Genomic DNA, 72,089 nt, shown 5'->3' with positions numbered 1-72,089 from the left:
GTATTCTTTCACCCCGATCCCCAGGGATAATATATATATATATATATATATATATATATATATATATATATATATATATATATATATATATATATATATATATATATATATATATATATATATATATATATATATATATATATATATATACATACACATACATACGCACATATATACACACACACACACATATACATACATATACATATGAAAAATGTAAGAAACAATTAGGGAACTGAAACTTCTAGCTTGAAATGAAATGAAAAAATGAATGTCACATAATGGTTCAACCTCTGGCTATGGAAAAGGGAAATCTATAAATCATTTACACAAACGTCAATAGCAGTTCTCATCAGTTTAACCACTGTATCAAGAAGCTTCAATGTCTAAGCTATATTTTTTCCAATTTCACTATTTTCTTGTCAAAGCACCATGTATGAAAACTATCACTCCAGTAACACTAGTATAAACATTTAGCTTTCCCCTTTCAAAAAGTTCTGGGGAAGTCTGTCTCGATACACTTCAGTGAAGGGCGCAAATGGGGAGGTGATAACAAGTAGTGGTGATGTGAGAAGGAGATGGAGTGAGTATTTTGAAGGTTTGCTGAATGTGTTTGATGACAGAGTGGCAGATATAGGGTGTTTTGCTCAAGGTGCTGTGCAAAGTGTGAGGGTTAAGGAAAATGATTTGGTAAACAGAGAAGAGGTAGTAAAAGCTTTTCGGAAGAAGAAAGCCGGCAAGGCAGCAGGTTTGGATGGTATTGTAGTGGAAATTTATTAAAAAAGGGGGTGACTGTATTATTGACTGGTTGGTAAGGTTATTTAATGTATGTATGACTCATGGTGAGGTGCCTGAGCATTGGCGGAATGCGTGCATAGTGCCATTGTACAAAGGCAAAGGGGATAAGAGTGAGTGCTCAAATTACAAAGGTATAAGTTTGTTGAGTATTCCTGGTAAATTATATGGGAGGGTATTGATTGAGAGGGTGAAGGCATGTACAGAGCATCAGATTGGGGAAGAGCAGTGTGGTTTCAGAAGTGGTAGAGGATGTGTGGATCAGGTGTTTGCTTTGAAGAATGTATGTGAGAAATACTTAGAAAATCAAATGGATTTGTATGTAGCATTTATGGATCTGGAGAAGGCATATGATAGAGTTGATAGAGATGCTCTGTGAAAGGTATTAAGAATATATGGTGTGGGAGGCAAGTTGTTAGAAGCAGTGAAAAGTTTTTATCGAGGATGTAAGGCATGTGTACGTGTAGGAAGAGAGGAAAGTGATTGGTTCTCAGTGAATGTAGGTTTGCGGCAGGGGTGTGTGATGTTTCCATGGTTGTTTAATTTGTTTATGGATGGGGTTGTTAGGGAGGTGAATGCAAGAGTTTTGGAAAGAGGGGCAAGTATGAAGTCTGTTGGGTATGAGAGAGCTTGGGAAGTGAGTCAGTTGTTGTTCGCTGATGATACAACGCTTGTGGCTGATTCATGTGAGAAACTGCAGAAGCTGGTGACTGAATTTGGTAAAGTGTGTAAAAGAAGAAAGTTAAGAGTAAATGTGAATAAGAGCAAGGTTATTAGGTACAGTAGGGTTGAGGGTCAAGTCAATTGGGAGGTAAGTTTGAATGGAGCAAAACTGGAGGAAGTAAGGTGTTTTAGATATCTGGGAGTGGATCTGGCAGAGGATGGAACCATGGAAGCGGAAGTGGATCATAGGGTGGGGGAGGGGGCGAAAATCCTGGGAGCCTTGAAGAATGTGTGGAAGTCGAGAACATTATCTCGGAAAGCAAAAATGGGTATGTTTGAAGGAATAGTGGTTGGAACAATGTTGTATGGTTGCGAGGCGTGGGCTATGGATAGAGTTGTGCGCAGGAGGATGGATGTGCTGGGAATGATATGTTTGAGGACAATGTGTGGTGTGAGGTGGTTTGATCGAGTAAGTAACGTAAGGGTAAGAGAGATGTGTGGAAATAAAAAGAGCGTGGTTAAGAGAGCAGAAGAGGGTGTTTTGAAATGGTTTGGGCACATGGAGAGAATGAGTGAGGAAAGATTGACCAAGAGGATATATGTGTCGGAGGTGGAGGGAACGAGGAGAAGTGGGAGAACAAATTGGACGTAGAAAGATGGAGTGAAAATGATTTTGTGTGATCGGGGCCTGAACATGCAGGAGGGTGAAAGGAGGGCAAGGAATAGAGTGAATTGGATCGATGTGGTATACCGGGGTTGACGTGCTGTCAGTGGATTGAATCAGGGCATGTGAAGCGTCTGGGGTAAACCATGGAAAGCTGTGTAGGTATGTATATTTGCGTGTGTGGACGTGTATGTATATACATGTGTATGGGGGTGGGTTGGGCCATTTTTTTCGTGTGTTTCCTTGCTTTACCTCGCAAACACGGGAGACAGCGGCAAAAAAAAAAAGAAAAAAGAAAAAAAAAAAAAATATATATATATATATATATATATATATATATATATATATATATATATATATATATATATATATATATGAGACTGGGAGCATATAACCACAAGATCAATTATATGGAAGTCTCTACACGGTATTGTGGGCACATATGGGATGCTTCCAGACCACATTACTCATTTTCGTCTGATGACGATGATACAGCCTCAGAAAGTGAATTCCCAATTTTTGTGTTAACCACTAATGAGTGGAGAACGATACCGCCTCCCCCACCTCTCTTTCTCCATCTAACTATCTGTCTTATCTATCTATCTATCTATCTATCTATTTATCTATCTATCTATCTATCTATCTATATATATATATATATATATATATATATATATATATATATATATATATATATATATATATATATATATATATATATATATATATACATATATATATACATATATATATATATATATATATATATATATATATATATATATATATATATATATATATATATATATATATATATATATATATATATATATATATATATATATATATATGTATATATAGTGAGTGGTGGGATGAAGAAGTAAGAGTATTAGTGAAAGAGAAGAGAGAGGCATTTGGACGATTTTTGCACCCCCACTCCCCTTACTTCCATTGTTCTCACCTTTTTCCATTCTGTACTCAGTCTCTCCTGGTACTTCCTTACACAAGTCTCCTTCCCAAGCTCACTTACTCTCACCACCCTCTTCACCCCAACATTCACTCTTCTTTTCTGAAAACCCATACAAATCTTCACCTGAGCCTTCACAAGATATTGATCAGACATCCCTCCAGTTGCACCTCTCAGTACATTAACATCCAAAAGTCTCTCTTTCGCGCGCCTGTCAATTAACACGTAATCCAATAACGCTCTCTGGCCATCTCTCCTACTTACATAAGTATACTTATGTATATCTCGCTTTTTAAACCAGGTATTCCCAATCATCAGTCCTTTTTAAGCACACAAATCTACAAGCTCTTCACCATTTCCATTTACAACACTGAACACCCCATGTATACCAATTATTCCCTCAACTGCCACATTACTCACCTTTGCATTCAAATCACACATCACTATAACCCGGTCTCGTGCATCAAAACCACTAACACACTCATTCAGCTGCTCCCAAAACACTTGCCTCTCATATATAAATATATATATATATATATATATATATATATATATATATATATATATATATATATATATATATATATATATATATATATATATATATATATATATATATATATATATATATATTTTTTTTTTTTTTTTTTTTTTTTTTTTTTTTTTATACTTTGTCGCTGTCTCCCGCGTTTGCGAGGTAGCGCAAGGAAACAGACGAAAGAAATGGCCCAACCCCCCCCCCATACACATGTACATACACACGTCCACACACGCAAATATACATACCTACACAGCTTTCCATGGTTTACCCCAGACGCTTCACATGCCTTGATTCAATCCACTGACAGCACGTCAACCCCTGTATACCACATCGCTCCAATTCACTCTATTCCTTGCCCTCCTTTCACCCTCCTGCATGTTCAGGCCCCGATCACACAAAATCTTTTTCACTCCATCTTTCCACCTCCAATTTGGTCTCCCTCTTCTCCTCGTTCCCTCCACCTCCGACACATATATCCTCTTGGTCAATCTTTCCTCACTCATTCTCTCCATGTGCCCAAACCATTTCAAAACACCCTCTTCTGCTCTCTCAACCACGCTCTTTTTATTTCCACACATCTCTCTTACCCTTACGTTACTTACTCGATCAAACCACCTCACACCACACATTTTCCTCAAACATCTCATTTCCAGCACATCCATCCTCCTGCGCACATCTCTATCCATAGCCCACGCCTCGCAACCATACAACATTGTTGGTACCACTATTCCTTCAAACATACCCATTTTTGCTTTCCGAGATAATGTTCTCGACTTCCACACATTTTTCAAGGCTCCCAAAATTTTCGCCCCCTCCCCCACCCTATGATCCACTTCCGCTTCCATGGTTCCATCCGCTGACAGATCCACTCCCAGATATCTAAAACACTTCACTTCCTCCAGTTTTTCTCCATTCAAACTCACCTCCCAATTGACTTGACCCTCACCCCTACTGTACCTAATAACCTTGCTCTTATTCACATTTACTCTTAACTTTCTTCTTCCACACACTATACCAAACTCAGTCACCAGCTTCTGCAGTTTCTCACATGAATCAGCCACCAGCGCTGTATCATCAGCGAACAACAACTGACTCACTTCCCAAGCTCTCTCATCCCCAACAGACTTCATACTTGCCCCTCTTTCCAAAACTCTTGCATTTACCTCCCTAACAACCCCATCCATAAACAAATTAAACAACCATGGAGACATCACACACCCCTGCCGCAAACCTACATTCACTGAGAACCAATCACTTTCCTCTCTTCCTACACGTACACATGCCTTACATCCTCGATAAAAACTTTTCACTGCTTCTAACAACTTGCCTCCCACACCATATATTCTTAATACCTTCCACAGAGCATCTCTATCAACTCTATCATATGCCTTCTCCAGATCCATAAATGCTACATACAAATCCATTTGCTTTTCTAAGTATTTCTCACATACATTCTTCAAAGCAAACACCTGATCCACACATCCTCTACCACTTCTGAAACCGCACTGCTCTTCCCCAATCTGATGCTCTGTACATGCCTTCACCCTCTCAATCAATACCCTCCCATATAATTTACCAGGAATACTCAACAAACTTATACCTCTGTAATTTGAGCACTCACTCTTATCCCCTTTGCCTTTGTACAATGGCACTATGCACGCATTCCGCCAATCCTCAGGCACCTCACCATGAGTCATACATACATTAAATAACCTTACCAACCAGTCAACAATACAGTCACCCCCTTTTTTAATATATTCCACTGCATATATATATATATATATATATATATATATATATATATATATATATATATATATATATATATATATATATATATATATATGTATATATATATATATATATATATATATATATATATATATATATATATATATATATATATATATGTATATATATATATATATATATATATATATATATATATATATATATATATATATATATATATATATATATATATATATATATATACATATATATATATATATATATATATATATATATATATATATATATATATATATATATATATATATATATATATATATATATATATATATATACATATATATATATATATATATATATATATATATATATATATATATATATATATATATATATATATATATATATATATATATATATACATATATATATATATATATATATATATGTGTACGTGTAGGAAGAGAGGAAAGTGATTGGTTCTCAGTGAATGTAGGTTTGCGGCAGGGGTGTGTGATGTCTCCATGGTTGTTTAATTTGTTTATGGATGGGGTTGTTAGGGAGGTAAAGGCAAGAGTTTTGGAAAGAGGGGCAAGTCTGAAGTCTGTTGGGGATGAGAGAGCTTGGGAAGTGAGTCAGTTGTTGTTCGCTGATGATACAGCGCTGGTGGCTGATTCATGTGAGAAACTGCAGAAGCTGGTGACGGAGTTTGATAAAGTGTGTGGAAGAAGAAAGTTAAGAGTAAATGTGAATAAGAGCAAGGTTATTAGGTACAGTAGTGTTGAGGGTCAAGTAAATTGGGAGGTGAGTTTGAATGGAGAAAAACTGGAGGAAGTGAAGTGTTTTAGATATCTGGGAGTGGATCTGGCAGCGGATGGAACCATGGAAGCAGAAGTGGACCATAGGGTGGGGGAGGGGGCGAAAATTCTGGGAGCCTTGAAGAATGTGTGGAAGTCGAGAACATTATCTCGGAAAGCAAAAATGGGTATGTTTGAAGGAATAGTGGTTCCAACAATGTTGTATGGTTGCGAGGCGTGGGCTATGGATAGAGTTGTGCGCAGGAGGATGGATGTGCTGGAAATGAGATGTCTGAGGACAATGTGTGGTGTGAGGTGGTTTGATCGAGTAAGTAACGTAAGGGTGAGAGAGATGTGTGGAAATAAAAAGAGCGTGGTTGAGAGAGCAGAAGAGGGTGTTTTGAAATGGTTTGGGCACATGGAGAGAATGAGTGAGGAAAGGTTGACCAAGAGGATATATGTGTCGGAGGTGGAGGGAACGAGGAGAAGAGGGAGACCAAATTGGAGGTGGAAAGATGGAGTGAAAAAGATTTTGTGTGATCGGGGCCTGAACTTGCAGGAGGGTGAAAGGAGGGCAAGGAATAGAGTGAATTGGAGCAATGTGGTATACCGGGGTTGACGTACTGTCAGTGGATTGAATCAAGACATGTGAAGCGTCTGGGGTAAACCATGGAAAGCTGTGTAGGTATGTATATTTGCGTGTGTGGACGTATGTATATACATGTGTATGGGGGGGGGGGTTGGGCCATTTCTTTCGTCTGTTTCCTTGCGCTACCTCGCAAACGCGGGAGACAGCGACAAAGTATAAAAAAAAAAAAAAATATATATATATATATATATGTATATATATATATATATATATATATATATATATATATATATATATATATATATATATGTATATATATATATATATATATATATATATATATATATATATATATATATATATATATATATATTCATATATATGAATATATATATTCATATATATATATATATATTTTTTTTTTTTTTTTTTGCTTTGTCGCTGTCTCCCGCGTTTGCGAGGTAGCGCAAGGAAACAGACGAAAGAAATGGCCCAATCCACCCCCATACACATGTATATACATACGTCCACACTCACAAATATACATACCTACACTACTTTCCATGGTTTACCCCAGACGCTTCACATGCCCTGATTCAATCCACTGACAGCACGTCAACCCCGGTATACCACATCGATCCAATTCACTCTATTCCTTGCCCTCCTTTCACCCTCGTGCATGTTCAGGCCCCGATCACACAAAATCTTTTTCACTCCATCTTTCCACCTCCAATTTGTTCTCCCACTTCTCCTCGTTCCCTCCACCTCCGACACATATATCCTCTTGGTCAATCTTTCCTCACTCATTCTCTCCATGTGCCCAAACCATTTCAAAACACCCTCTTCTGCTCTCTCAACCACGCTCTTTTTATTTCCACACATCTCTCTTACCCTTACGTTACTTACTCGATCAAACCACCTCACACCACACATTGTCCTCAAACATATCATTCCCAGCACATCCATCCTCCTGCGCACAACTCTATCCATAGCCCACGCCTCGCAACTATACAACATTGTTGGAATCACTATTCCTTCAAACATACCAATTTTTGCTTTCCGAGATAATGTTCTCGACTTCCACACATTCTTCAAGGCTCCCACGATTTTCGCCCCCTCCCCCACCCTATGATCCACTTCCGCTTCCATGGTTCCATCCGCTGCCAGATCCACTCCCAGATATCTAAAACACCTTACTTCCTCCAGTTTTGCTCCATTCAAACTTACCTCCCAATTGACTTGACCCTCAACCCTACTGTACCTAATAACCTTGCTCTTATTCACATTTACTCTTAACTTTCTTCTTTCACACACTTTACCAAACTCAGTCACCAGCTTCTGCAGTTTCTCACATGAATCAGCCACAAGTGTTGTATCATCAGCGAACAACAACTGACTCACTTCCCAAGCTCTCTCATCCCCAACAGACTTCATACTTGCCCCTCTTTCCAAAACTCTTGCATTCACCTCCCTAACAACCCCATCCATAAACAAATTAAACAACCATGGAAACATCACACACCCCTGCCGCAAACCTACATTCACTGAGAACCAATCACTTTCCTCTCTTCCTACACGTTCACATGCCTTACATCCTCGATAAAAACTTTTCACTGCTTTAACAACTTGCCTCCCACACCATATATTCTTAATACCTTTCACAGAGCATCTCTATCAACTCTATCATATGCCTTCTCCAGATCCATAAATGCTACATAAAAATCCATTTGCTTTTCTAAGTATTTCTCACATACATTCTTCAAAGGAAACACCTGATCCACACATCCTCTACCACTTCTGAAATCACACTGCTCTTCCTCAATATGATGCTCTGTACATGCCTTCACCCTCTCATTCAATACCCTCCCATATAATTTACCAGGAATACTCAACAAACTTATACCTCTGTAATTTGAGCACTCACTCTTATCCCCTTTGCCTTTGTACAATGGCACTATGCACGCATTCCGCCAATCCTCAGGCACCTCACCATGAGTCATACATACATTAAATAACCTTACCAACCAGTCAACAATACAGTCACCCCCTTTTTTAATAGATTCCACTGCAATACTATCCAAACCTGCTTCCTTGCCGGCTTTCATCTTCCGAAAAGCTTTTACTACCTCTTCTCTGTTTACCAAATCATTTTCCCTAACCCTCTCACTTTGCACACCACCTATACCAAAACACCCTATATCTGCCACTCTGTCATCAAACACATTCAACAAACCTTCAAAATACTCACTCCATCTTCTTCTCACATCACCACTACTTGTTATCACCTCCCCATTAACGCCCTTCACTGAAGTTCCCATTTGCTTCCTTGTCTTTCGCACTTTACCTCCTTCCAGAACATCTTTTTATTCTCCCTAAAATTTAATTATACTCTCTCACCCTAACTCTCAATTGCCCTCTTTTTCACCTCTTGCACCTTTCTGTTGAACTCCTGTCTCTTTCTTTTATATATCTCCCACTCAATTGCATTTTTTCCCTGCAAAAATCGTCCAAATGCCTCTTTCTTCTCTTTCACTAATAATCTTACTTCTTCATCCCACCAATCACTACCCTTTCTAATCAACCCACCTCCCACGCTTCTCATGCCACAAGCATCTTTTGCGCACTCCATCACTGATTCCCTAAATACATCCCATTCCTCCCCCACTAAAACACTTTACTTCCTCCAGTTCTTCTCCATTCAAACTTACCTCCCAATTGACTTGACTCTCAACCCTACCGTACCTAATAACCTTGCTCTTATTCACATTTACTCTTAACGTTCTTCTTTCACACACTTTACCAAACTCAGTCACCAGCTTCTGCAGTTTCTCACATGAATCAGCCACCAGCGCTGTATCCTCAGCGAACAACAACTGACTCACTTCCCAAGCTCTCTCATCCACAACAGACTTCATACTTGCCCCTTTTTCCAAAACTCTTGCATTCACCTCCCTAACAACCCCATCCATAAACAAATTAAACAACCATGGAGACATCACACACCCCTGCCGTAAACCTACATTCACTGAGAACCAATCACTTTCCTCTCTTCCTACACGTACACATGCCTTACATCCTCGATAAAAACTTTTCACTGCTTCTAACAACTTGCCTCCCACACCATATATTCTTAATATCTTCCACAGAGCATCTCTATCAACTCTATCATATGCCTATATATATATATATATATATATATATATATATATATATATATATATATATATATATATATATATATATATATATATATATATATATATATATATATATACATTCAAACTTTGGCTGTTAACTATTTTGGAAGAGATCTTGATATATTCTGAAGAATACCTTGGGGATGCGGGATTAAGAATGCTTCCCACGTATTCCCTGCGTGTCGTAGAAGGCGACTAAAAGTGGAGGGAGCGGGGGGCTGGAAATCCTCCCCTCTCGTTTCTTTTTTTTTTTAATTTTCCAAAAGAAGGTGTGGGAGGCAAGTTGTTAGAAGCAGTGAAAAGTTTTTATCGAGGATGTAAGGCATGTATACGTGTAGGAAGAGAGGAAAGTGATTGGTTCTCAGTGAATGTAGGTTTGCGGCAGGGGTGTGTGATGTCTCCATGGTTGTTTAATTTGTTTATGGATGGGGTTGTTAGGGAGGTGAATGCAAGAGTTTTGGAAAAAGGTGCAAGTATGAAGTCTGTTGGGGATGAGAGAGCTTGGGAAGTGAGTCAGTTGTTGTTCGCTGATGATACAGCGCTGGTGGCTGATTCATGTGGGAAACTGCAGAAGCTGGTGACTGAGTTTGGTAAAGTGTGTGAAAGAAGAAAGTTAAGAGTAAATGTGAATAAGAGCAAGGTTATTAGGTACAGTAGGGTTGAGGGTCAAGTCAATTGGGAGGTGAGTTTGAATGGAGAAAAACTGGAGGAAGTGAAGTGTTTTAGATATCTGGGAGTGGATCTGGCAGCGGATGGAACCATGGAAGCGGAAGTGGATCATAGGGTGGGGGAGGGGGCGAAAATTCTGGGGGCCTTGAAGAATGTGTGGAAGTCGAGAACATTATCTCGGAAAGCAAAAATGGGTATGTTTGAAGGAATAGTGGTTCAACAATGTTGTATGGTTGCGAGGCGTGGACTATGGATAGAGTTGTGCGCAGGAGGATGGATGTGCTGGAAATGAGATGTTTGAGGACAATGTGTGGTGTGAGGTGGTTTGATCGAGTAAGTAACGTAAGGGTAAGAGAGATGTGTGGAAATAAAAAGAGCGTGGTTGAGAGAGCAGAAGAGGGTGTTTTGAAGTGGTTTCGGGCACATGGAGAGAATGAGTGAGGAAAGATTGACCAAGAGAATATATGTGTCGGAGGTGGAGGGAACGAGGAGAAGAGGGAGACCAAATTGGATGTGGAAAGATGGAGTGAAAAAGATTTTGTGTGATCGGGGCCTGAACATGCAGGAGGGTGAAAGGAGGGCAAGGAATAGAGTGAATTGGAGCGATGTGGTATACCGGTGTTGACGTGCTGTCAGTGGATTGAATCAAGGCATGTGAAGCGTCTGGGGTAAACCATGGAAAGCTGTGTAGGTATGTATATTTGCGTGTGTGGACGTATGTATATACATGTGTATGGGGGTGGGATGGGCCATTTCTTTCGTCTGTTTCCTTGCGCTACCTCGCAAACGCGGGAGACAGCGACAAAGCAAAAAAAAAAAAAAAAAAAAAAATATATATATATATATATATATATATATATATACATATATATATATATATATATATATATATATATATATATATATATATATATATATATATATATATATATATATATATATATATATATATATATATATATATATATATATATTTCTTAAATGTTGACCGACATTATACAGGCAAAATATATGCCTCAATCATAGCCATATCCTGTGAAAGGAGAATAGGGCAATAATTCTCCCCGAGTTCATTAATGCGTCAGGTACCCATTTATCAATCAACCTTGAATGCTATCAGCTTAACTACGTGTCCCAGTTCTTAATGATTAAAGTACTCACATCATGACAAGGACTATGTTTTACTTCGCCATGTCTGATCATGGATGTCATTGAAGGAAATATGTCAAGTGAAATGATATTCCGGTGCTGCTAATATAGCAGAAACCTGCTTTGGGCCTCTCAAACAGGCTGACCTTTCGCAGTGTGTCAACAGTGAAGGAAGGTGGCTATCACTGAGGAGGCCAGCACTATAAATACCGCCTCCGTCCCTCTCACCGCCAGTCCACTTCTACGGATCGTTGAGGAAACAGGCCCAGAGGTAAAACACCCGAGTTGTATTTTGTTCAGAGTGATTGCCATGTCCATCTTACTGAAGCCAACTTCACAACTTTATAGAATACGGACAAACTCAAAAGTGTAAAGGAATTGATATATGTGTGCCTTTCGTAGCTGTGCTGAAGGCAACAACTTGAGTACCGAGCAGGTCGCTCTGGTAGATCCTGCATCATGTTGTGGTCGTGGCAATATACCGGACATCTTTTTTCTTGATCCTCATCGACGTCAGGAGTTCAGAGGTAGAAAGTGTATTTACCTCTGGCATTATTTTTTGCAAAGATATGGCTGCGCGTTCACCTGCAAGGTCACTAACCCAGACAAAGCTCTATACACCGTGAATCCTCGTTGAACAATGTTCTTTCTTTTCTTTTCTTTTCTTCTTTTTTTCTTCTTACAGTACGAGAAACATCAGATGATGATCACCAAGAGATCAGTCACTCCTACTGTCACAGCGACGTATAACGTAATAAATCTCGTTCAGTTTACCAACATAAAAATTGATATTCCTCATTACGTAAATATTTCTGAATACTTTGTTCATCTCAGCCCACTGATAACTCCTCAGTTGCACTTAGCTATATCATGTAAACTGCTTTGAGATCCCAGATGATATTCTTACTGTGATTTCTGATAACACTGTTGCCAGATGATGTCTGCCTGTGCTCGGTTGGCGGTGGTGGTGTTGGCTGTGGTGGCAGCGGTGGTGGCTGAGCCCAGCTACCCTCGTCCGTCCCCCTGCTACCCCAAGACCCAGTACGTCACCCAATACAAGACGCAAGTCCAGCAGGTCAGTACTAAAGGGAGGTCCAAGAGTCAGGTCCAACATGGTATTGCTAGAGGAAGATTTATGACACTGGATGGAAAACACTGTAGGACAACCAGTTATTAAAGAAGATTAAAGATTATATTAATGTAGGTTCAGCAAGTCTGTGCTGGAGAGTGCATCGAAGAAGGGATTAGTTGCTAGAGCAGTTCCAGCTTATCACATCGTATACTGAAGAAGACTCAGAGATGTACTTACATTGGCGTAACCTGAGGGACAGTACTGAGGAACCCAGGGTATGAGATGGTGGAGCAGTTTTCAAAGATGGGTTGCTAAGCCATGATAACCTAGATTGCATTAAGGATTCAAGGGATGAGATGCTGTAACCACTGAGGAAAAAATCAGAAGTGAGAGAGTGGGGTAGCTTCATTGAATCATTGCTGGATAATCGATTTCCAAACACATGAACAAAAACTTGAAAAAAAAGATATACATTTTTCTTTTTTCTTTTTTTCTTTTTTGGTAAATTGCTTACATGATATATCCATCTTCCAGGTCCCTGTGTATTCAACTGTGTACAAGACCCAGGTTGTCCCAACCACTTTATACCAAACGCAGTACCAAACCCAGTACCAGACCCAGTACAAGACCCAATATGTTCCCCAGTATGTCACCCAGACCGTTTATAAGACTCAGGTTCAATATGTGACTCAGGTCCAGACCCAATACCAGACCCAGTACCAGACTCAATACGTCACCACTACCCAACTTGTCCCAACCTACGTCACCCAAGTTGAATACCAAACCCAGTACGTGACTCAAACCCAGTACCAGACTGTGTACAAAACAGAGTACAGGCCCCAGTACGTAACCACAACTCAGGTACAGTACCAGACCCAGTACCAGACCCAAGTGGTGCCCCAGTACCACACCGTCACCCACACCCAGCAGAGCTACAAGACCGTCTGCCCCAAGCCTGCCTACGGCTACGGTTATTGAAGGACCGGCCCCTCAACACGTTGAGAGATGCTCCTTAAGTATTTATTGAATGTTCGCTCATAACATTCGTATCTCAGTCCAAATGTATATAATAAAACTGCATAAAGAAACGTGGACAATGTTTCAGTAAATCCAATGTTCCCTTTCATATCTTTTGTTTACCTTGCAGTGCTCCGATGGAAAATAGTTTTTCATGAGGATTAGAATTGAGAAAATAGGGTGTAGCTGAAAACCCTAATGTGGAATACCATCTTTTTACGATTACAAGGTAATCTAGTTTTATTACCATGAAATTTATACATTTTTTGCCTGTAAGAAAAGTCTGGATCTTAAACAGACATCAAATGGGCACACAGAGATGAGCAACTACTGACACACGTATGCGTAATCCTTGTGATGAATCCGGGAGACTGATGGGAAATATGTAAAGGTAAATTGTAAAGGTAAAATCCATTCTCGAATTAGAGATCTTAGAGATAATCTGGAAGAAACTGGTAATGAACTGAAGAAGACACTACGATAATCTTGTAGATTCCTTACAACGTAATTGTCTTTGACTCAGTCCTGAAATCTATTCAATAAGAAATCTAGTTCTTAATATAGAAACTTTTTTTCCGGATGGAGCAGAGTTTCTTATGAATTTCGCAGGATGATTGGTCATTTCTTCTGGTAGATTTATATCTAGCATATGTTTTATCATTCACATGATACGACGTCCTGAGACTGCACAATTATCTTTAATGAAATATTGATGTTCACAATGGTTTAGGATGAGACTGTCTCTGTAGCGATATGAACGAGTTCCGATGGGATCGACGCGTCTGCGGTGCCGCCTGCAGGCGAGAGACAAAAGGAATGTCATGTGGCAGAAGGTGAAAGTGGTGAGGTGAAGTCTAAATGATTGCTGGTGAGAGTCGGAAGCAACAGCGAATGGTGCGCCTTCTTGAGATATGGTGTGGCAAGGACTGAGGATGATCTGCCATGCATTTTTCTGCAACTTTTTTTAGAATTCCGTGTTGTGTGGTGGGCGAGGGAGATGACCAGGCGGGGTAAACACACGTGAGTTGGGAGTAATGGAATCTGTGAGGATGCCCATATGTTCAATTGCAGGGAGTATCAAGGATCAATTATAACACAGAGAAGTAACGTAGACCGTATAACCTGGAAGGGACTTGGGGCTAGTCAGTCTTTCGAGGGAGTGAGAGACCTGAGAACGAGGAGGGTGTTCTGTATGATCACAATCTTGGTATGGTTCATGTTGAACTGGACGGAGGTGGTACAGGACGAGAGGCTGGCAGGAGTGTTCTGGAGAGCGCTGTAGTCATGAAATCTGTTGTCATTGCTAACATCAATGGAAAGGTCTTCAATATAGTTTCATTGTGCAGGGGTTTCCATCAGGGCATCATCTATAAGACAAAGGAAACACAGGATCTCGTCCTTATGTTCTATGGGATCCCACAAGTGAAGGGCTGGAAGGTAGAGGTGGATCGTCGAGAACAAACACTCTGGCAGACTCTCCTCACTACAGAGGTCTGGAAACCATGAAATGCAACTTTTCCATTGCATTATAATCATGGTTATGTAGATGATAGCTGTAGATGATCAGATAGAAAACTTTAGTGAAGTCAGCGAAGTTGAGTCTTCATATTTTGCGATATATTTCGTCTAGACAGATGATGAGGTAGGTGTTGATGAGTAATGGCTTCATATTTCCAAGCTGCTGGGGTGTAAGCGTGGTTAAACAGAAATCTCTCAAAGCGTAAGCTAGGCAGGGGTGATGACAAGGTCGCAAGTAATCGAGAGCTTGTGAGCTTGTTGACTTAGCTATTCAAAAGAAGTCTATAACGTCCAGTCATCGGGCAATTTTTACTGATGAAAAAAGCATCAATAATGGGGATGGCGAGTTTCCCTAGTGTAAGGGAGAAGAATTCCACGAGTATTTTCATAGGTAAGTCACGAGGTGTTGTGGAGCGTTAGACGTTACGACTGTATAACCGTCTGGGTGTCTGAGTCGTGTACTGACTCACCGGGTGGGTATTAGGGCTGGAGAGAATGGTTCGGGGTGGAGTGTGGCGTGTGTGTGGCGAGAGTCTGGTGTCAATTCAAGTTGAGCTTCTTCACTGGGGAGATTTAAGATTATTATTATTCTTTAATCCTATAAGACGTTTCTCGATCTATATCAGCAAGTGGTTTGGCTTTTCAATTATTCGCATTTGATTTATACAATTTCCAAGCGAAATTGATTTTTATCCCAAGTCATGAATACGATTACTTTTGTTTCAACAATGAGCCATTTTTTCTTACTTTTGCCATCGGAAGCGGCAATCTATTTATGAAACCGACGATGACCCGAAATGCCACGTCCGTTATTAAAAGACGAAAGATTGCTCTTTGTTGAAATATAAGTAATTATTTTCATTCTTGAGGCAAAATTTTTAGAGAAATGTCTAGATCCAGTACCAAAAACTGAAAATTCATCAACTTTTTGAGGTAGGCCGAAAAAAAGTAATTTCGGACGAAAGAAAATGTGTAACACAGAGAAAGGAAAAGAATGTAGCCTAATTGAACTGCTGAATTATTCTAGTTCCCCCGTGTCGCACGCTGGTACCTGGTGCTTTGTGGTGTTGCTGGAGATTGGTTAGCCGCTACGACTTCTTTGCTGAGCATATTTTGTTAGTCAGTTTCCTGCGGAAGACCTTATCTGTGTCGTTGCCATGGTGTGTGATCCATGTCACGTCATCTGGATGGAGTCTTATAAACATCTCTGGGTAGAAGCTTTTGTGATGGTGCGGATGCCATAGTTCCATTTCGTTCTTACCTTATCCACGCTCAGTACTTCAGTCCGATGGTACTGAACAATCTGAAGTCCGAAGCGAATTATTGCGACACCAGTAGCGAGCCCATATGTCTTAGCATTCGACCTCCTCCGTGTGATCTTAGTTGAGGAAAGGAGCCATAAAACAAAGTTTTACTACGATCGACGTAAGCGATGCTGACTGGAATGACAGGTACTGGTGGCCCATACTGAGTAAAATGAGGTCAAGGGTGTCCTGACCGTGTGTGGGAAAATCCACAATTCGTGATAAGTTGCAGCTTCCTGCAAGGACGGCGGTGTCACTTTCATTAAGATTTTTACACACCGCTAACTTGGCAGGCAACTTACCACAAGATATCATCTGCTCGAGGCTGTTCATGGATTTCGGAGCGGCTAACAACAACATATAAGTGAAAATAGTGAGTGAAAAATATTTTGAGCGATCGGGGCCTAAACATACAGGGGAGTGAAAGGTGTGCGTGGAATAGAGTGAATCGAATATATAACCAGGTATAACCAGGGTCGACGTGCTGTCAATGGGTTGAACCAGGGCATGTGAAGCGTCTTGGGTAAACCATGGAAAGGTCTGTCGGGCCTGGATGTGAAAAGGGCGGTATGGTTTCGATGCATTACATATGACAGCTAGAGATTGAGTGTGAACGAATGTGGCCTTTTTGTCTTTTCCTAACGCTACCTTGCGCCCGCGCGCGCGTGCGGAGTGCTGTTTCATGTGTGGTGGGGTAGCAACGAAAATTGATGAAGGCTCAAGTATGAATATGTACATGTGTATATATGTATATGTCTGTGTAGGTATACGTTGAAATATATAGGTAGGTATATGTGCATGTGTGGGCGTTTATGTACATACATGTGTATGTGGATGGGTTGGCCTATTCTTCTGTTTCCTTGCTCTTCCTCGCTAACGCGGGAGACGGCTATCAAGTATGCTAAGATGAATGTATATATAAATATATATATATATATATATATATATATATATATATATATATATATATATATATAGCTTCGTCTCTTCGATGTATATCAATTGACTGTTATATTCCTCTCTCGTGTCTCCCCTGATGATGTGATTATTACACGAAAGTGCACTTCGGAACTTTTCGTGTTTCATTTTCCCCGTGGACTCATAGGAATATCTTGATCACGCGAAAAATTGTATATATATATATATATATATATATATATATATATATATATATATATATATATATATATATATATATATATATATATATATTTATTTTTTGTTTATTATACTTTGTCGCTGTCTCCCGCGTTTGCGAGGTAGCGCAAGGAAACAGACCAAAGAAATGGCCCCCCCCCCCCCCCATACACATGTATATACATACGTCCACACACGCAAATATACATACCTACACAGCTTTCCATGGTTTACCCCAGACGCTTCACATGCCTTGATTCAATCCACTGACAGCACGTCAACCCCGGTATACCACATCGATCCAATTCACTCTATTCCTTGCCCTCCTTTCACCCTCCTGCATGTTCAGGCCCCGATCACACAAAATCTTTTTCACTCCATCTTTTCACCTCCAATTTGGTCTCCCTCTTCTCCTCGTTCCCTCCACCTCCGACACATATATCCTCTTGGTCAATCTTTCCTCACTCATTCTCTCCATGTGCCCAAACCACTTCAAAACACCCTCTTCTGCTCTCTCAACCACGCTCTTTTTATTTCCACTCATCTCTCTTACCCTTACGTTACTCACTCGATCAAACCACCTCACACCACACATTGTCCTCAAACATCTCATTTCCAGCACATCCATCCTCCTGCGCACAACTCTATCCATAGCTCTATCTATCGCAACCATACAACATTGTTGGAACCACTATTCCTTCAAACATATATATATATATATATATATATATATATATATATATATATATATATATATATATATATAGAAGTGACTTACATACAGAATACTGCTCTCTCTATGTCTGTGGTGAAATACCAAATACTTTTCCAAATTCCTAGTGAATTCATTATAAAGGAAAACAAAATAAGAAAATTATTTTGAAGGTTTGTTGAATGTGTTTGATGATAGAGTGGCAGATATAGGGTGTTTTGGTCGAGCTGGTGTGCAAAGTGATAGGGTTAGGGAAAATGATTTGGTAAACAGAGAAGAGGTAGTAAAAGCTTTGCGGAAGATGAAAGCCGGCAAGGCAGCAGGTTTGGATGGTATTGCAGTGGAATTTATTAAAAAAGGGGGTGACTGTATTAGTTGACTGGTTGGTAAGGTTATTTAATGTATGTATGACTCATGGTGAGGTGCCTGAGGATTGGCGGAATGCGTGCATAGTGCCATTGTACAAAGGCAAAGGGGATAAGAGTGAGTGCTCAAATTTCAGAGTTATAAGTTTGTTGAGTATTCCTGGTAAATTATATGTGAGGGTATTGATTGAGAGGGTGAAGGCATGTACAGAGCATAAGATTGGGGAAGAGCAGTGTGGTTTCAGAAGTGGTAGAGGATGTGTGGATCAGGTGTTTGCTTTGAAGAATGTATGTGAGAAATACTTAGAAAAGCAAATGGATTTGTATGTAGCATTTATGGATCTGGAGAAGGCATATGATAGAGTTGATAGAGATGCTCTGTGGAAGGTATTAAGAATATATGGTGTGGGAGGCAAGTTGTTAGAAGCAGTGAAAAGTTATTATCGAGGATGTAAGGCATGTGTACGTACGTGTAGGAAGAGAGGAAAGTGATTGGTTCTCAGTGAATGTAGGTTTGCGGCAGGGGTGTGTGATGTCTCCATGGTTGTTTAATTTGTTTATGGATGGGGTTGTTAGGGAGGTGAATGCAAGAGTTTTGGAGGGGCAAGTATGAAGTCTGTTGGGGATGAGAGAGCTTGGGAAGTGAGTCAGTTGTTGTTCGCTGATGATACAGCGCTGGTGACTGATTCATGTGAGAAACTGCAGAAGCTGGTGACTGAGTTTGGTAAAGTGTGTGGAAGAAGAAAGTTAAGAGTAAATGTGAATAAGAGCAAGGTTATTAGGTACAGTAGGGTTGAGGGTCAAGTCAATTGGGAGGTAAGTTTGAATGGAGAAAAACTGGAGGAAGTAAAGTGTTTTAGATATCTGGGAGTGGATCTGGCAGCGGATGGAACCATGGAAGCTTAAGTGGATCATAGGGTGGGGGAGGAGGCGAAAATCCTGGGAGCCTTGAAGAATGTGTGGAAGTCGAGAACATTATCTCGGAAAGCAAAAATGGGTATGTTTGAAGGAATATTGGTTCCAACAATGTTGTATGGTTGCGAGGCGTGGGCTATGGATAGAGTTGTGCGCAGGAGGTTGGATGTGCTGGAAATGAGATGTTTGAGGACAATGTGTGGTGTGAGGTGGTTTGATCGAGTAAGTAACGTAAGGGTAAGAGAGATGTGTGGAAATAAAAAGAGCATGGTTGAGAGAGCAGAAGAGGGTGTTTTGAAATGGTTTGGGCACATGGAGAGAATGAGTGAGGACAGATTGACCAAGAGGATATATGTGTCGGAGGTGGAGGAGACCAAATTGGAGGTGGAAAGATGGAGTGAAAAAGATTTTGTGTGATCGGGGCCTGAACATGCAGGAGGGTGAAAGGAGGGCAAGGAATAGAGTGAATTGGATCGATGTGGTATACCGGGGTTGACGTGCTGTCAGTGGATTGAATCAGGGCATGTGAAGCGTCTGGGGTAAACCATGGAAAGCTGTGTAGGTATGTATATTTGCGTGTGTGGACGTGTATATATACATGTGTATGGGGGTGGGTTGGGCCATTTCTTTCGTCTGTTTCCTTGCGCTACCTCGCAAACGCGGGAGACAGCGACAAAGCAAAGAAAAAAAATCTACTTATTATTCATTATCTATCTTATCTTTATGGAATGTGATCATAAATATATCTTTCTCGAGAATGAACTTTATATAATTAGATAAAGTAAACTTGCAGACATGGAAGACTTAGGGGGAGGGAGAGAGGGAGGGTCATTAAGACCTATATACTACTATCAACAAGATTATACAACGCTGTTATCAGTTGCATCCATATTACATATCCATGTTATCGGAACAAGAATACAGGGGAGCCTCTGGCCAAAGCTACCATAGAGTCGAGGATCACTGCATTCTTGATTTCCAGTAACGTGTTACCTCTGGTGTTGCCACATCCTCGTAAAGATGATACGTAACTTTCCCGGATTTGTCACGTCTCTCAAATCGCGGTAGATGTCGTCTCTGAAGACGCAACAAGATTTCCGTAGTTCCTTCCGGGGGAAATCTGGACCAAGTAACAGGAAATTCAAGTCGAATTATGGACTCAGCACCGTGTGAACCCAGTGACAGGCCATCCGTCCCAGAGGGGATCTACAGTATATATACCGGTGTCTTCGCTTTCATCGTCAGTTCACTGCTTAGGATCGTGAAGGAAACAGCTCCTAAGGTAAACTTCTAAAAGATTATTTATATATATATATATATATATATATATATATATATATATATATATATATATATATATATATATATATATATATATATATATATATATATATATATATATATATTCATATATATATATATATATATATATATATATATATATATATATATATATATATATATATATATATATATATATATATATATATATATATATATATATATATATATATATTGGAAAGGATCACAATTTTACGCGTGATCAAGTGTATTCCTATGAGTCCACAGGGATATGAAACACGATAAGTTCCTATGTGCACTTTCGTGTAATAATCACATCATTAGGGGAGATACAAGGCAGAAATATGTCAGTGGATATACAACAAAGGACGCCATTTGGTAAACAAGTGACAGTCACTTGTTTATCAAATGGCGTCCTAGCTACGTCTCTTTGTTGTATATCAACATATATTTCTTTTTGTATCCCCTCTAATGTGATCATTGCTCGAAAGTTCACTTGGGAACTTATCGTGTCATATTTCCCCGTGGATTCATAGGAATATATATATATATATATATATATATATATATATATATATATATATATATATATATATATATATATATATATATATATATATATATATATATATATATATATATATATATATATATATATATATATATATATATATATATATATATATACTATACTTTGTCGTTGTCTCCAGGTTAGCGAGGCAGCTCAAGAAAACAGACGAAAGAATGGCCCGACCCACCCACATACACATGTATATACATACACGTCCACACATGCACATATACATACCTATACATCTCAACGTATACGTATATATATATATATATATATATATATATATATATATATATACACACAGACATATACATATATACACATGTACATAATTCATACTGTCTGCCCTAATTCATTCCCGTCGCCACCCCGCCACACATGAAATGAAAACACCCTCCTCCCGCATGTGGCGAGGTAGCGCTAGGAAAGACAACAAAGGCCACAGTCATTCACACTTAGTCTCTAGCTGTCATGTATAATGCACCGAAACCACAGATCCCTTTCCACATCCAGGCCACACAAAACCTTCCATGGATTACCCCAGACGCTTCACTTGCCCTGGTTCAATCCATTAACAGCACGTCGACCCCGGTATACCACATCGTTCCAATTCACTCTATTCCTTGCACGCCTTTCACCCTCCTGCATGTTCAGGCTGCGATCACTCAAAATCTTTTTCACTCCATCTTTCCACCTCCAATTTGGTCTCCCACTTCTCCTCGTTCCCCCTACCTCTGACACATATATCCTCACTCATTCACTCCATGTGACAAAACCATTTAAAAACACCCTCTTCTGCTCTCTCAACTACACTCTTTTTATTACCACACACCTCTCTTACCCTTTCATTACTTACTCGATTGAACCACTTCACAACACATATTGTCCTCAAACATCTCATTTCCAGCACATCCACCCTCCTCCGAACGACTCTATCTATAGCCCACGCCTCGCAACCATATAACATTGTTGGAACCACTATTTCTTCAAACATACCGATTTTTGCTTTCCAAGATAACTTTCTCGACTTTGACACATTTTTCAACGCTTCCAGAACTTTCGCCCCCTCCCCCACCCTATGATTCACTTCCGCTTCCAAGGTTCCATCCTCTGCCAAATCCACTCCCAGATATCTAAAACACTTCACTTCCTCCAGTTTTTTCCATTCAAACTTACCTCCCAATTGACTTGTCCCTCAACCCTACTGTACCTAATAACCTTGCTGTTATTCACATTTACTCTTAACTTTCTTCTTTCACACACTTTACCAAACTCAGTCACGAGCTTCTGCAGTTTCTCACCGGAATCAGCCACCAGCGCTGTATCATCAGCGAACAACAACTGACTCACTTCCTAAGCTCTCTCATCCACAACAGACTGCATACTTGCCCTTCTCTTTAAAACTCTTGCATTCACCTCCCTAACAACCCCATCCATAAACAAATTAAACAACTATGGAGACATCACGCACCCCTGCCGCAAACCAACATTCACCGAGAACCAATCACTTTCCTCTCTTCCTACACGTACACATGCCTTACATCCTCGATAAAAACTTTGCTTCTAACAACTTACCTCCGGCACCATATATTCTTAATACCTTCCACAAAGCATTTTTATCAACTCTATCATATGCCTTCTCCAGATCCATAAATGCCACATACAAATCCATTTGCTTTTCTAAGTATTTCTCACATACATTCTTCAAAGCAAACACCTGATCCACACATCCTCTACCACTTCTGAAACTACACTGCTCTTCCCTAATCTGATGCTCTGTACATGCCTGCACCCTCTCACTCAATACCCTCCCATATAATTTCCCAGGAATACTCAACAAACTTATACCTCTGTAATTTGAGCACTCATTTTCATCCCCTTTGCCTTTGTACAATGGCACTATGCAAGCAATTCCGCCAATCCTCAGGCACGTCACCATGAGTCATACATACTTTAAATATCCTTACCAACGAGTCAACAATACAGTCAACCCCTCTTTTTAGTAAATTCCACTGCAATACCATCGAAACTCGCTGCCTTGCCGGCTTTCATCTTCCGCAAAGCTTTTACTACCTCTTCTCTGTTTACCAAATCATTTTCCCTAACCTTCTCACTTTGTTATCAAGCATATATATGACGAATAGTATGAAAGAAGAAAGAAAGGTATATATATATATATATATATACATATATATATATATATATATATATATATATATATATATATATATATATATATATATATATATATATATATATATTTTTTTTTTTTTTCTCTTTTCTTTCAAACTATTCGCCATTTCCCGCATTAGCGAGGTAGCGTTAAGAACAGAGGACTGGGTCTTTGAGGGAATATCCTCATCTGGCCCTCTTCTCTGTTCCTTCTTTTGGAAAATTAAAAAAAAAAAAAAATAATGAGAGGGGAGGACTTCCAGCCCCCCGCTCCCTCCCCTTTTAGTCGCCTTCTACGACGCGCAGGGAATACGTGGGAAGTATTCTTTCTCCCCTATCCCCAGGGATAATATACACACACACATATATATATATATATATATATATATATATATATATATATATATATATATATATATATATATATATATATATATATATATATATATATATATATATATATATATATATATATATATATATATATATATATATATATATATTCCTATGAGTGCACGGGGAAAAAGAAACACGAAAAGTTCCCAAGTGCACTTTCGTGTAATAATCACATCATCAGGGGAGACACAAGAGAGAAATATAACAGTCAGTTGATATACATCGAAGAGACGAAGCTAGGACGCCATTTGGTAAACATGTGATTGTCCATAACATGTTTTGGACAATCTTTCTATACTTGTTCTCTTTTGCGTACTGATCATATTTCGCCAATTAGATAGTGATGGTCTATACAAATTAGATAACTTTATTGTTAATAAAATTTCTCAGAACGAGGAAACAATAACCTTCTTGAATTCAATGGTGCTCAAACCCATTTCTCGTTGTATCTCATTTTACAGTTCATCCCAATAATGATATACTGGTCATGTTGAGCATAACCAAACCCTCCAACCTATCCCGGCAACTTCACATACACTTTATCATAGAGTCGGCTTCTCAAAAGCTGGGAGAATTTTATAGGTGATAGAGGTGTATTTAGTGTGGATAGCTATCTATTTTCTGTAGGGTTTGTCCTAGTATGCAGTATTCTGCACCCACCTAGGTGCATCTTCCTCTAACTCTGTATTAACCAGTGAAATCTAAAGACTCCCGTCCCATTTATTCTCTGGGTATCACTTCTCTTCACCTATCCCTGTAAGTGACCTCCGATATTGCTGCTTTGGAATCTCTCTAATTCTTTAAGTATCATGTTGGACACTTCTCGTGAAATGTCTAAATGTTTCTCCGCCCACAAGGCTCGGACTCGAGGCAGAGATCCTGCTGCTGCTTCCTGTAGTTTTGTGTGGAGGCCAACCACTCGAGGACTGACTGACCGTTATGCTACCTCATTTTTCCCCCGAGCAACTAAGCTATGGAATGTTTTTCTTCCTTTCATCTGTCTTCCTACCTATAACTTTTCTTCCTTTGATTCTCATCTGCATACACTTGCACAACTCTGATTAACTACTTTTTTCTCTCACTTTATTCCTTGCATCCAAGTTTTCCTGCGACTAGGGTATGTTCTGCTTGTGCCATGTCGATTGCTACGTAACAACCAAAAAAAAAAAAGAAAAGAAAAAAGAAACAAATGTAGATCACTAATGATCTCTATCTTCTTCAATATCAGATGTTATAAAAAGCCAACTTTAAGATATCATCCAATCTTCACCGCGATGAATGAGGTAACACAAAAATTTTTTGTAAAGCGCCATATAAACAGAAGATTTGAGAGAAGACAAAACAGATGTGCCAAAAACAGAGCATCCCAGACACTTACAAGACTATCAGATAACCATCATTATATTATTTGTATTGACTTAGCTTTTCGAATGCTTTATCACTCATCTCGCTTTCTCTTAACACTACTGCCAGATGATGTCAGCCTGTGTCCGTGTGGCGTTAGTGGTGTTGGCTGTGGTGGCGTTGGTGGCGGCAGAGCCCACTTATCCTCGTCCAGCCCCCTGCTACCCCAAGACCCAGTATGTCACCCAGTATAAGACGCAGGTCCAGCAGGTCAGTATTGTACGAAACATAAGGAATTAGAACCCTAGGACAGTTCATGATTGGGAAGGACTTAAGGAATTAGAACACCAAGACAGGCTGGTAGTAGACAGGATTCCAGAGATTAGAACCTTAGGGCAAGTCAGTTGAAGGGCGAAATTAAAGAATTTAATAGTTGAATAAAACTAACAGGTTAGTATAAGGGAGCCACTACTTTTAAGAGGACAGCATCTTTCTCAGTAGCATTAAGGCCAGACCACCTCGCTTAGACTTTAGGCCTGCGAGGTCTGTGTATGAATGTGACTCTTTAATATCATGGGATTCTGAGTTGGTCCAACGAGTGAGTGCTTACACCTCAAGAGATCGACTGCTGCGAAGTGACTTTGAGAGAGAGAAAGAAGATGGCATGTTGGAGTAAGTCTATCGACTGAGTGATGGATGGCTATGAAGGTTGTATTAGGAAAAATCTTACATATATCTGAGAGGAAACTGTTTTGATGAGCTGAGCACATTATATACGAGACACCGACTAACTGCACTCTTTTTTCTGTTCCATCATACAGGTCCCTGTGTACTCGACTGTGTACAAGACCCAGGTTATCCCCACCACTTTATACCAAACGCAGTACCAAACCCAGTACGAGACCCAGTATCAGACCGAATATGTTCCCCAGTACGTCACCCAAACCGTCTATAAGACTCAGGTCCAATATGTGACTCAGGTCCAGACCCAATACCAGACCCAGTACCAGACTCAGTACGTCACTACCACCCAACTTGTCCCAACTTACGTCACGCAAGTTGAATACCAAACCCAGTACGTGACTCAAACCCAGTACGAGACTGTGTACAAAACAGAGTACAAGCCCCAGTACGTAACCACAACTCAGATCCAGTACCAGACCCAGTACCAGACCCAAGTGGTCCCAGAGTACCACACCGTCACCCACACTCAGCAGAGCTACAAGACCGTCTGCCCCAAGCCTGCCTACGGCTACTGAAGTACTGGGCACGCAGCAAATTCAAGCGATCTCTAACGTCATCTGTATATAATAAAGTTTCGAGAAAGTTTCACTGACATTTATTTTCCCGTTTTGTCTTGTACATCTACCTGCTACAGGCATAAAAATAGATGGACTCTAAAGAGAATTAAGTCCTGGATAATCGTGTATGTCTAAATTTATCAAGTACATGATCGATCATTCTTGCAATACTTGTTGATTTAGTTTTATAAGTATCATATCAGCGTGTTCTTGCTGGCGAACTCCACCTGTATGTGGTTACGATCTGAGTGAAAAGTCACCTTCGGCGAGACTGTATGATCGTCACTGGACGAAAAGGAGTACTCACGAGTGAAGGATCTTCATATACCGAAGGAGTCTTGCATATCCTGCTTCTGATTGTAGGTCATTCCTGATGCAGCGGTATCCCGAAAACAGGATCCTTAGGACATGTAAATAATGAATCAATTGTTATGTTTCCTAGTAAGTAAACTGTGCCTTATCAGACGCCAAAAGAGTACACAGATAGGCAATTACAGACACAACTGTTCAATAGATAAGAAGTATTTAGGAAACAAATGGTTATCAGAAACACTGTCTCTTGAGGATGATGGATGGGTACATGGATGAGAATGTACACCATAGTTAAACCAAAGACGCTCGGGTTAATGAAAAAAAAAATAGTTATCAGACTAATCAAACACCACAACGGTTTTATATTCTCTTGAAATTATATGCCTATTGAATTTCCTTGACGTACTTGACATATATTCAACAATAAAATCACATTTTCATGAGAATCCTTTTTTTTTTTGAGTAAGCACTATAGAGTTTCTAATTGATTTCCTGCAAGGACTGACAGCTTCTACAGGAAAAGGACTCATATATAGCGTGTAATCTCATTTTCTTCTTGAACGATGTATTGAGTTTCCAGGGTTATTTCTGTCCAGTATGGTGTTCACATTGGCTGAGGAGCAAATATTCCACCTGCGGTCTAGACGAGATCGAATGGTCTTGATGAGGCTGTGTCGCTGAACTGCAGCTCGGACACTATGGACCTCACTTGGGGATCGGCGATGGTGATTATGCAAAACATTCTTCTCAAACTGTTGGGTAAAGTCCATATGATGGATGGAAGCAGCCTAGAATGAGCGCCACTTGCCTGTGGTGTTGGATGGATGGTGATGATTTGGCATGTCCTTTCCTTCACTATTTCTAAAACTTACTCTCGTGCTCTGGACTTGGATGATAACTAAGCGTGGCAGGTACACACTAGTTTGAGAAAAAAGCACGAGTTGTATTGATGATCAAGACAGACATTCAGTGCAAGCACTTCGTGTGTGTGAAGATGTTATAGAATATCATTAGAAATGTTCATGATCGTATTGACATGTTCCTTTCATTATAGTCTACTGTCCGAAGCCAACAGGGAACCTTGGTGAACTAAGTAATCTGGAGGGGACGAAACTCACTGAAACTGTAGACATTAAGACATGGATGATAGCGAGGCTAACGTGCAGATCTCGGGTTCTACATTCATTCGTGATGAAGTCCTTGGCGGTGATCTAGTTCTAGGAACTCTTTAGTGTTTTCTATAGGGAAATCCACAGTGGAGAATCATAGTCAGTGTCTACACCTCTGGTAGGTTGATTGACGTACGCATAAGGAACCCATCTTTGTTTACTGTGAAACCTCACAGGTGAGGGACTAGAAGACAGAGATGGCCCAAAGAACGATTGCTGTCTCACGACTCTCACTGAAGAAGTCTTTGAGCCATAGAGTGAAACTCTTCACTGCCCAAGGTTGATGACCTTGTTGTTGATTGTTATGGGTGACTAGGTCCAAAGCTTTAGTGAAGTCAGCGAAGGTGAAAGCTAAACAGGCCATGCCTCTCTGTAACCCGCATACACAGGCCTTCCCTCTCTCTTACCTGCAATACATGAAGTTTCAGAAACTATGTCGTGGATTGTGGAAGGATCTTCATGGTACAAACTTCCGAGGGTCTATGAAATCGGTAATATCTACGTAAACCCAATAAAACAAAATTTTTTCATGGTAAACTGAGGATCAGGGTAATGAACAGGCTGCAACTGATTGAGAGATTAGGGATTGTGGACCTCGATATTTGTTTATGAAGACTTATGATCAGAAGATCATCAGAGGAGCATTTTGACTGATAGAAGAAATACTGACGGTGAAGAAAGGGACTTGGTTTCTTCATGGAAAAAATGTTCGTTGAGTTTCATCGGTACGTCTGTGGATGTCGTAGGGTGTTGTACGTTGAAGTTATATGACTGTCCAGTTTCTTCAAATCCATGTACTGATTCTGATGGTGTCGGAATGTAGGCTAGACTGCAGGTAGTGCCAAGCTGGCGAAGTCTTAATGACTAATGACGAAGTGTCTGGTAGTAAGCCGGTGAAGCGGGCAACACAAGGAGGAGGGAGTCTGCCTCTGCACACCACCAACCTCCTCTATTTTCCCAGACCAGCGGATGACGTTGGAATATATCAGGTGTTCTAATCTTACAGATTAATGAGATTTCTTCACTGCGATGATGTCGCTAATTTCTATTCTCCAGAGGTCCTCGTACAGGTAAGTATTGTGGCAGCGGGCCTCGTCTCAATGCTACATTAGCCTTATGATGTTGAGTGTGTGACCCAGGGTGCGTCATCTGGTTGGAGTCTCATGGTCATTTCAGGGTTGAAACGATGATACACACATTACAACTAGTGTGTGAATGTGAGGAAATGAGACTGTCCTTCATATCTCCTAGCGCAGGATCGCTAAGCTGGACTCGGCGAATTAGCATGAAATAAAAAGAAGCGATGAAAGGCTTTCGCGATGGTGCTGATACAACCCCAGTTTGTTCATGGGTCACCCAGTGTCCAAAGTGAGACATTGCGGAGCCAGTAAATGGTCTGCATGTCTTAACGTCGGCCCAGTGTGCTGGATCTAAGTGTGGGAAAGGAGTCATAAAACTTATTTATGTTTACTACGGACGATGGCTAGCATTGGCTAGGGTGGTAGGTAGCAGTCAGCAATAATAAGTGACGAGGGCCGTAACCGTGTGCGGAAGTATGTGAACTTTGTGATGATTGCTGATGTTTCTGTAGGTCAGTGGGGTCGGTATGATCATGGACCTTGGCCTACTCTACTCTCCCGGCCACAGCTTCCATACCCAGCTCTTTCTCTATTCATTTCAGAGGAGCCCCATCTCTCCATTGCTTTGTTTTCCATGATCTTATTTCCTATAAAACCAAGTTTTCTAAGGGAGTGCCTCCCCTCTATGTTATCATGATCAAGGGTGGCATTTGCTTCTACTATGATGAATATATATATATATATATATATATATATATATATATATATATATATATATATATATATATATATATATATATATATATATATATATATATTTTTTTTTTTTTTTTTTTTTTTTTCCCAAAAGAAGGAACAGAGAATTGAGCCAGGTGAGGGTATTCCCTCAAAGGCCCAGTCCTCTGTTCTTAACGCTACCTCGCTAATGCGGGAAATGGCGAATAGTTTGAAAGAAAAAAAAAAAAATATATATATATATATATATATATATATATATATATATATATATATATATATATATATATATATATATACGCAAAAATTACATACATACTGTTTTATTTATTTACTTTGCTTTGTCGCTGTCTCCCGCGTTAGCGAGGTAGCGCAGGGAAACAGACGAAAGAAAGGCCCAACCCGCCCACATACACATGTATATACATGCATATCCACACACGCACAATATACATACCTATAAATCTCAATGTACACATATATATACACACACAGACATATACATATATACACATGTACATAATTCATACTGTCTGCCTTTATTTGTTCCCATCGCCACCTCGCCACACATGGAATAACAATCCCCTCCCCCCTCATGTGTGCGAGATAGCGCTAGGAAAAACACCAAAGGCCCCATTCGTTCACACTGTCTCTAGCTGTCATGTAATAATGCACCGAAACCACAGCTCCCTTTCCACATCCAGGCCCCACACACTTTGCATGGTTTACCCCAGACGCTTCACATGCCCTGGTTCAATCCATTGACAGCACGTCGACCCCGGTATACCACATCGTTCCAATTCACTCTATTCCTTGCACGCCTTTCACCCTCCTGCATGTTCAGGCCCCGATCACTCAAAATCTTTTTCACTCCATCTTTCCACCTCCAATTTGGTCTCCCACTTCTCCTCGTTCCCTCCACCTCTGACACATATATCCTCTTGGTCAATCTTTCCCCACTCATTCTCTCCATGTGACCAAACCATTTCAAAACACCCTCCTCTGCTCTCTCAACCACACTATTTTTATTACCACACATCTCTCTCACCCTTACATTACTTACTCGATCAAACCACCTCACACCACATATTGTCCTCAAACATCTCATTTCCAGCACATCCACCCTCCTGCGCACAACTCTATCCATAGCCCACGCCTCGCAACCATACGACATCGTTGGAACCACTATTCCTTCAAACATAGCCATTTTTGCTTTCCGAGATGATGTTCTCGACTTCCAAACATTCTTCAAGGCTCCCAGAATCTTCGCCCCCTCCCCCACCTATGATTCACTTCCGCTTCCATGGTTCCATCCGCTGCCAGATCCACTCCCAGATATCTAAAACACTTCACTTCCTCCAGCTTTTCTCCATTCAAACTTACTTCCCAGTTGACTTGACCCTCAACCCTACTGTACCTAATAACCTTGCTCTTATTCACATTTACTCTTAACTTTCTTCTTTCACACACCAATCACTCTCCTCTCTCCCTACTCGTTCACATGCCTTACATCCTTAGTAAAAACTTTTCACTGCTTCTATCAACTTACCTACCACACCATATACTCTTAAAACCTTCCACAAAGCATCTCTATCAACGCTATCATAAGTCTTCTCCAGATCCATAAATGTTAAACACAAATCCATTTGTTTTTCTAAGTATTTCTAATATACATTCTTCAAAGCAAACACTTGATCCATGCATTCTGGAAAGATTTTACGAAGGATGCAAGGTATGTGTACGAGTAGGAAGAGAGGAAAGTGATTGGTTCCCAGCGAATGTTGGTTTGCGGTAGGGGTGCGTGATGTCTCCACGGTTGTTTTATTTGTTTATGAATGGAGTCGTTAAGGAGGTGAATGCAAGAGTTTTGAAGAGAGGGGCAATTATGCAGTCTGTTGTGGGTGAGAGGGTTTGGGAAGTGAGTCAGTTGTTGTTCGCTGATGATACAGCGCTGGTGGCTGATTCGGATGAGAAACTGCAGAAGTTGGTGACTGAGTTTGGTAAAGTGTGTGGAAGAAGAAAGCTGAAAGTAAATGTGAATAAGCACAAGATTATTAGGTTCCGTATGGTTGAGGGACAAACTAATTGAGAGGTAAGTTTGAATGAATAAGAACTGGAGGAAGTGAAGTGGCTTAGATATCTGGGAGTGGATTTAGCAGTGGATGGAACCATGGAAGCGGAAGTGAGTCACATTTAATTATATATATATATATATATATATATATATATATATATATATATATATATATATATATATATATATATATATATATATATATATATATATATATATGTGTGTGTATGGTTGCGAGGCGTTGGCTATGGATAGAGTTGTGCGCAGGAGGGTGGATGTGCTGGAAATGAGATGTTTGAGGGCAATGTGTGGTGTGAGGTGGTTTGATCGAGTAAGTGATGTAAGGGTAAGAGAGATGTGTGGAAATAAAAAGAGCGTGGTTGAGAGAGCAGAAGAGGGTGTTTTGAAATGGTTAGGGTCCTCCAAGAAAGTCTCCCAGCTCCAAGTGGACAGGGCTCATGGGCCAGATGGCATACATCCTCGAATTTTAAAGAAATGTACCTCTCTGAAAACCCAGACTTTTCTATCCTCTTGCAAGCACGCCTTGAAGCAGCATATCCTGAAGAAGGAAGACCACTCTAACCCCTCCGACCATCTCCCTGTTGCTATCCCTAAAGTCTTTGAAGCTCCCCTTAACTTGCACTTATTTAAACCATTAGAATGATATTCCCTTCCTTCAGATCACCATTTCGTGGGTGGTCGATCTCATGATCATCCTTGGTTCTCCTGTCGAAAGGATTTGGGTGAAACTTTTGTCGTGGCTCTCGACATCTCACTAGCATTTGACAGTATGTGGTATAAGTTCCTGCTTTCTTAACTCCTTTTCTTTTATCTTCTTTTTTTTCTTTTCTGTGTTCCCTGATGCATTGCTTCATCTCTGGCCTTTTTATTGCAAAAATCTTTGATAGAATAACATATTCTTTCTCTCCTGTCAACAATAGAGTTCCTGGTCTTATCGCTTACTCTCATGCATCCCTCAATAGATGATCTTTTTCATTTCTAATTTCAATTGTATTAAATCTTATGTTCATGATTCCAATTCCCATACTTAGACCACTTTTGCTTCCATGCGTCTTGTGTTCTTTCTCGTACTGAACTAGCTTCCTTTCTCATTTCTGATCTATGCAGACTCTCAGAATTCTGCACAGCAACGTAGTTAAGTCTAATAGGTACTAAAACGCAATTTCTTCGAATGTATTTAATTAAGAATTATTCATCTCCCTTGTGTTCCACGTGAAATCACCACAGTTCAACCATACTGATAAACAAAGTCCACATCCCAGTAACCGCTCCTCTTGTGAGCACCTGTTTCATATCAACATTGTGTTTCATTCGCCTTAGTATAGAGCACTGCTCACACGCGCGGTGCGGCTCTTCCTCCACCTCTCTGTTAAACAGAGTGCAATTAAATGCCTTGATTGAAGCGTGTTTTGCCCGTGCCATGTCGGCTGATCAATATTTTTCTCACTTTGATATATAATACCATATTTTCATGTTTCTTTTCCTTTTCTATTTCTATATCTTTTCTAAAATGAGCTTTGAATATTATTTTGAACTCACTAGCGTATGAATCTGGAGTGTTGGGAGAGAGTTGGAGAAGGGTCATTAATACCTGTCCAGCCATTGTTGAGAAAGTTATAGATAACAGTTAACAGGAGAATCATCCAAACAAAACAGGTTTTAGCTTAGCCAATCACTTTTACTTACTGGTTTAATGGAGATGTTTATTTCTACGTGCTTAAAAATAACATTTTGGTCTATGCGGAAAGAAGAGACTGAAGGAAAACATTGTGGAAAAAATCACCAGAGAAGATATTATTGTTCTTATCTCTCCTGTGACTGGATAACCATAGTGTCCACATTCTCTGATAACGATATAACGAGTACACTATGATGTTAACTTTCTCGATGAGTCACGTCTCTCGAGTCGGAGGAGATGTCATTTCTGAAGACTCAAGAAGATTTCCGTCGTTCCCTCCAGGAAATTGGGTATCATATAACAGGAGGATCACGATGCAGGAAAAGTTCATGATCGTGTGAACCCTGTGGTGGCAGACCCGTCATCACGGTAGAGATCCTGAATATATAAGTTTAACTTTCCTCTCTGTCTCAGCTCAGTTCTCGAGGTAAATCTCCGAAGAAAAATTATCATCGATATATCACCGTCAAGAATACCTCAGAACCATTATCTGAAGCGGTCCTTCTGCTGCTCCAGTACCCGTGTTTCAGGAGTTCTTGCGACTCCACAGTTACACTAAGTAGTGACACGAAGGACAACTTTAAAGCAGGAAGTTCTTTGTTTGACCAGACTGTTTAGCAGACACATGATATAGTCTTGCCAAAAGTGACTTTTCACACGCACATAGATAGATAAATGAATATATATATATATATATATATATATATATATATATATATATATATATATATATATATATATATATATATATATATATATATATATATATATATATATATATATATATATATATATATATATATATATATATATATATATATATATATTATTTATTTATATTTATATCTATTTTGCTTTGTCGCTGTCTCCCGCGCCTGCGACGTAGCGCAAGGAAACATATATATATATATATATATATATATATATATATATATATATATATATATATATATATATATATATATATATATACATAATCACAAAAGAACACGTAATTTGTCCGATTATTAGCAACTTGTCTATGGAATATTTTGGACTGAAATTTTAACTTCAGTCAATGATCATAAAAAATCTGATTTAGAATTTAGATACGTGGATAATGTGTGGTGCTTGTGGCCAATCTTCCAGGATTGTGATGTTTTCTTTAATGAATTAAATAACATCCATCCCACCAGCAAATTCACGATGAAGTGGAAAAAGAAGGCAAACTGCTCATTTCTTGATGTGTTGATAAATAGAGAATCTAAACATTTGTCCTTCAAAATCTATGTTTTAACATTTTTGTTTTTAAGAGCACTACGGATATGTGATCCAATAGGTCTGGTAGACGAATGTAGTCATATAAGACGTATCTTTAGGCAATGATATTACCCCAGTTGGTTTGCGAACAAAGCTTACTGGAAAGCTAGGACGATATTTTATGCTTCTTGTAACAAAGATGAGACAAATAATGATAAGTCTAAATGTTTAGTGTTTTGCCCTATTCCCCCAACTTAGCTAATCTATGTTCTGAAAAACAGTGCTTGTAATGTTGCTTTCTAGTACAATAACATCATCAGTAAGACCTTAATGAACTGTATGCCAAATCATGCAACAATTGGGAGTGCTTGCGCCGTAAAATGTAAGACATGTAAAAATATCTATATAGTTCAGACACGTAAAACTGTAACTGGGAGACGTTGTTGGCAACGTCATTCAGTATGCAGGGATGACCACAGAAATGAGATCGCTAAACATTCTCAAGAAATGATGACCCATTGATCTTGAAAAATCCCGTTATTCTATACTCCTTTGCTGATTGTGCCACACGCGACGTCATTGACACACCCAGCTAGCCAGGTCAGCCCCCGCCACGTGACCCTCCTTAATTCCTCTCCCTTACATCAGTTACGGCCAGATAGAGCAGACAGTGCTTGGTCTATACATACTGGCATTGGACGGTAGGAACGAGGTGTGATGTTGGGATTTAAATAATTTTAAGTACTGGCACCTGATGAGTCGGATTGTCTCCACGAAACACGTCGCGCCACATGTACAGAAAAATCACATGTTGAATGAAATTGCAAGATCTGCTGAAGTGCGATTTCACCTTCAGATATATATATATATATATATATATATATATATATATATATATATATATATATATATATATATATATATATATATATATATATATATATATATATATATATATATATATATATATCCCTGGGGATAAGGGAGAAAGAATACTTCCCACGTATTCCCTGCGTGTCGTAGAAGGCGACTAAAAGGGGAGGGAGCGGGGGGGGGCTGGAAATCCTCCCCTCTCCTCTTTAATTTTCCGAAAGAAGGAACAGAGAAGGGGGCCAAATGAGGATTTCCTTCAAAGGCTGTTGAGTATTCCTGGTAAATTATATGGGAGGGTATTGATTGAGAGGGTGAAGGCATGTACAGAGCATCAGACTGGGGAAGAGCAGTGTGGTTTCAGAAGTGGTAGAGGATGTGTGGATCAGGTGTTTGCTATGAAGAATGTATGTGAGAAATACTTAGAAAAGCAAATGGATTTGTATGTAGCATTTATGGATCTGGAGAAGGCATATGATAGAGTTGATAGAGATGCTCTGTGGAAGGTATTAAGAATATATGGTGTGGGAGGCAAGTTGTTAGAATCAGTGAAAAGTTTTTATCGAGGATGTAAGGCATGTGTACGTGTAGGAAGAGAGGAAAGTGATTGGTTCTCAGTGAATGTAGGTTTGCGGCAGGGGTGTGTGATGTCTCCATGGTTGTTTAAATTGTTTATGGATAGAGTTGTTAGGGAGGTAAATGCAAGAGTTTTGGAAAGAGGGGCAAGTATGAAGTCTGTTGGGGATGAGAGAGCTTGGGAAGTGAGTCAGTTGTTGTTCGCTGATGATACAGCGCTGGTGGCTGATTCATGTGAGAAACTGCAGAAGCTGGTGACTGAGTTTGGTAAAGTGTGTGAAAGAAGAAAGTTAAGAGTAAATGTTAATAAGAGCAAGGTTATTAGGTACAGTAGGGTTGAGGGTCAAGTCAATTGGGAGGTAAGTTTGAATGGAGAAAAACTGGAGGAAGTAAAGTGTTTTAGATATCTGGGAGTGGATCTGGCAGCGGATGGAACCATGGAAGCGGAAATGGATCATAGGGTGGGGGAGGGGGCGAAAATCCTGAGAGCCTTGAAGAATGTGTGGAAGTCGAGAACATTATCTCGGAAAGCAAAAATGGGTATGTTTGAAGGAATAATGGTTCCAACAATGTTGTATGGTTGCGAGGCGTGGGCTATGGATAGAGTTGTGCGCAGGAGGATGGATGTGCTGGAAATGAGATGTTTGAGGACAATGTGTAGTGTGAGGTGGTTTGATCGAGTAAGTAACGTAAGGGTAAGAGAGATGTGTGGAAATAAAAAGAGCGTGGTTGAGAGAGCAGAAGAGGGTGTTTTGAAATGGTTTGGGCACATGGAGAGAATGAGTGAGGAAAGATTGACCAAGAGGATATATGTGTCGGAGGTGGAGGGAACGAGGAGAAGTGGGAGACCAAATTGGAGGTGGAAAGATGGAGTGAAAAAGATTTTGTGTGATCGGGGCCTGAACATGCAGGAGGGTGAAATTAGGGCAAGGAATAGAGTGAATTGGATTGATGTGGTATACTGGGGTTGACGTGCTGTCAGTGGATTGAATCAGGGCATGTGAAGCGTCTGGGGTAAACCATGGAAAGCTGTGTAGGTATGTGTATTTGCGTGTGTGGACGTATGTATATACATGTGTATGGGGGTGGGTTGAGCCATTTCTTTCGTCTGTTTCCCTGCGCTACCTCGCAAACGCGGGAGACAGCGACAAAGAAAAAAAAAAAAAAAAATATATATATATATATATATATATATATATATATATATATATATATATATATATATTTTTTTTTTTTTTTTTTTTTTTTTTTTTTTATACTTTGTCGCTGTCTCCCGCGTTTGCGAGGTAGCGCAAGGAAACAGACGAAAGAAATGGCCCAAACCCCCCCCCCCCCATACACATGTACATACACACGTCCACACACGCAAATATACATACCTACACAGCTTTCCATGGTTTACCCCAGACGCTTCACATGCCTTGCTTCAATCCACTGACAGCACGTCAACCCCTGTATACCACATGACTCCAATTCACTCTATTTCTTGCCCTCCTTTCACCCTCCTGCATGTTCAGGCCCCGATCACACAAAATCTTTTTCACTCCATCTTTCCACCTCCAATTTGGTCTCCCTCTTCTCCTCGTTCCCTCCACCTCCGACACATATATCCTCTTGGTCAATCTCTCCTCACTCATTCTCTCCATGTGCCCAAACCATTTCAAAACACCCTCTTCTGCTCTCTCAACCACGCTCTTTTTATTTCCACACATCTCTCTTACCCTTACGTTACTTACTCGATCAAACCACCTCACACCACACATTGTCCTCAAACATCTCATTTCCAGCACATCCATCCTCCTGCGCACATCTCTATCCATAGCCCACGCCTCGCAACCATACAACATTGTTGGAACCACTATTCCCTCAAACATACCCATTTTTGCTTTCCGAGATAATGTTCTCGACTTCCACACATTTTTCAAGGCTCCCAAAATTTTCGCCCCCTCCCCCACCCTATGATCCACTTCCGCTTCCATGGTTCCATCCGCTGACAGATCCACTCCCAGATATCTAAAACACTTCACTTCCTCCAGTTTTTCTCCATTCAAACTCACCTCCCAATTGACTTGACCCTCACCCCTACTGTACCTAATAACCTTGCTCTTATTCACATTTACTCTCAACTTTCTTCTTCCACACATTTTACCAAACTCAGTCACCAGCTTCTGCAGTTTCTCACATGAATCAGCCACCAGCGCTGTATCATCAGCGAACAACAGCTGACTCACTTCCCAAGCTCTCTCATCCCCAACAGACTTCATACTTGCCCCTCTTTCCAGGACTCTTGCATTTACCTCCCTTACAACCCCATCCATAAACAAATTAAACAACCATGGAGACATCACACACCCCTGCCGCAAACCTACATTCACTGAGAACCAATCACTTTCCTCTCTTCCTACACGTACACATGCCTTACATCCTCGATAAAAACTTTTCACTGCTTCTAACAACTTGCCTCCCACACCATATATTCTTAATACCTTCCACAGAGCATCTCTATCAACTCTATCATATGCCTTCTCCAGATCCATAAATGCTACATACAAATCCATTTGCTTTTCTAAGTATTTCTCACATACATTCTTCAAAGCAAACACCTGATCCACACATCCTCTACCACTTCTGAAACCGCACTGCTCTTCCCCAATCTGATGCTCTGTACATGCCTTCACCCTCTCAATCAATACCCTCCCATATAATTTACCAGGAATACTCAACAAACTTATACCTCTGTAATTTGAGCACTCACTCTTATCCCCCTTGCCTTTGTACAATGGCACTATGCACGCATTCCGCCAATCCTCAGGCACCTCACCATGAGTCATACATACATTAAATAACCTTACCAACCAGTCAACAATACAGTCACCCCCTTTCTTAATAATATATATATATATATATATATATATATATATATATATATATATATATATATATATATATATATATATATATATATATATATATATATATATATATATATATATATATATATATATATATATATATATAAAGTGTAGGACGCATGACCAAGTCAGGTAGGGGTCAGGTGAGAAGGTCAAGTAAGAAATGTAATGTCCAGAGAAAAGTTCGAATCATCAAAGGGTTGGGTGACCAAAGCCATGTGTCAGGTGGCCACAGGCAAGGATCGGGTCACGATATAGCTCACAAACTTGCTTATGATAAGTGTATTTTTTATTATGAAAGGAAATACTTTTCACACACCTAAACTGTTGAGCTTCCTGTGGAAACTGCGTTTGATAATGATCGATTCTGTGATATTTCTATCAACAGTTTAATGACAAGATACGATTTTCTGAGCGTTGTACATGTCATTAGGTAGCCGAAGACTCACATGTGCAAGACCAGAACAATGGATTTTTGCCCAGCATGAACACTACACCGTTGGTACTTCATTCTCAGATTCAGTTCTTTTCCACTTTGTTCTAAGTAAAGTTATTGCAGTCTTTGCATTGTACTATATAAAAACCAATAGAATTTTCGGGATAGTTTATATATATTGCAGCAGGTTACAGTGGTGCGCGTGATGTAGTATTTGCTGATAACCACGAGGAAAATGAAACACGATAAGTTCCCAAGTGCACTTTTGTGTAATGATCACATCGCCAGGGGAGATACAAGATTCTTTAATCCCAGCTGACGATGTAAACTGACACGAAAGTGCACTTGGGAACTTATCGTGTTTCATTTTCCCCGTGGACTCATAGGAATGTATATATATATATATATATATATATATATATATATATATATATATATATATATATATATATATATATATTTATTTATTTATCTATTTATTTATTTTGCTTTGTCGCTGTCTCCTGCGTTTGCGAGGTAGCGCAAGGCAACAGACGAAAGAAATGGCCCAACCCACCCCCATACACATGTATATACATATATATATATATATACATATATATATATATATATATATATATATATATATATATATATATATATATATATATATGTGTGTGTGTGTGTGTGTGTGTGTGTGTGTGTGTGTGTGTGTGTGTGTGTGTGTGTGTATTTCTGATGCGACTTCTTCGACAGGTGGTGACACCAAGAGAGAGAAGTTCCCTTTAGCAAGACTGCGTGATAGTCACTTCACATAACGGGTACAGTTTCCGGCAGGAGTTTCTCACTCGACAGGAGTCCGTCATTTCTCTGCTCCTGCGTGGGGGGTAGCCTGAATGAAAGTAATCAGATCCCCTTAAAAGGGTCGTAGGATTGTATAATATTACAAGTGAATGTTTTCACAGTGCGATTTCTTTCCAGTGTATGAAGAGTAGACAGGGAAATATGACACACTGTAAATACTCTTGGAGGATTTACCACTAGCGTAAGTTCTGAAGACGTCTCGCAGAATTATATTTAAGTCCCCAGACAAGGAGTGTACGCGCTTTGATTGTCTTTTAGTGGATAAAAAGAAACGCATCAATTGATGCGCGTAACCAGGTAAACTTATATACATACCATAAATCACTTTACATCTCTATTTTTTCAATTATTATAAGGTACAGAATGTCACCAACATCTCACCTAATCATCAGTGCGCTACATAATGCGGAATATTTACCTTTTGAATTTTACTAAACAATCGTGTTAATAGATAGTTAGTTAGAGGACGAAATAGATATTCATACACTACCCAAAATGTTCGTAAATCCTTCACATGATCACCATAATACTATGTATATTGCCTTGACTTTTGACGTGTTTTAATACTTATTGCGCTGTTTGATAACACTATTGCCAGATGACGTCTGCCTGTGTCCGTGTGGTGGCGGTGGTGGTGTTGGCTGTGGTGGCAGCGGTGGTGGCTGAGCCCAGATACCTTCGTCCAGACCCCTGCAACCCCAAACCCCAGTACGTCACCCAGTACCAGACGCAGGTTCAGCAGGTCAGTGAGGGATTAGAATCCTAAGAGAGGTCAGTAGTGGAGAGGATTCAAGGGATCAGAACTTCGAGACAAGTCAGTAGAGCAGTCATGGTATATTGAGACTATCATCAACTGAGGAAGTCAGCATGTTTTACTGCTGGTTCATTCCGCCAGCTCTCGGGTGCTCAAGGGACGGGAATCTGGGTAGATCCATCTCATCGGTGTTGGGGCTCGAGGGAAGTGTCTTTAAGGGAGACAAAGAAGGTGGGCTGTTGGAGCAGGTCTTTTGAGTCAGTGCTGGATGTTCTATTTTCTGATCGTACTGATAGTTATCTTACAGCTTTCTAATATCAAAATTTCTTAATGAATTGGTTAGATGTTATAACACACACTGGCTAATTGCATACTTTTTGCCTCCTTAATGCAGGTCCCTGTGTACTCGACTGTGTGCAAGACCCAGGTTATCCCCACCACTTTATACCAAACACATTACCAAACCCAGTACCAGACTGTGTACAAGACCGAATATGTTCCCCAGTATGTCACCCAGACCGTCTATAAGACTCAGGTTCAGTATGTGACTCAGGTCCAGACTCAGTACCTGACCAAGTACCAGACTCAGTAAGTCACCACTACCCAACTTGTCCCAACTTACGTCACCGATATTAAATACCAAACCCAGTACCTGACCCAGACCCAGTACCAGACTGTGTACAAAACAGAGTACAAGCCCCAGTACGTAACCACAACTCAGGTACAGTACCATACCCAGTACAAGACCCAAGTGGTGCCCCAGTACCACACCGCCACCCACACCCAGCAGAGCTACAAGACCGTCTGCCCCAAGCCTGCCTACGGCTATGGTTACTGAAAACCCGGCCACGCAGCACTTCCAGAGATCTCATGTATTATCTCGTGTTGTCATGACACACACATCTGAAGTCATCTGTGTAATAAAAACTTAATAATTCTTGATTAAAATTTAGTATGCCTTTTTATGTTTCATTCTTTTCTAATGCAAAGATGAAAAAACGGAATAAAAATATAAATTTACTGAATGATCAGTTTTACCTACAGCTGTCTTGTGCAACATTAACTTATGAATAACAGTTCGTAACTTAGTTATATCCTTACAATAAAGTATACGTTTCATACATTTCCCAGTAGCTAGATTTGGCATTATCAACACCAATGGTGTGTACAAAGATAAACAAATATTGATATATACGGAATACACCCACGAAACATTTAGGAAACAGATCGTGAAGACTGAGATATGGTCTCGTGATAAAGATGGGTCTGGATGTGGATTGTATTCGGCTGCTGATCCAGGGACTGAGGCCAGGCTGGAAAACCTGATATGTAAAGGAAGTCAACACAAGTCTTTAAGATTTCTTTCTTTTCCAAATGTGTGTGTGTGTGTGTGTGTGTGTGTGTGTGTGTGTGTGTGTGTGTGTGTGTGTGTGTGTGTGTGTGTGTGTGTGTGTGTGTGTGTGTGTGTACGCTAAATACTGCAGATTTTATTGTTAGCTCCTAAGACGACTGGCAATCTATCTTAGGAAGACCATAGACAGAGATACGATTTACATATCTAAGAAACGATGTGATGAGTTAACAGAGTCACATCATATCGTCTGTTATTACTTAAGGCCGCTTGTGCGAGCCCGGATCTGCTCGATAAGGCTGTCATGCTGAACTGCAACTCGTTCACTGTGGATCTGAGACAGCAGACGGTCAGGATGGTGGCGCAGTACCTTCTTCCCCACTTGCTGGGTGAAATCCATTGGATGACTCGAGGGAGTCGGATTGGCTAATGTAATAGGCGTCTATCAAAATCTGGTTTAGAGGAGACAGTGGATGATTTTACGATTTCTTTTCTGTCCCGTTTCTAGAAGGCCTTGTGTGCAAGACTAAACGACCAGGCAGGGATGCATGGGTTAGTTCAGGAGGAAAAAAGTTGTTTAGATGTTCTAGACAGATATTCAGTAGCAATGGGTTTGCGTGCTTAGAATCTTGGCAGTTTATGTATCCAGTAGTTGTAAGAAATGACGATCGTAGTGACACGTTCCTCCCAGCTTAGTTTTTCTTTCAAAGTGACGCTGAGAACTTCGGTGGACTAAATAACCTAGAGGGGCTGCAGGTAATGGAACAGGGTTGAAAGAGGAGGAAATGTGCATAACTACGGTCGCAGTTCGGTTGTTGGTGACGTCGTCGGCAGTTGACCAGTTTTGGAGGCTCTTCAGGGTGTTCTTTGGGAGATGCAAACGGGAAAGCAGTTATCAACATTGGCACCATAAGTAAACTCATCCATGTACTTTCATCGACAGATTCCATCCAACAGAGAATGATTTATAGAGATAAGGAAATACCTGGGTCCCACCGCTGCGTTCTAGGGGACCCTACAGATGAAGGACTGGAAGGAGATGGTCCATCTGGAAGTGGTCTGTGTGACGACTCTCAATAAAGAGATCTGCAAACTATGGCATGAAACTTCCCCGCTAGCCAACGTTGATGGCTTTAGTGTTGATGATTATGGGTGACTAGGTCTAAAGTTTTCATGAAGTCAGCGGAGGTAAGAGCCATACAGGTCTTGCATCTCTCTAGATTACAATAATGAAAGTCAAAGAAGCTGATGATGCCGTAGGCTGTAGGCGTTCTTCATAGTGTCAAACTTCTGAGGGACTATGCAATATTTAGTGGCTGTGTAACCTTAATCTAACACAAAGCTTTTGCAGGGTAAATTGGAACTCAGGGGTGATGAAGAGATCGCAGCTAACTGGGAGAATGTCAAGAAAGTACGTTTTCTTCAACAGGATTGTTAACAAGTGGAAGGATTTATGCCAGTCACTATAGATGATATCACCAACATACATAGTGTCAACAAAACACTGAAATACTTTGCTTGAAGATCACGACTGACATTATTTGCTTCTCAGTTATGTATAAGGTTTACAAGTATCATTCGTTGCGTCATTTGGTTTCCTTCCTACGCCTACCACGCTATACTATAAGTTTCTGATCTCTTCTACTATTCTAAAGAACCTCAAAATGGCCTAGGAAGCTATTGCATTTTTGGTGGCGGAGATTTTGGAAGACATGAAGACTTCCAGTCATGGGAGCATTTCTACTGATAGGAGAACTATTGATGATGGAGAAGACAGGTTTGCCGTGTTCAGGGTAGGATAACTCGTAGAGTTTCACTGGTGAGCACCTGTGTGATGTGGTAAGGTGTACGGACTCTGTGGCTGTTGCTGTTGGTATGTAGGATAGCGAGCAGGTAGTGTAAAGGTGGACAAATCTCTGGCAATCGTGACTTCACTCGTAGTTAGTTAATGCAGGTAAAAGTATATATATATATATATATATATATATATATATATATATATATATATATATATATATATATATATATATATCTTATTTTTTTATCTATTTTGTCGCTGCCTCCCGCGTTAGCTAGGTAGCGCAAGGAAACAGACGAAAGAATGGCCCAACCCACCCACATACATATGTATATACATACACGTCCACACACGCAAATATACATACCTATACATCTCAACATAAACATATATATACATACACACACAGACATATACATATATACACATGCACATAATTCATACTGTCTGCCCTTCTTCAATTCCCATCGCCACCCCGACACACATTAGATAACAACCCCCTCACCCTCATGTGCGCGAGGTAGCGCTCGGAAAGACAACAAAGGCCCCATTCGTTCACACTCTGTCTCTAGCTGTCATGTAATAATGCACCGAAACCACAGCTCCCTTTCCACATCCAGGCCCCACACAACTTACCATGGTTTAAACCAGACGCTTTACATGCCCTGGTTCAATCCATTGACAGCACGTCGACCCCGGTATACCACATCGTTCCAATCCACTCTATTCCTCGCACGCCTTTCACCCTCCTGCATGTTCAGGCCCCGATCACTCAAAATCTTTTTCACTCCATCTTTCCACCTCCAATTTGGTCTCCCACTTCTCCTCGTTCCCTCCACCTCACTCATTCTCTCCATGTGACCAAACCATTTCAAAACACCCTCTTCTGCTCTTTCAACCACACTCTTTTATTACCACACATGTCTCTTGCCCTTACATTACTTACTCGATCAAACCACCTCACACCACATATTGTCCTCAAACGTCTCATTTCCAGCACATCCACCCTCCTCCGCACAACTCTATCTATAGCCCACGCCTCGCAACCAAATAACAATGTTGGAACCACTATTCCTTCAAACATACTCATTTTTGCTTTCCAAGATAATGTTCTCGACTTCCAAACATTCATTAACCCTCCCAGAACGTTCGCCCCCTCCCCTACCCTATGATTCACTTCCGCTTCCATAGTTCCATCAGCTGCCAAATCCACTTCCAGATATCTAAAACACTTCACTTCCTCCAGTTTTTCTCGATTCAAACTTACTTCCCAATTGAATTGTCCCTCAACCCTACTGTACGGTAACCTTGCTCCTCTTCACATTTACTCTCAGCTTTCTTCTTTCACACACTTTACCAAACTCAGTCACCAGTTTCTGCAGTTTCTCACATAAATCAGCCACCAGCGCTGTATCATCAGCGAACAACAACTGACTCACTTTCCAAGCTCTCTCATCCACAACAGACTGTATACTTGCCCCTCTTTCCAAAACTCTTGCATTCACCTCCCTACCAACCTCATCCATAAACAAATTAAACAACCATGGATACATCACACACCCCTGCCGCAAGCCTACATTCACTGAGAACCAATCACTTTCCTCTCTTCCTACATGCACACATGCTTTACATCCTCGATAAAAACTTTTCACTGCTTCTAACAACTTGCTTCCCACACTACATATTCTTGATACCTTCCACAGAGCATCTCTATCAGCTCTGTCATATGCCCTCTCCAAATCCATAAATGCTATATACAAATCCATTTGCTTTTCTAAATATTTCTCACATACATTCTTCAAAGCAAACACCTGATCCACGCATCCTCTACCCCTTATGAAACCACACTGCTCTTCCCCAATCTGATGCTCTGTACTTGCCTTCACCCTCTCAATCAATACCCTCCTATATAATCTCCCAGGAATACTCAACAAACTTATACCTCTGTAATTTGAGCATTCACTTTTATGCCCTATGCCTTTGTACAATGGCACTATGCAAGTATTCCGCCAATCCTCAGGCACCTCACCATGAGTCATACATACATTAAATAGCCTTACCAACCAGTCAACAATACAGTCACCCTCTTTTTTAATAAATTCCACTGCAATACCATCCAAACCCGCTGCCTTGCCGGCTTTCATCTTTCGCAAAGCTTTTACCACTTCTTCTCTGTTTACCAAATTATTCTCCCTAACCCTCTCACTTTGTACACCACCTCGACCAAAACACCCTATATCTGCCACTCTATCATCAAACACATTCAACAAACCTTCAAAATACTCACTCCATCTCCTTCTCACATCACCACTACTTGTTATCACCTCCCATTGAAGTTCCCATTGATTCCCTTGTCTTACGCACTTTATTTACCTCCTTCAAAAACATCTTTTTATTCTCCCTAAAATTTAATGATACTCTCTCACCCCAACTCTCATTTGCCCTCTTTTTCACCTCTTGCACCTTTCTCTTGACCTCCTGCCTCTTTCTTCTTTACATCTCCCACTCATTTGCATTATTTCCCTGCAAAAATCGTTCTAATGCCACTCTCTTCTCTTTCACGAACAATCTTTCTTCATCCCACCACTCACTACTCTTTCTAATCTGCCCACCTCCCACGCTTCTCATGCCACAAGCATCTTTGCGCAAGCCATCGCTAGTTCCCTAAATACAACCCATTCCTCCCCTGGGGATAAGGGAGAAAAAAGACCCCACGTATTCTCTGCGTGTCGTAGAAGGCGACTAAAAGGGGAGGGAGCGGGGGGGCTGGAAATCCTTCCCTCCCGTTTCTGATTTTTCAAAAAAAGGAACAGAGAAGGTTGGCTAAGTGAGGATATTCCCTTTAAGGCTCAGCTCTCTGTTCTTGACGCTTCCTCGCTGACGCAGGAAATGGCGAACATGTATGAAAAAAAAAGAAATATATATATATATATATATATATATATATATATATATATATATATATATATATATATATATATATATATATATATATATATATATATAAATATATATATATATATATATATATATTTTTTTTTTTTTTTTTTTTTTTATAATTTGTCGGTGTCTCCCGCGTTTGCGAGGTAGCGCAAGGAAACAGACGAAAGAAATGGCCCCCCCCCCATACACATGTACATACGTCCACACACGCAAACACACATACCTACACAGCTTTCCATGGTTTACCCCAGACGCTTCACATGCCTTGATTCAATCCACTGACAGCACGTCAACCCCTGTATACCACATCGCTCCAATTCACTCTATTCCTTGCCCTCCTTTCACCCTCCTGCATGTTCAGGCCCCGATCACACAAAATCTTTTTCACTCCATCTTTCCACCTCCAATTTGGTCTCCCTCTTCTCCTCGTTCCCTCCACCTCCGACACATATATCCTCTTGGTCAATCTTTCCTCACTCATTCTCTCCATGTGCCCAAACCATTTCAAAACACCCTCTTCTGCTCTCTCAACCACGCTCTTTTTATTTCCACACATCTCTCTTACCCTTACGTTACTTACTCGATCAAACCACCTCACACCACACATTGTCCTCAAACATCTCATTTCCAGCACATCCATCCTCCTGCGCACATCTCTATCCATAGCCCACGCCTCGCAACCATACAACATTGTTGGAAGCACTATTCCTTCAAACATACCCATTTTTGCTTTCCGAGATAATGTTCTCGACTTCCACACATTTTTCAAGGCTCCCAAAATTTTCGCCCCCTCCCCCACCCTATGATCCACTTCCGCTTCCATGGTTCCATCCGCTGCCAGATCCACTCCCAGATATCTAAAACACTTCACTTCCTCCAGTTTTTCTCCATTCAAACTCACCTCCCAATTGACTTGACCCTCACCCCTACTGTACCTAATAACTTTGCTCTTATTCACATTTACTCTTAACTTTCTTCTTCCAAACACTTTACCAAACACAGTCACCAGCTTCTGCAGTTTCTCACATGAATCAGCCACCAGCGCTGTATCATCAGCGAACAACAACTGACTCACTTCCCAAGCTCTCTCATCCCCAACAGACTTCATACATGCCCCTCTTTCCAGGACTCTTGCATTTACCTCCCTAACAACCCCATCCATAAACAAATTAAACAACCATGGAGACATCACACACCCCTGCCGCAAACCTACATTCACTGAGAACCAATCACTTTCCTCTCTTCCTACACGTACACATGCCTTACATCCTCGATAAAAACTTTTCACTGCTTCTAACAACTTGCCTCCCACACCATATATTCTTAATACCTTCCACAGAGCATCTCTATCAACTCTATCATATGCCTTCTCCAGATCCATAAATGCTACATACAAATCCATTTGCTTTTCTAAGTATTTCTCACATACATTCTTCAAAGCAAACACCTGATCCACACATCCTCTACCACTTCTGAAACCACACTGCTCTTCCCCAATCTGATGCTCTGTACATGCCTTCACCCTCTCAATCAATATAAATATATATATATATATATATATATATATATATATATATATATATATATATATATATATATATATATATATATATATATATATATATATATATATATTATATATATATATATATATATATATATATATATATATATATATATATATATATATATATATATATATTATATATATATATATATATATATATACATATATATATATATATATATATATATATATATATATATATATATATATATATATATATATATATATATATACATATATATATATATCGAGGATGTAAGGCATGTGTACGTGTAGGAAGAGAGGAAAGTGATTGGTTCTCAGTGAATGTAGGTTTGCGGCAGGGGTGTGTGATGTCTCCATGGTTGTTTAATTTGTTTATGGATGGGGTTGTTATGGAGGTGAATGCAAGAGTTTTGGAAAGAGGGGCAAGTATGAAGTCTGTTGGGGATGAGAGAGCTTGGGAAGTGAGTCAGCTGTTGTTCGCTGATGATACAGCGCTGGTGGCTGATTCATGTGAGAAACTGCAGAAGCTGGTGACTGAGTTTGGTAAAGTGTGTGAAAGAAGAAAGTTAAGAGTAAATGTGAATAAGAGCAAGGCTATTAGGTACAGTAGGGTTGAGGGTCAATTCAATTGGGAGGTGAGTTTGAATGGAGAAAAACTGGAGGAAGTGAAGTGTTTTAGATATCTGGGAGTGGATCTGGCAGCGGATGGAACCATGGAAGCGGAAGTGGATCATAGGGTGGGGGAGGGGGCGACAATTCTGGGAGCCTTGAAGAATGTGTGGAAGTCGAGAACATTATCTCGGAAAGCAAAAATGGGTATGTTTGAAGGAATAGTGGTTCCAACAATGTTGTATGGTTGCGAGGCGTGGACTATGGATAGAGTTGCGCGCAGGAGGATGGATGTGCTGGAAATGAGATGTTTGAGGACAATGTGTGGTGTGAGGTGGTTTGATCGAGTAAGTAACGTAAGGGTAAGAGAGATGTGTGGAAATAAAAAGAGCGTGGTTGAGAGAGCAGAAGAGGGTGTTTTGAAATGGTTTGGTCACATGGAGAGAATGAGTGAGGAAAGATTGACCAAGAGGATATATGTGTCGGAGGTGGAGGGAACGAGGAGAAGAGGGAGACCAAATTGGATGTGGAAAGATGGAGTGAAAAAGATTTTGTGTGATCGGGGCCTGAACATGCAGGAGGGTGAAAGGAGGGCAAAGAATAGAGTGAATTGGAGCGATGTGGTATACCGGGGTTGACGTGCTGTCAGTGGATTGAATCAAAGCATGTGTATGGGGGTGGGTTGGGCCATTTCTTTCGTCTGTTTCCTTGCGCTACCTCGCAAACGCGGGAGACAGCGTCAAAGCAAAAAAAAAAAAAAAAAAAAAAATATATATATATATATATATATATGTATATATATATATATATATATATATATATATATATATATATATATATATATATATATATATATATATATATGTATATATATATATATATATATATATATATATATATATATATATATATATATATATATATATATATATATATATATATATATATATATATATATATATATATATATATACATAGTGTTCCCGCATACCACGCAAAAGGTCTGGGTTCTAGTCCTGTCTGCTGGAGGTATTACTGTTCTCTGAAAGAGCGCGTTCATATGCACTATGTTCGTGTTCATATACCTCGTGGTTTGTACAGTTTATACATGAGACGTTGTAGAAGTTAGCGTTGCTGGGGAATAAAACCTTGTTTCGTTGTAACATTAGCAATGGGGTTGTGACTGATGGCATGTCGTCGTGGTATAGTGTTCAAATGAGAAGAAACCAGAGCAGGTCTTCGTGAAGATGCTGGCAGTAACATTCCAATTATATTTTGCGTCATTTACGCTATGCAGTTCAGTCCAGGGATGTTGAATTATCCCTCGTGACATACAACGGAACCAGTGACAGGACTCTATGTCTATGTCACGGGATACTGTGCGTTGAATCTTGTGGAGGAGAGGAGCCATGAGACTGATGTAGGCACAAGGATCGACGTGTGTCAATGGCTGGGGTTGCTGGCAGCGGGTGCTGGTCAGCTGGATCGGTTAAGAGATCACGAAGGTCCTGACTGAGTGTCTGCAACATGTGATAATCGCAACGTTTGCTACAGGTTAGTAGTCAGTGGTGGTACTTTCATACATAAACCTGCACACAACACTAACTTGGTACATGACATATCACTAGATGACACCATCACAGTTGTTCTTGCTCTGATTAGCAGTTTGCAAACGACGTTAGAGAATGCAGATCTATGGGATCTGGAATGGTATAGAAAATAGAAAGAAAAAAAACACACGCCCCCCCCACTCAATTGACGGAGAATTTCATATCATTCTTTAACATGTTATCAAATTTCCATTCTTGGCTTCTGCAACACTGTGAAGACATTTCCTGAATTTTTAGTAAATTATATTCTGCTGACAATTGATGTACATTCACAAAGAGTGCGACCTTCATCCACGTGATGAGATGTAAAATGCTCATCCAATATCTGCTGAACATTTCATGATGAAAATGAATCATAGTATAAGAAAATAGTTACCGTTCAGTACTTATTAAATCTCGACAGAGAATCCCTTTGTTTACTTTATTCTTTTTAACTCCAGATGTTATTATCATTATTCCACCTCTTAAGATCGAAGGAGCGAGGGGCGGGTCTTCATTCCTCGTCGTATTATATTCGTAAAAGCAGGAGAACATTCTTATTGGAGGGATCCACACAAAAACAGGTTTGCTTTTGAACAACCAATTTTCTCAGCTGATTTACAGGAGCTATAAAGTCTACGATTACAAAGATGATTGTTTGGTACATATGGCAGGAGGGGATCAAAGGACACCCTTTATCAAAGGTTCTCAGACAAAATATTACTTTGTTTCTCTCTCCATTAACAGCCCTACAATTTTCTAGTAATGATTATAAGTAAATTTTGCATTTGTAGGTTTTCCTGCTTCGTCATCTCTTATGTCGAAGTAAAGGTCAAGTCAGGAGAAATGTGAGTCAAGCAACAAGAATATCCAGTCTTATTAAGAACTCAGCTGCACGTGAAGCCTGTTCCAGGTCATACATCTCCCACGAGCCTCGCACTATAAATACCGGTGCTTCTGCTCTCGCTGTCAGTTCGCTGTATAGGATCGTGAAGGAAACAACTGCCAAGGTAAACACTGTGTTGAATTTGTTCCTAGAGTGATTTAAGTTCAATTTATTGAGCTACGAGATTTAGTTCTGAGGACGATAGTGTTGGGGAGGCTCCCTGGATGGCTACAACGACACAGTGTAAGTCTCTGAAATCACCATCAGTTGTCCAGACGATCAGGATATGGGCTGATAGGGATTCTTCATATGTATAAGTGAAGAGGATTAGCAATACATGACTCCAGTTAATTCTAAACAAACTCCATAGTTTGAAAATCTTTGTGAAACTGGTTTTTTTTTTGTTTTTCCAGTTCTTCAGAGTGCATTTGTTCATCGTTAAAAGTGCAGCCCATCATTACTGTGTCATAGAATGCTATGTGATTCTACCAAATACACACAAAAGCAGGATATGATATTGTGGACTAAATGAATATGTAACAGCATAGAATGTCTCACCCGGGCTATCAGTCCTCACCTATTCACCATGATATGGAATTAGCTTTAATTTTTAAATGTTCTGTTTCCCTAAAGTGCTTTCTGATAATGCTATCGGCAGATGATGTCTATCTGCGTCCGTGTGGCGTTGGTGGTGTTGGCTGTGGTGGCAGCGGTAGTGGCTGAGCCCAGCTACCCTCAGCCGACCCCCTGTTACCCCCAGACCAAATACGTCACCCAGTACAAGACGCAAGTCCAGCAGGTCAGTACTACATGGAGGTCCAAGAGGGTAGGAATGTAGGTAAAGGTCCAACAGGTCATAATAGGTGGATACCTCAAGAGATACAACTTTAGGGCGGGTCAGTGGTAGGACAGACTCAAAAAAAAAAATCAGTGTTGGGACAAGAACAGCAGGTCATGAATGGGGAGCTCCCAAGTTTAGACAGTAGACCATACCCACCAGATCTGCAAAGGTATATCCAAGGGACAGGAATGTGGGAAGGTCCATCATATTCATGCTGGCTGCTAAAGAGATGAAACTCCGGAGGGGTAGACTTTAAGGGGACATAAAGATGATGGGATGTTAGGGTAAGTCAATTGAATCAATGCTTGATACTCCATCTTCTCATAAAAAAAAGAGAAAATCTTGCTAACAATTTATAGGAAAACTTGTTACTGATTTTAGCCAAAATATGACAAGAGAGATAATCGTGTAATTTTCTGTTCCATCACGCAGGTCCCAGTGTACTCGACTGTGTACAAGACCCAGGTTATCCCGACAACATTCTACCAAACACAGTACCAAACCCAGTACCAGACGGTGTACAAGACCGAATATGTTCCCCAGTATGTTACCCAGACCGTCTATAAGACTCAGGTTCAGTATGTGACTCAAGTCCAGACCCAATACAAGACTCAGTATCATACTCAATACGTCACCACTACCCAACTTGTCCCAACTTACGTCACCAAAGTTGAATACCAAACACAGTACGTGACCCAGACCGAGTACCAGACTGTGTACAAAACAGAGTACAAGCCCCAGTACGTAACCACAACTCAGGTACAGTACCACACCCAGTACCAGACCCAAGTGGTGCCCCAGTACCATACCGTCACCCACACCCAGCAGAGCTACAAGACCGTCTGCCCCAAGCCTGCCTACGGCTACGGTTACGGTCACTGAGCACGCAGCTATGTAGCTCTTCGAGAGATGCTCTAAATTATTCACTGTTCATGCAAGATAACTGTATCACACCTCCAATGTATATAATAAAACTGCGTCAAATATTGTGCAGCTTTTTTGAAATCCAAAGTGTCCTTCTATAGTTACATTCACTTTACACAAATGTAAACGAGCATGATTATACAGAAGAGTGATCGATTTCATCTGGTTTCTCTTGTGAAGATTCACGTATTTGCCTGCAAGAAAACCTTGGATTGTAATCAGACACTAGAAAGGTACACATATGAGCAGACATAGACACATGCACGTAATACAGAAAATATAATGTTGTTACAAGAGATGTTATATCTTAAGGATGATAGATCAGTTAATGAGGAAATCCATATCCCATTCTTGAAATAACGATATTATGGACATTCTAGAAGATAATGATTATCAACTGACGGAAAACAAAAGATCCACATTCATAACATAAATGTATATAACCTTTTGCGTGTGTATTCAGTCAGGTTAGACATAAGTAATTTTTTTTCCAGTACTGGAAATCCTCTGAATTTCCCATTATGACCGAATATTTCTGCAGAAAAGAGACAAATAGACAACATGCGGTTCAGTACGGAAATGGGATGAAGTGTTGTCAGTTTCTTAAAAGAATGACATTCAGTTGACAAGGATCAGGATGTGTTTGACTTCTGTCTTTTTTCTGATCTGTTGATCTGACCTGACCGGTGGGGTTATACAGCAAATAAGGAATCACAGTGGTGCCATCTTTATGTACCAAAGGACGCCACAGGTGGGGAACCAAAATGTGCAGCTGTACCCACGGAAACGTAACGACTGAAGACGTTTGCTGAGAAGGTCTACAACACAGGAAAGAAAACTTCACCTCCCAACGCTGATGATTTAGCTGATGATGATGTGGTGGTGGTTGACACTCCAGAGTTTCGATGAAGTCAATGATTATGATGGCCACAGAGGCCACAGAAGTCTTGGTTCGATAAATAAAGTTTACGAAAATAATGGGCACTGGTTGGTAGCGCAGACCTGCTTACTAGGAAAATGTAGGGAGTCTGCTATCAAAGTCTGTGTAAACCGAATCGTATACAGAATTTTCAGAGTAAGTTGGAGATCCTGTATGAAGCCAATTGGTTGCAACCCACTGAAAGATTGTGCGCTTATTTACTTCGGTACTTTGGAGATACTTGAAGTCTTCCACTCAAGGAGGCATTGTGAATTATGAGAGAAACATTGATGATGGAGCAGACGTGGTTTGGATTGTTCAGGAAAAATCTTGTAGGGCCTCGGTAGAGCGCTTTCTCTTGAGGCTGTCACTAGTTGGCTACTTCAAGACTTATGGACTGATTCGGAAGATGACGGCGCTAAAAGGGAGGCTTAAAAGTAGATGTTGTCAAGGTGGGGAAGTCTCTGGTGGCTGGTGGCGAAATAATTGTCAATGAGTTGGGATTCTTCTTCTTCACTGGAGTAAGGAAAGAAGGGAGCATTGCTATTTCAGGCCACAATACTCCTTCAATATATCATATCACTGGCTAGTGTTGATCAGCTTCATGTGTTGTAGCTTGATAGAATAATAAGATTTCATCACATCGTGTTTTTTCTCCAATTACTTTTTTATGAAGAATCTTTGAAGGTAATTGTTGTCGGGGCAAAAAATCTGGTCTCGTTGCCACATCAGTCTGCCAATGCCGGGCCTGGTTCTGGGCGCGTGAGATGCGTGCTGTCTTACAGATCTCTCAAGGGTCAAAGAGCTCGCCTTGTCATCCCATTCAGTTTCTATGTCATCCACACCTAACACTTCAGCAGTGACCAGGGATATCGAGTAATGACGTACTGCAGAGTCGGTAATCGGTTTGTATGTCTCAACGTTCGGCTACAGATGTTGGGTCATGATGAAGTTAATATAGAATTGTTTGTGTGAACTACTATCAGTGCGCGCTGCTGGCTTAAATCAGAATAAGGTCAAAAGCCTTCTGACCAAGTGTAGAAGTTTACAGCTTGTGTCACTGTGATGTTACAACTGTTTTTGCAGGTTCCTGCAACATATGCTCTACCTGCTTTCCTCTTTTGAGCCTATTACTATGTGTACAACATTTCTGTCAGGATGCCTCCAGCTGTGCTGAGCGTATAGCAGAGGTTATATTATCTTGGATGGAGTTCTGCGTTCCGTCCTCTACCAGATCTTTCTCCCAAGATAATGGTTCGATCGCACCTGCTCTGGTGCCTGTAACATCAGGGACTGAGCCCACCGGGCTATGTGACGCTTCCCATTCCCTGATTCCAACTCCACAAAGCTGTTTTTCGTAAACATATTCTCATGTGGGTGAATTTAAATTCTAGTGATAGGTCTTCGTATTCTCAACCAAAAACATTCCCAATAACTTTTGTAATTCAACCTCTCCCCTTCTTTTCCTATCTGATCAGTATGTAGTTTATTCTTCAACAAAGGAAACCGCTCTATCAGGTACTTAGTTTAGCCTTAATTTCATTTCAGATGATTCCATGTTTCGACCCTCTACCCCTTCTCACTGAACCTATACCATCTATATTTTCCTTGTGTGGGATCTCCCGAGCACTTTCGCACCTTCACGTTAGCACAGCGTTAGGGCGAAATGACACACTCACTCGAGTCTAAAGGAAGAGTGCTCCTAACTTAGCTCCGAGCTTTGCTCGCCTATTTCTTCTTTGTCTAAAATTTTTAACTATTCCTTCTTGATAGCAAACCTTCTTTGAACCCATGCCTGAGAGAGGAGACCATTCTTCCAGCTATGTTTCCCCTGTATTCATATATGTTGTTTCGAAAGTCCTTGAAACTCTCCTTAATTCTCGTTTTCTCAGACACTTAGGATCCCATTTTCTTCTTTCTGATCACTAGTACGACTTCTGCTGTGCAAGGGATACTGGTGATCTTTTCTCCCATGTGATTTATATCTGGTCCTCCTCTCTCATGGATCATAGTGAATCGTTTGTCGCACTCTTCGACATCGATAAAGTGTTTCATAGAGCATGGCATGAGTCTATGCTTCCTAAACTTCCTTCTTTAGGCTTTTCTTCTTCTCTGTTCTCTATGTATAATTCCTTCGAAGTCGGTCCATTGCAGTAGCTATGTTGTAGAGACATCCAACTGTAAAAAGGGATGTTGTGTCACCTACTTTTTCTCTCTCCCATAAATGATCGTGTCTCCTCAACTTATAACTTTATTCATCTCTTACGTTGTTGATTCTACACTGCACACTTCAGCTTAGTTTCCCTCCTCTTCTTATGCTGATATTCATTCTCTTTCTTGCACTGAACACATCTTTCATAATTTAGATTTACCAAACGAGGAGGCAGACTGTAAACTAATCCTATTTAGTAATGGTTAAAAACAATTTTTTCACATAGCTTTTTCTAAATATCACTCGGTTCCATATGCTCAGTTTTAAACCTGCAAATCATCCCTAAAATAACATAAACATGTCAAGCAAAACCAATTTCTTTACTCAGTCTTAGGAACCCACAACATCAACATCAAATCCGCTTCCTAAAAGCTGGCGTTGCTGTCTAGGTGCCGAAGTTTTTATTTTAGCAGATTTTTTCATATGTATAGGATTCTTTTTGCCCAAGGGCGGAGTTCTACTCGCCTCTTTTGGGATGGCGCTCCCTCCACACATCGGTGAGCCAGAATGGAATCATAAGTCTCATTAATTCTCCAAGCATCATCTCCATACAATTCCCCTTTTCATTCTCCCTGAGGTTGCTGCCCCTCCCTATTCTGCAAGTATCGTTTCGGCCAGTATTCTCGTGATATATCTGCTTGTGTTCGCACTACCCATAGTTTCTTTATGAAACCGACCGCTTGAATACTGACCATTATAACGCTTCCCTCTTTCCTCGATAAAAGATAACTGTATAAGTCTCTTTCTTCAGTCCTCTATTCCTCTGCTTTCCTTTACGGCCTTTTTATCCTTAGGAGTCAGATCTACGGCACCTGAGCAGCTTTGACGAATTTCTTAAACTTTTCTTCTCATATTCTGTTTTGCTTTAACCAAAAATGATTATGATCTGCGCATGGTTTGTCTGTGCAAATGTTGTCTAATTATCTTATCACTTATCCACCGAGGGGTGGATGTTCAAACACAATTTCACCGAAACCATTCATATCAATTCGACGTTATACGTTCAAAGAAGCATCTACAGAACACACATTTCATCAGAATGCACAATTGCTCCCTGTTTATAAGTAATCGCAATACGTAAGATGGATAGCTTGTACAGAGTTCTACACTCTAGGGATACAGGAAACAGACTGATTCGTCGGCCGCCCGCCAGGTAACTGGTCTTTGAGTGAAGTTATGATCCCAGTGGGGTTGGAGTAAAAGGGGTTGGACCAGCCTAATCCCCTCTGACCCAGATGATGGTAATGAATACCTTACTGTTTCCCGTGTCAAAGTATTGTTGTTACTTCTACTGTTAGGCGATTTATCATCAAACAGCGATATTGTGGAACGTATGTTGGCTTAGATGTTAATCACTGGGGCGTTCCCTGATGTGTACAGCTTCTAAAATTAGTAGGATTCAACAGCTTTTGCATCAGGCGATTATTTGGTTTTCTTCCACGATGATTTCCTGTGTTAGTTTCGTTCCGAGGTGGTGTCAGTGATGATTTCTGATTCCTCCTTGTTGCAAGTGTAGAGACTCTGACTGAGCTTGTTAGTCGTGTGACCAATGCTGTTCACGTTGCAGGTTGCACAGTCCCCGGTGTTTGCAGCTCTATCTAGAAACCTCCCACTGGTGCAGGGCCAGCAGCTCAGAACTCCCGACCATACTGATCCTCCTGACTCGAGGTGATGTCTTACGATTCTTATAATAAGTCACTAAATGATCCTAACATTTTCATCAACTTCCTCAGCTTAACGTGAGCACTGTTCTAAGTATTTCTATAATATACGTTCTATGTTATGAGTACGAGCTTGTCATTGGCCAGATAAGCTCTGGTCGATTGCCTTAGTTATGACGTTGTTGATGTCTGAGTTACAGTAACTGTTATTAAGATATAATTGATACCTCGTTGTAGTTCCTGGTTGAGAAATTCCCTTGTTGAGCTCAATGCTCTTGTAACATATGCTCTGATGACCCACCATCTCATAGATCAGAGAGCAGTCACCAGCGGTATTCATACTTATTACCAGAGCTGTTGATTTTCTGTATACAGTAGCAGTGAAGTTGTCAGGAGCAGCGTGGTGACAAGTGCATTTAGCAATGGGATTATTCCGTTGTTACTCATCCCTTCGGTGATTCTAAGGCCTGATATTTCCTGGAGACGAGTGCGGAGTCACCATATGGTTGTCCGGTCTTCTGTGCAAATAAAGATGTCATTCATATACTTACGGTGTATTTCCAGTGTCACCTCTTCAACGGCAATGGCTTCCACGTGGGCCCTGATGGTCTGGGAAAACAATAGCCTCAGAGAGGACGCTACAGCTACACTATCCTGTTGTACGTAGATTTTACTTTTAGGGAATTGAGCGGTTCTTCCACGGTGCAGATCTTCAGTATTTCTCTCCATAAGTTTCTGAAAACCTTATGCGAGGTGGAGGAGGGGGCCCTCACAATGTCCATGAGTAAATCTTAGATGATATCAACAGTCCTTTCCACAGGTGCATTCGTGAAAAGGCTTTCCACATCCAGTGAGGCAATCATTCCATTAGTTTAGTTAGACTTCAATACACAAATGACTTCCTTTTGTCGAACAAAAGGAATAGATAGTATGGATTTATGAAGAATCAGCTGATCCAACATCTGAGCCAGTTTGTTATAGCGGGTGAGGGGGGTCTGGAAAGCTAGAGTCTCGCTGGGTAACTGTACTGTGCATCTGTACGTTCCTACAGAAGTAGCAAGGTTCAAAATCACATTAAACAAGTTCACGTCTAACACCTCATGTTTCAGCATTAACCACCGTGATCAGGAACACAAAGAAATACATTGGAATTCACAATAGCAAGAAAACACAGGGTCTCTTCGAGGCTAATTATGATAATAGAAGATGCTCGAAACTCACAGACAAGTGTGGTAAAAAATAACAAGCATACAGAAAATTCTAGGAGAATAATCTGCAAACTGCCATCGTGACTATAGAGGCGCAAGTAATGTAAGTCGAGGGCTTGAAGGGAAGTATCTATCAAGTCCAGTCTTAAACTTATCTATAGCATTGCTTTCTCCTGAGCTAATTTGCAACTCGTTCCATATATTTCTAAATCCGTTGAAGAAAAAGTGCTTCGCTTCATTCGATGTAAATCGTTTGTCCTCGAGTAAAATCAGACGAATCAAGTCTTAAGTAACTTGATAGATCAAGATTATCAAGCACTTTGATGATTCTAAGTGCTTTCAATGGATCACCTCTTGCCTTTCTCTATTCTAAGCTAAATAGATTCAGGTTGTTTAATCTGTTCTCGCAAGATTTGTTTCTCAGTCCAGCAATCATCTAGGCTCTACATGAAAGCTCGACGCTGTACTCTCTCCATTCTGTCTTTCTTTTTTATGTAGGGTGACCAAAACTGACCACATAATTCAAGATGTGGACGAACCAGTGATCTGTAAAGTAAGGGTGAATTCGCTCGACTTGAATTCGAAGGCTTTTAACTGCCTCTGTACATTGCTTACCTGGTTTCAGGCCACCAGAGACTATCACGTCCAAGTCATTTTCCTCATTAACCTTTTTCACTTCAGCAGCATTCATATTGTAGCTTGCCTTTTCGCTTTTTCTACCGACATGTAAAGCTTAGTTCTTGTCGATATTGATATCAATTTGCCACTTATGAGCTCAGTTCATTAGCGTGTCTTAATTTGAAGCAGAGACTCTAGTTCATTTGTAAACTTATCTAGCTTTGCATGACAAGAGAATTTTGATAACTTGCAATGCAGCCCATTATCAATATCAATATATTTGAAAAAGAGAACCGGTCCCAAGACTGACCCTTGTGGCACTCCACTTGTTACGTCTAACCATTATGAGGTTTGACCATTAATTACAACTCTGTGTTTACGGCTAGTCAACTAAATTTCTATCCACAGAAGTACAACCCCACCAGTGTCATGAGCCTTAATTTGTACTGGTAACCTCTGACGCAGAACCTTATCGAAAACTTTTTGAAAATCTCGAAAGACAACATCAACTTGACTTCCTTTCGTCAGACATAATGATCGTATCATAAAAAAGATCAAGCAGATTTGTCAGACATGAGCGATTTCGTCAAAAGCCCTGCTGAGAATTGTTTATTAAGTAGTGGTCTCCTGAATGGTTAACAGCATTATCTCGAGTGATGGTTTCCGTAAGTTTTCCAACTACAGATGTAAAACTAATAGGACGAGAATTTCTTGGTAGCGAGTTATTACCTTTTTTAAATGTCTGTGTTGCATTGGCAAATTTCCACTCATCTGGAACTTTTTACCGTAGTAAAGTGACAATGAAAAGGGCAGTCAAGGCTTATCTTATTTTTCTCTTCGTTCATTGTTCTCGGACAAAAATCATTTATTTTAATTCCATTTGTTACTACAAGTATGTCTTCAACATTCATGTCAGTTTGCTGAAGAACGTGCCAGTCTCCTATCACTGAAACCGGATTCAGGGAACGGGCAGTGTCATCGATCGTAAATTCAGATGCAAAAGTCATGTACTACTCATGCCATGGCTTCGTTGTCTTGAAGCAAGTCACCGTTTTCCGTAATCATTGGACCTGTTGACTGGGTAATGACTCTCTTGCCTCTAACATAACTATAAAATTCCTAAGTGTTTCCTTTGCTACGTTCAGCAATATACGCTTCATGTTGACGTTTACACTGTATAATTCTCTTACTTTCTCTGGGTAAATCTACACAACTATTTCTATCGTGTTTGTTGTTGGATTCCTTGAATTTCTTATGGACTCCGTAGATAACAAGCATTCCTTTTTTTTTTTGCCACCATTCCACTGCCCTGGTTTCAGTTTAGATATGGACTGTCTTCACCAATGTTTCCACTGCGGCTTTGAAGGTTTTTCTGATGCTTTTCTAGACTACCTTCATGTCATTTTCATTGACCATATCATTCCAGATTTGCGGGCAACAGCAAAGCGGAGACGATTAGAATGTGCCCAATTGAAATTGGGTATTCTTTGTGACTGCCATCTAGACCAACGTATCATGTAATGATGACAGCGATCTCAAAAGCACTTCTTCGATGATCACTAGCGAGAGGAGAAGGAGTTACTTTCGGGTGTCTCAACACCCACAGCGCTGCTGCCAGACGCTGATTCTCTCAACAAGCTGGATATGACAGCGTTCTGAGGGACATGTAGCCTGTGTGTTAGTTATCTTATCAGTAGCTGCAGATATATTTCTTTAACTTATCTCTCGGGATTCTGCTAATACACTTGAAATTAGTCTCGTCTCGAAGGATGTTTCAGCACTTCTCTAAGTATGTATCACGACAGAGCACGACTTGAGTCACTGATTTATTTGATTTTAAGAAAGTCTCGAAGCCAAATCTTCAGTGACGGTGAAATCTTTATTTCCTAAGAAACGATTTATGTGCACCAACGGGAGAATCCTATTGCCTATATCAGGTGTTGTGGGTTACCTGAGACCACATGCACAATCACTATGCAAGTGTCTCTTGTTCTTTGATTTGATTTTCCCTTTCTTTATATTAACATAATAGTACTGAAGAACAATTAACCAGTGAATAAGCAAATGGGGTGGGGAAGTTTTCATTACCCCTCAAGTTACTGCTAAAAGACAGTAGAAGACTGTGATGAGGAAGAATCACACACAAGTAGGTTTAGTTTATGAAAACCAGTCCTTCAGACTAGTTTGCAGGAACTGTTTAAGGTTAATTGCTTAAAGATAACAGTTTGATATATATGGAAGGAGATGATCAAACGACAGCTTTTAGCAACGTATCATAAACATTACTGCATTTCCTTTCCACTAAAGTTTCGTCCGTTGCTTGGTGGTAGAAATACATTATATGGGTCAGTTTTCCTGCTGACTCACGTCTCTCATGCTGGAGCAGGTTTCGTCTCTGGAAATCTAGTAACATTCCAGATCCTGTTTTTCAACGGAAATATGAATCCAGCAACAGCAAAGTTCCAGTGTCATTAGGAACTCACCGTCGTGTGAACCTTGCGTCGAACCGGTCAACCCGGAGGATTTTCTCGCTATATAAACCAGCGCCGCCTCTTCCAGCGTCAGTTCGGTGTTGTGGCTTGTGCAAGGAAGAACTCTTGAGGTAAACTCCTACGTTATATTTCGCTCATAGAGCAATCTATGTCCAAAGTATTGATGGTAGGTGTCAATTGTAAAGTAACACATCCCTTAATGCTAAATTACCACGGGATGCATACATATAGGTCATTACATGATATAATTCCGGGACCTGCAGTATTGTGGTCCTTCTTTGGGTAGGTACAGCGTTGAAGCGTACTGTCATCGTTGACATTCACCCGACAGCTTTGCATGAATCCCATGTCAGTGCCTTAGGCAAAGAGGGCATAATGCAGTAGGGATTTACTTTTTGTCTAGATAGAAGTAAACTGGAGGATAAGCTATCTTAATACATCATCTTCCCTCGAACAGCTAAGCTGTGAAATATTCTTCCTTGCTGTGCCTTTTCCTCCTTACATAACCTTTCTTCCTTTAAGAGTTAGGTCTTCGAACACACGCGGAGCCCTGATTAATTTCCACTTTTTCTCTCACTTTTTCCTTTCACCCTTGCTTGGGGCACGATACTTTCCGTGTCATGTGAAAAAATATACTAGTAATCTTGAGCAGCCTCTGTGTATCGTTATTCACTATGGACCACCTTGTTTTCCAGCACTAGAAGCTAGAGATCTTGATCATCAAGATATCATCCAATCATTACTCTGCTATCTTAGATACCCAAAAGAACAGAAAATTAGATTAAAGACTATATGAACACACATGATATACTTAACATATTGTTATCTCAGGCAGGTGATGCATCCTCACCTCTTCGTCATAATATCAGTGAAGGTAACTTAAGTTTTGAAATTATATATTTTCTTAAAGTGATTTCTGATCACACTGTTGCCAGATGACGTCTGCCTGTGTTCGTGTGGTGGTGGTGGTGTTGGCTGTGTTGGCAGCGGTGGTGGCTGAGCCCAGCTACCCTCGCCCGACCCCCTGCTACCCGAAGACCCAGTACGTCACCAAGTACAAGACAGAGATCCAGCAGGTCAGTACTCGTGGGAGATACAAGGGATGAGGTGCTGGGATGGGTTCATGGAATGGTCTGCCAAGGCAGGTCCACCTGATAGGTGCTGGAAATTCATGAGTTAGGAACCAAATGTGATGGTGGGATAGATCTGTATTATCACTGCTGGACAATATATTATCTGGTTGTGTTAAGGAAAGTCTTGTCCATACTTATGACAAAGACTCGGTAGCGATCTACTTAAACGATGAAAAAAACTACTTATTACAGTCTGGCTTATTTCTACTCAATTTTTCAGGTCCCTGTGTACTCGACTGTTTACAAGACCCAGGTTATCCCCACCACTTTATACCAAACACATTACCAAACCCAGTACCAGACGGTGTACAAGACCGAATATGTTCCCCAGTATGTCACCCAGACCGTCTATAAAACTCAGGTTCAGTATGTGACTCAGGTCCAGACTCAGTACCTGACCAAGTACCAGACTCAGTACGTCACCACTACCCAACTTGTCCCAACTTATGTCACCGATATCAAATACCAAACCCATTACGTGACCCAAACCCAGTACCAGACTGTGTACAAAACAGAGTACAGGCCCCAGTACGTAACCACAACTCAAATCCAGTACCACACCCAGTACAAGACCCAAGTGGTGCCCCAGTACCACACCGTCACCCACACCCAGCAGAGCTACAAGACCGTCTGCCCCAAGCCTGCTTACGGCTACGGTTATTGAAGCAGCACGTTAAGTGAAGCTCCTGGAGTCGTCTACATACAGCCTTGTATTATATCTCGGTGCCAATACATATATAATAAACATGAATCATCTTGCAAGAACTCACTTCTTACCAAAACCTAATATTCTTTATTTCTTTATTCTCATTGTTTTTATATTACTTACTTAATGCCAGCATTGCATTCAAATGACTCAAACTCAATTATATTTACATCTATTATACTTAACCGCCGTCTTCCGCGTTAGCGAGGTAGCGCAAGGAAACAGACAAGGAATGGCCCAACTCACACACATACACATGGATATACATTAACGACCATACACGCACATATACATACATATACATACACAGACATATACATATATACACATGTACATTTTCAAATATGCTGCCTTCATCCATTCTCGTCGCCACCCCGCCACACACGAAATAGCATCCCACCCCCCTCCAGCGAGGTAGCGCGAGAAACAGACAAAAAAAGAGGCCACATTCGTTCACACTCAGTCTCTAGCTGTCATGTGTAATGCACCGAAACCACAGCTCCCTTTCCATATCCAGGCCCCACAGACCTTTCCATGGTTTATCCCAGACGCTTCACATGCCCTGGTTCAATCCATTGATAGCACGTCGACCCCGGTATACCACATCGTTCCAATTCACTCTATTCCTTGTACGTATTTCACCTTCCTGTATGTTTAGGCCCCTATCGCTCAAAATCTTTTTCACTCCATCTTTCCACCTCCAATTTGGTCTCCCGCTTCTCCTTCTTCCCTCCATCTTTGACACACATATCCTCTTTGTCAATCTTTCCTCACTCATTCTCTCCATGTGTCGAAACCATTTCAACACACCCGCTTCTGTTCTCTCAACCACACTCTGTTTATTACCACACATCTCTCTTACCCTTTCATTACCTACTCAATCAAACCACCTCACACCACAAATTGAAAAACGAGAGGGGAGGATTTCCAGCCCCCTTCTCCCTCCCCTTTAAGTCTCCTACTACAGGTAGGGAATAAGTGAGAAGTATTCTTTCTCCTCTCTCTCTCTCTCTCTCTCTCTCTCTCTCTCTCTCTCTCTCTCTCTATATATATATATATATATATATATATATATATATATATATATATATATATATATATATATATATATATATATATATATGTATATATATATATATATATATATATATATATATATATATATATATATATATATATATATATATATATATATATATATATATATATATATATATATATTCCTAGACTTTAAAACAACAGTTTAGTAAGCTTGTTTTATTAAAAGGAGAAACACACATGTTTGAAAGAACTGAAAAACCATGCTGAATCATTATGAGACGTCTGCATGATGGATAATTTTAGTCATCCCTTCATCCCTTCAAGGCAGACGAACTGTAGCTGATGAAACCTAAGGAACACACTTGAAAGAGAGGCTTCAGAGCAGCATGGAGGATCTTGGCCATTATCTATCATAAACGAAACTTCTAGATTTAGAGAACACAAATGGAAGACTTGCTTTGAATTACTTCTTTTTTTTTTTTTTTTGGAATTGTGTTAACTGGAAAAGAAAATGAATCACGCGTTAACTCAGAAAAAATCTTGTCTACCACGTCCGAAAGAAGTACTTCCTTATTTTCCATTCAGATAAGATAGCAAAAGAAACTGACTCAGAGAATAACATTTTCGCTTGGCTCCTTCTGTCCTGACTTTAGGTTAGTGATGATACAGGAGGGGAGGATTATCCACCTCGTTCCCTGTACCTCTTATTCGCCTTTTGGAACACAAAGGATATACGTGGTCAATTCTCCTCCTTTCCTCTCCTCAAGGATTCATATATCTATGCATGAATAGCAAAGGTGAGAGAACTTATATCCAATTACGTGGCACTATGCAGTGTGGTTTTCGGGCATGTGTTGCAGATTTAACAGGTCTACTTGTGATGACCATCACAACAGTTATAAGCAGGAAGAGATATTGTTGAGGGAATAGCAGGCACGGATGCTGTGTTGTGGGTATGTGTGTCGTGCTGCTCGCGTATGATGGTGCGGGTGCCGTGCTACCGGTATATGATGGTATGGGTACTATGATGTCAGTATGTGAAGGTACGGGTGCCATGTTGCTCGTATGGATAGATGATAAATAAATAGTCAATAAAACGGTTTATTGAATTCAAGCTGCTATTCGGATGAAAATACTTAGTTAAGCTATTACATATATTACAGAACTGGTAGGTCATGATAGTAACTAGTTAACTAATCATAGAAAAGGCTGAAGATTAAGGTGGGGCTGGTTATTTCCAGACTTTGACTAAACACATAAACGAGGTATGTGCGTCTGCATACACAGAATAGCAGGTAAACAGGATGGTCTAGAGAATATTTACTAAGGTTTATACATTATATACTTAGTGATAATCAGTTAAACATTATTTCATGAATAGTTACGACAATATGATAGGTGCCAGGACGGTACGAGTGCCATGATACAACTTTCATATAGCAGAGGTCACCTGCTGTTGGTATATGATGATACGTGTGCTGTGCTGTTGGTATATGATTGTACGTGTGCTGTGCTATTGGTATATGATGGTACGTGTGCTGTGCTGTTGATATATGATGATACGTGTGCTGTGCTGTTGGTATATGATGCTACGTGTGCCATGCTGTTGGTATATGATGGTACGTGTGTTGTGCTGTTGGTATATGATGGTACGTGTACGGTGCTGTTGGTATATGATGGTACGTGTGCCGTGTTGTTGGTATATGATGGTACGTGAGCCACACTGTTGGTATACGATGGTACGTGTGCCGTGCTATTGGTATATGATGGTACGTGTGCTGTGCTGTTGGTATATGATGCTACGTGTGCTGTGCTGTTGGTATATGATGGTACGTGTGCCGTGCTGTTGGTATATGATGGTACGTGTGCTGTGCTGTTGGTATATGATGCTACGTGTGCCGTGCTGTTGGTATATGATGGTACGTGTACCGTGCTGTTGGTATATGATTGTACGTGTGCTGTGCTGTTGGTATATGATGGTACGTGTGCTGTGCTGTTGGTATATGATGCTACGTGTGCCGTGCTGTTGGTATATGATGGTACGTGTGCTGTGCTGTGCTGTTGGTATATGATGGTACTTGTGCTGTGCTGTTGGTATATGATGGTACGTGTACCGTGCTGTTGGTATATGATTGTACGTGTGCTGTGCTGTGCTGTTGGTATATGATGGTACGTGTGCTGTGCTGTTGGTATATGATGGTACGTGTGCTGTGCTGTTGGTATATGATGGTACGTGTGCTGTGCTGTTGGTATATGATGCTACGTGTGCCGTGCTATTGGTATATGATGGTACGTGTACCGTGCTGTTGGTATATGATTGTACGTGTGCTGTGCTGTTGGTATATGATGGTACGTGTGCTGTGCTGTTGGTATATGATGGTACGTGTACCATGCTGTTGGTATATGATTGTACGTGTGCTGTGCTGTGCTGTTGGTATATGATGGTACGTGTGCTGTGCTGTTGGTATATGATTGTACGTGTGCTGTGCTGTGCTGTTGGTATATGATGGTACGTGTGCTGTGCTGTTGGTATATGATGGTACGTGTGCTGTGCTTTTGGTATATGATGGTACGTGTGTGTCGTTGTATCACTAACAGTCATTCTACTCTCAGTCTGTTCCCTCCTCAACCGTTTCATAAACGGTCACTAGGGACATCCAGTAAAGACCTTTCTTACTCTTACAGTTTTCAATCATTGCACGTTCTTTTCTTGATTGTACTTGTGGGTTTCTATTTGTCTCTCCGTCTATTTGCTTAAAATTCATTTCTCCGTTCCTGTACGTACGCTTGTATCAACTAATGTATGTAAAGACTGAGAAAGCAAGGTGTACACCAGGACACAATATCTGGCAATATTCTTTTTTGATAGAATCTCATTCCTTTCTAAACCTAATTCGTATCTGTGTAATAAGTGTCTGTACACTGACTGATGTAAATTCGCCCGAGGTTCTGTTTTTGTGAACCACTAACTCCAATTCTATACTGTTCTCGACATATCAAGAACTATCCTGAGTTGATTTAACATTTACAGATTTTTTCCTACTTTGAATATTCAACGAAAGAAAGACAGAAAAAATAAGTGGGATTTTTACCTACTTTGAATAAGAACAGAAAAAATAAGTGGATTCCAAACTGGCATGCATCTGCCATCTCGTTCCCATAAGGTTGATATATTTACTAGAGCTTTCTCAAATGTTGCTTCATTCGTGGGAAATTGAGTGTGATCTATTCCCGGGTATATCTGCTATACATCCTTGTTGACGTCCGTGTTTTCCATTGTTTTTCTGTTTGAAACTTTCTAATAAAAGAGAACGAATCACCTAAAGTCTAGCCCCAGATAGCAGATGAGCTGTTGGAACTGCCATTCGTTCATGAAATTCTGTCTTGAACCAACAAAAAGTGGAACACTGACACTACAGTATTAGGGTTAATTACGTGATCCATCCTGACATCCTTGATTATTCCTAATATCTAAGTACCATCATCCATTATTATTTCATCGATTTCAGCTCCGATCACATACTACAACAACTTGGGATTATTATTTATCGTAAATCAGGCACCATACTCAAAGATGCACGAGGAGGTGGTTCATTGCTGTGAACTGGACTTAGTCGACGCAAGTTTCTGAGAGTGTTGTGTGTGTGTGTGTGTGTGTGTGTGTGTGTGTGTGTGTGTGTGTGTGTGTGTGTGTGTGTGTGTGTGTGTATTCCTCTGCGTGGGTATTGATCCGGTATGAGATCATACTTACCATCACCGACCGTACTTGGACCCCTCTGAGGACTCCTCTATATGACAATCTGATCCGCGCCTGAGCCATACATGGACCGAATGTTTACTGTTAGACGTAGTGGGTACGTCAGATGGTGGAACCCACTCTACATCACAATCACGACAACTTGACCTTGAAAGCCATCAGAGTAAGGCCAGACAGCACGCCGTATCCCACCGCTCTTATACAGACAATGTTGAAGCAGACCCAAAGAACTTTCACTAGAGGTCAGTTGCTTTGATGAAGATATCTCCAAATGCAGGTCAGATGAAAAACACGACACAGTGGACAACTCGCCAAAAAACTAGACTCAAGGTCTGTTACTAAGAAATGAAGCTGTGTCACTAAAGTTCGTGACAAAAAATATCTGTATGTTGAAAACGCCATGTTTTTGTACCTCTTCAGTACAGCAGAATCTGGATATATTTTCACCTTGACAGCCATTTCGGTATAGATAAAAGACTCATACAGAAGTTAAGAAATTTTTCGATCAATGAGACAAACGTTTATTAATGGATTACCAAGGAAGATTCTTAGAGTTTCTCTACAAAAACAGTCATCCCTTAAGAAACGTTTATGGCCATCCAATAACCATGTGAAAACAAAGCAGCTGTAACGCCTGCCCAGAAGAAACACACAGTAACTGAATCAGACCCAGTCTGGTGTCGTGAACTTCTGACTTCAGTAAAGCAATGGAGAATATTGTCAATAGACGCGTAACAAAAAATACCAGAAGAGATCACGATATAATCTGATATGTCAGTGTGATAACATATTAAACACTTACATTACCATGTTAGTGTCTCAGATTCTTAAGGAACCGACATATCTGAATGCGTCGCTCTCAGACACATTATATAATTCAAGAAAGTATTTCATTATAAACACTATACTTTTGTTCTTCACAAGTTGCAGTTTTACTGAATCTCATCCATCATTCCTCACCTACGTTCAGAACTCCCTTCAACCGTTATGGGGTAGGGCGGTACAATAGATGAAATTGCGACAATGTTACTTATAGAGTGGAATTCCGCTTCACCAAGTTATTTTTCTTGCAAATGCGAGACGGTTTGCCAAAAATGTGCTCTATACATATATATATATATATATATATATATATATATATATATATATATATATATATATATATATATATACATTACTCACCTTTGCATTCAAATCACCCATCACTATAACCCGGTCTTGTGCATCAAAACCACTAACACACTCATTCAGCTGCTCCCAAAACACTTGCCCCTCATGATCTTTCTTCTCATGCCCAGGTGCATATGCACCAATAATCACCCATCTCTCTCCATCAACTTTCAGTTTTACCCATATCAATCTAGAATTTACTTTCTTACACTCTATTACATACTCCCACAACTCCTGATTCAGGAGTAGTGCTACTCCTTCCCTTGCTCTTGTCCTCTCACTAACCCCTGACTTTACTCCCAAGACATTCCCAAACCACTCTTCCCCTTTGCCCTTTAGCTTCGTAATGGGAGGGAATAATTGGTATACATGGAGTGTTCAGTGTTGTAAATGGAAATGGTGAAGAGCTTGTAGATTTATGTGCTGAAAAAGGACTAGTGATTGGGAATACCTGGTTTAAAAAGAGAGATATACATAAGTATACGTATGTAAGTAGGAGAGATGGCCAGAGAGCGTTATTAGATTACGTGTTAATTGATAGACGCACGAAAGAGAGACTTTTGGATGTTAATGTGCTGAGAGGTGCAACTGGAGGGATGTCTGATCATTATCTTGTGGAGGCGAAGGTGAAGATTTGGGTGGGTTTTCAGAAAAGAAGAGAGAATGTTTGGGTGAAGAGAGTGGTGAGAGTAGGAGAGCTTGGGAAGGAGATTTGTGTGAGGAAGTACCAGGAGAGACTGAGTACAGAATGGAAAAAGGTGAAAACAAAGGAGGTAAGGGGAGTGGGGGAGGAATGGGATGTATTTAGGGAAGCAGTGATGGCTTGAGCAAAAGATGCTTGTGACATGAGAAGCGTGGGAGGTGGGTTGATTAGAGGGGGTAGTGAGTGGTGGGATGAAGAAGTAAGATTATTAGTGAAAGAGAAGAGAGGCATTTGGACGATTTGTGCAGGGAAAAAATGCAAATGAGTGGGAGAGGTATGAAAGAAAGAGGCAGGAGGTCAAGAGAAAGGTGCAAAGGTGAAAAAGAGGGCAAATGAGAGTTGGGGTGAGAGAGTATCATTAAATTT

At 40.3% G+C, this 72,089-nt stretch overlaps 4 protein-coding genes and 1 pseudogene across 4 annotated transcripts; all 5 read left to right on the top strand.

The window, feature by feature from the left end:
• The first annotated feature begins 11,931 nt into the window (after positions 1-11,931).
• Positions 11,932-13,943, top strand: LOC139752617 (uncharacterized). Its single transcript, XM_071668372.1, has 3 exons — positions 11,932-12,054; positions 12,718-12,858; positions 13,390-13,943. The coding sequence occupies exons 2-3, from the start codon at positions 12,718-12,720 to the stop codon at positions 13,831-13,833; spliced, it is 585 nt and encodes a 194-aa protein (XP_071524473.1). The 5' UTR covers positions 11,932-12,054; the 3' UTR covers positions 13,834-13,943.
• Positions 13,944-21,072: 7,129 nt separating this feature from the next.
• On the top strand, positions 21,073-26,939 carry LOC139752616 (uncharacterized). The gene is made up of 3 exons (XM_071668371.1): positions 21,073-21,105; positions 25,741-25,881; positions 26,433-26,939. The coding sequence occupies exons 2-3, from the start codon at positions 25,741-25,743 to the stop codon at positions 26,868-26,870; spliced, it is 579 nt and encodes a 192-aa protein (XP_071524472.1). The 5' UTR covers positions 21,073-21,105; the 3' UTR covers positions 26,871-26,939.
• A 14,515-nt stretch (positions 26,940-41,454) lies between these two features.
• On the top strand, positions 41,455-42,448 carry LOC139752615 (uncharacterized; annotated as a pseudogene).
• A 9,896-nt stretch (positions 42,449-52,344) lies between these two features.
• Positions 52,345-54,166, top strand: LOC139752614 (uncharacterized). The gene is made up of 3 exons (XM_071668369.1): positions 52,345-52,462; positions 52,997-53,137; positions 53,612-54,166. Exons 2-3 carry the CDS (start codon positions 52,997-52,999, stop codon positions 54,059-54,061), a joined length of 591 nt encoding a protein of 196 aa, XP_071524470.1. The 5' UTR covers positions 52,345-52,462; the 3' UTR covers positions 54,062-54,166.
• Positions 54,167-63,212: 9,046 nt separating this feature from the next.
• On the top strand, positions 63,213-65,103 carry LOC139752613 (uncharacterized). The gene is made up of 3 exons (XM_071668368.1): positions 63,213-63,323; positions 64,149-64,289; positions 64,567-65,103. Exons 2-3 carry the CDS (start codon positions 64,149-64,151, stop codon positions 65,008-65,010), a joined length of 585 nt encoding a protein of 194 aa, XP_071524469.1. The 5' UTR covers positions 63,213-63,323; the 3' UTR covers positions 65,011-65,103.
• Positions 65,104-72,089: the final 6,986 nt, after the last annotated feature.

The sequence above is a fragment of the Panulirus ornatus genome, chromosome 13, assembly GCF_036320965.1.
Source record: "Panulirus ornatus isolate Po-2019 chromosome 13, ASM3632096v1, whole genome shotgun sequence".
NCBI lineage: Eukaryota > Metazoa > Arthropoda > Malacostraca > Decapoda > Palinuridae > Panulirus > Panulirus ornatus.
This window is presented reverse-complemented; position numbering and strand designations above follow the sequence as displayed.

Coding starts and splice junctions, on each gene's coding strand:
- LOC139752614 (XM_071668369.1), top strand. CDS start 52,997: ATGATGTCTATCTGCGTCCGTGTGGCGTTGGTGGTGTTGGCTGTGGTG. Junction 53,138..53,611: donor ACAAGACGCAAGTCCAGCAG/GTCAGTACTACA, acceptor TCCATCACGCAG/GTCCCAGTGTACTCGACTGT.
- LOC139752617 (XM_071668372.1), top strand. CDS start 12,718: ATGATGTCTGCCTGTGCTCGGTTGGCGGTGGTGGTGTTGGCTGTGGTG. Junction 12,859..13,389: donor ACAAGACGCAAGTCCAGCAG/GTCAGTACTAAA, acceptor TCCATCTTCCAG/GTCCCTGTGTATTCAACTGT.
- LOC139752613 (XM_071668368.1), top strand. CDS start 64,149: ATGACGTCTGCCTGTGTTCGTGTGGTGGTGGTGGTGTTGGCTGTGTTG. Junction 64,290..64,566: donor ACAAGACAGAGATCCAGCAG/GTCAGTACTCGT, acceptor TCAATTTTTCAG/GTCCCTGTGTACTCGACTGT.
- LOC139752616 (XM_071668371.1), top strand. CDS start 25,741: ATGATGTCAGCCTGTGTCCGTGTGGCGTTAGTGGTGTTGGCTGTGGTG. Junction 25,882..26,432: donor ATAAGACGCAGGTCCAGCAG/GTCAGTATTGTA, acceptor TCCATCATACAG/GTCCCTGTGTACTCGACTGT.